The sequence below is a fragment of the Vicia villosa genome, unplaced genomic scaffold (genome assembly GCF_029867415.1).
Source record: "Vicia villosa cultivar HV-30 ecotype Madison, WI unplaced genomic scaffold, Vvil1.0 ctg.001480F_1_1, whole genome shotgun sequence".
In the NCBI taxonomy this organism is placed as follows: domain Eukaryota; kingdom Viridiplantae; phylum Streptophyta; class Magnoliopsida; order Fabales; family Fabaceae; genus Vicia; species Vicia villosa.
Window position 1 is genome coordinate 178080 of NW_026705635.1, and position 72089 is coordinate 250168.

Sequence of the window (72089 nt, forward strand, 5' to 3'; positions counted from 1 at the left end):
AATTGATTAAAAATCCTCGTCTCAAACTTTCGCTCTGTTGATTCAGACTACTATCCTAATCCTAATGTACGCTTTCGCCATCCCATTAGATTTTAGAAGAGATTTTTGGAAACAATGTAATTAATAAAATGCCTATTTTACGAGGTTGTTATCTATTTAAATCTCCTAATCTCAAACTTTCGCTCTGTTGACTCGGAACATGCTAATATCCCTAACGTACGCTTTCGCCATCCCATTCGGGTGTAAAAACACTTTTTGAAAATAAATAAGTTCCAATTAGTTTTAATACGCTTTCGCCATCCTTAAAACTAATGTCCTATGTCTACTATCCAGTTAAAGATCTCAAACTTTCGCTCTATTGATTTTAACCTTTGACCGTCCTAATCCCTCAAACTTTCGCTCTATTGGTTTTAAGACTTACTAATTAAACTAGACATATAAACCAAAAATAAGTGATAATTAATAAAACATAATTTAAGCCAATTTATTTCGGATCCCTACGGTTAACTTACTTTACATACCGACACCTTTAGTATTTTAGCCAGACATATTAATACGATTAAACATACATATATTGGTTCGGTTCATAATAATAAGCATATTAAATGGCATATAATATATCATGCAGATAAATAATATAAATAAGGCGGTAAATAAAAAACCTGAATTAAAATAAATCTGGATTGAATTGAATCTTGAAGTACTCGAACTTCCACCACAGGTTGGCTGGATCGTTCTTCAGAATTTAAATGGCAGAAAATAAAAACAAGGAAATAAAGCGATAAATCTAACGTAAGGCTAGATCTATGAAAAGTTCACAACAATTTCCAGTGTAGAAATCGTTGTGAGAAAATAGACGGTTAAATGAAAACAGAATAAGGAAAAGCAGTTCGCGGTACAATTTCGGCAGCACTTCGTTGGCAGGAAATCGGACCCTTTGGAAGTGGGATAGCAGGTCCTATTTATAGGAGGAGGTTTGCAGTTGGAATCCGTGAATTGAGGAACTTTCTGCAGACTGGGCGTGGAGACGTGGGTCTCCGTTTCTTCAGGAAGACTTGAGACGTGCGTCTCAAGTGGAGAAAATCTTGGGCAGTTGGAGACGGGCGTCTCCTCTTGGTGACGTGGCTGAAGAGAACGTGGAGACGTGCGTCTCCACTTGCTTGCAGGTCTGGGCCACGCGCCTTTTGATTCATGGTGGGCTGAATATCTCTTTTGGGCCTTTTGGGTCCTAATTGCACCCTTCTTTCACTTCAGCACTCCCTTTTCATCTTTTAGGCATAAATATTGGTCATTTAAGCTCAATTTTCTTTCCTTTTCGCAAATAGTCGAAATTGAAGTGTAAAACCTGAAATAAAGCAAATACACGCGTAATATCATAATAAATTAACATAATAAACGGAAAATGCTATAAATATCTATGGATTTTAGGCTAAATATACGATATAAAATCGTGTTATCAAATTCCCCCAGACTTGAACCTTTGCTTGTCCTCAAGCAAAATAAGAAGATAAAGATAAATGAAACACACTTCCACCACGTCGTTCAGTCATACTTAGCTACATAGTGTTCTTATTCGGAAGTAACGAATCTTAGCAATAAACCTATAGTAACAACACTAAACAACTCCCAGTATGCATACCAATCCGAATCATGCCATTATAGCTCGACCTATTTGACTTGTCATTATGTTTCACCCTTTTCATTCGCGCGCAATCACATTAAGCCCATTATCCTGACACGCACATAGCAGAGTAGTCGGTTAGTGACTATGATCCTTCTCATGGAGTTCTGGCACAATATGTGGTATACTCCTTAGCATTCACTTGTAGATTGTGGGGAATCGGACAATAGTCCTTCCTACCAAGTTCATTACCAGATGACTTCTGAACCAATCGACAGTGAGTTTTTAAATTCTTTGTATATGAGATTTGCGACCGTTAGGTTAAATGATCTTGTGAGGATCACCTTACTTAGTAGGCACATTTCTTCTTATAGTTGAACACATAATTATTATGAGGATCATACACTTATATTCATCGACTCTCTGCGTAGTTTGTATCTAAGACGGTGCCGACTGCTAGAATAAACTACTAAGGGTTATTTCAAAACTTAAAGTCGATGGTTTTGGTATAACGGGTATTCAAATCGGTTATGTATACTCGGGGGTTTTAGAGTGTTGCGACAATAAGGATATTGATTAATTCAGTTTCGGTGCGTTGAGTGATTGAGTAGCTTCGTATTTCTTGAACGTGTGGGGTTTGCGTTTATCGTTTAGGAGCAAAGTAAAATTTTTTTGTTATGGCTCAAGAAAATGGAAGAAATTGAAATAACTACGGAATTATACATATAAGACTTAAATTCCATAAATATTCTTTATTGAATTAGAAAAACATTACAAGGAAGGGAAATAACTGAAGGGAAAAATAAAACTAAAGGAAATAGAAATAATACGACTCCCCCAGACTTAGATGATGCAATGTCCTCAGTGCATAAGAACTACTCCTCATTGTTGCGGTTTCGAGAACTGCTCACGCCTCTTGTACGAACACGGCGACGTCTATCAGGAGAGTCATTAACACGAATGTCAAGATTATGCAAATATGTGGCAATTTCAGCGTATTGACTTTCGTTCCTAATAGCATAGTCACGGTGCTCCTGTTGCATCTCTCGGATGAGCCTAATTGTTTCAGTTTGGTTTGTCTGCATAGCTTGAACGAGTTGATCTTGGCGTTGAATAGCAGCATACATGGCTTCAAGAGTGATAGGCGGAGGGTTGTTTGGAGGAGGTTGGTTGACATCAGCTTGCCCTTGGTTGAGTTCTTCTTCATTTGCATCCATAGGTTCATTAGGATGTACTTGTTGGTCATCTTGAGGGTTGTCTTCAATAAGCCTCCAACGTTGAACATAACGGATGTTAATTCTTTCAGGACAAGGAAGGATGACATAAGGAATAGGAACTTTGTTGACGACCAAAGTGTATCGGCCATCATGGCGGGGTGAAACCAAGTGGGAATCGCGGCAGTAAGTGAGATCGAGTGACTGAGCAGGCTTCATGAGATGAGAGAGTGATAGGAGCTCGTCACCAAGACCTAAAGCACAGGCCAAGGTAGTAATAATGCCTCCAAGCAAGAATGGATTTGTAGCGGGGGCGTTAACTAAACCTTGGATGTGTTGGAACATAAACGGTGCGGCATTGAAACTGATATTGTTAAGCGCACAGTAAAGGAAAAATAATTCATTTTGGTTTACCTTGTGGTTGTTGGATCTTGCAAAAATAATATGCCCCAAGACACGTTGAAAATAACGTATAGCGGGGTTTTGAATGTGAGAAGCATGAAGAGCTCTCCAACCGGTAGGATTTTCTCCAGTGAGATGGAACCAAAATTCAAAAGCGAGATCCTCCCAGGATCGACCATTGAGTTCTTGAAAGATTGAGCGGTGAGCAATTGGAGCATGATTAAAATGCAAATATGAAGCTACGACATCTTGATCTAGAGCATATTCACGGTTGAACATCCGGAATTGGATGCTACCGGTTGAGAATGGTTGATTAGAGGGAGTGTCGTAGTTGAAGGAACTCAAAAATTCTAAGACGAGCGACTCATAAGTAGGTACGGGTTCGGTACAAAGATGGTGGAGGCTAGATTTAGTGAGCAAACGGGTGACACCATCAATGAGACCCAAAGTTTCTAGACACTCGGTGTTCACAAATTTTGTGGGAACAACCGAACGTTCGTAGAAAGCAACATATTTTGTTCGTTGAGCATCATCTCGGAAGATAATGTTTGAAAGGTCGGGAGGTGGTCGCTCGGGACGCTCACTACGGATTAATGAACGTGGAGGCATGGTGAATATGGAAATGAAAAAATGTAGTGTAGAAGAGTAGAGAATGGTATGATAGTTGTGAGGAAGAAGAGTGGTGGTGGTGTGGTTTTATAGTGAGGTTTGAAAATGGGGTGGTTAATGGAGAATTAAAATGGATTAATGGTGGTGTTTGAAGTTTGAATATAATAGAAGAATGGGAAATGAATGGAGTTTAAGAGGTGAATGATGGAGGATGAATGAGGTTAATGGAGTTTAAATGGAATAAGTAGGGGAAGAATGAGGAGAATGAATTTTGAAATTCAAATTCAAAATTCAAAAATGGGATAAATGTGGTCTTCTGCGTGGTCAAAAAGGCGGCACAGACTGCTGGCCTTGGGAAGGCGCGCGTCTCAGGCAGCCAGTCTGCTGGGGACAGGCATGGAGACGTGCGTCTCCTGTCCTATGCATGCAGACTGCTGGTCCCACATAAATGGAGACGTGCGTCTCCTAGCTCAGGTAAGTGGTTTCCACACGTGCAGGTGTGGACCAATTCTGACAGTAGCAATAATACAGAATACCAGCTCAGTACAGTGTCCTTGTATCATACTATAAACGGCAAAAATATGGTATACAGGAATGCATAGCAGTTTAATAGTGATGTAGTAAAACACAGTAGCAGTAATAAATAGAATATTGCATTTAAAATTAAACCGGTACAGAGTGTTAACAGGAGCAGAATGTAAAAGTGCAGAAAAATTAAATTCTAAACTAGGAATTTGAAATTACTAAAACTAGAAATAAAAATCTAATAATCTAATACGGTAACATCTAGCCACGTCTATTGTTGTTTTGATTAGACTGAATGTGCTTGAAAACTTCGTCGAACTGAGCGTTGACGGTGTCGATGAAATCGAAGAAATGCATTTGCAAAGTGTGAAGCTCGTTGCGCACATGTTGTACATCTTGTTGTAGTGCATTGATTGCTTGTTCGTGCGTGTTCAGATTGGGCATCCTTTGATTTACCGATGCGGTGGACGTTGTCGCTACCGCGAAAAATGGATCAGGGTCGCCACTAATATATTTATCCCATCGAGGGAAAGGAATACCAGGAAACCTAACTCAGAACAAGAACAAGGTCTTTCGACCAGAGAACAGGGCACGGGAGTCGGTTACGCGAGGGGAAGGTGTTAGCACCCCTCACGCCCATCGTACTCGATGGTATCCCCCTATGTTTGTTTCTATCTAAAGGGTGTATCTATGTCTAAGCCTAAATGCGAATGCATGCAAAAGAGAAATACGGGGAAAAGAAGGAATTATTTACAAGTGTGTTCGCTTAGGCCCCGCGACCCAATGCCTACGTATCCTTTTCAGGAATCAGAACGACCGTAGTTCGGCTCCATAGTTTCCATTTGTTTTGTGTTTTTTAGTTGAACAGCGGTTAAGGTCACAATCCACGATGCTCGACCTTTGGAGACTTATACGCCTAGTTTTGGAAAGGACTTAACTTGTTCTTAGGCGCCTAACAAGGCAAAAGAATGAACTTGGGTTTGTGTTTTTTATGTAACTACATGATGAACAAAACCCAATACAAGGTTTCGCACCACTTCGTCACTTTGTTTTAATTCGAGCCTTTATTAAGTGTTTTAAATGTTTTTGGTTGGGTATTTTTTAAGGGAATTTACTTTGCGATTAGAATCACATAAAATGTATAATGATCAAGAAGCAGATTAGGGAATGAATCCCACTCACTTCTATCCCATTATATAATGTTCAAGAAACAGATTAGGGAATGAATCCCACTCATTTCTATCCCATTAACTAATGTTTGAGAAACAGATTAGGGAATGAATCCCACTCATTTCTCTCCCATTAAATAGTGACCGAGAAACAGATTAGGGAATGAATCCCACTCATTTCTATGCCACTAAGTGATTGAGAAACAGATTAGGGAATGAATCCCACTCATTTCTCTATCACTTTCTTAATGTGATTCGCCTCTTTATTTATTAGTGTTTTAAAGTTGAAAAAGAAAGAAAAAAGAATGAACAAAGGGGAACTAACCTATTCTCTAATCTAAGTTATTCTATTCTACAAGTGACCCTAAGGTCGAGGATAAGGGATCTCTACCTATGTTATCATGCATAGTCTACAACCTAAGTTGTTCTATGTGACTAATCTTAATGAAGATTGAAGTCACCACCCTAAGGGAACATGGTAAGCATATAGTAAGAGATTAGAAAAAGCAACAATCAAGGTAGGTGACTTAATGAAGTCCCTAACCAAGTCTACTCCTAAGAGAGACTACACACAATGAATCCCAAGAGGAAACAATCCACAAAAGGTGGAGGAAGAACAAACAATCGTCGCCTTTTAAACTAACAAGAATCAAAGTGTATAAGAAGAGGCAAAGCATGAGAAAGAGGGAAGAAAGCCCTAGGGCAGTAGCAAACCAAGGAAATTAGTGTCCTAAATCAAACACAAAAGCCATATGGCACTATACGAAAATATTCACAAAGAGTTACCAAAGTATCGCATAAATCGTCACTTAACAATTAGCGAACAAACATCCATTAATCGAAACAAAAAGTAAATGAGAACATGAACAAAGCTTAAAGTCAGTAGCAATTAGTTCATTTATAGGTCCAAGACCTTGTACCAATCTATGTTAGTCAATTAACTCAAAACAATCAAAGTTCTAACAAAACTATACAAAACTAGGTCAAGACTAGTTAATAGCATTCAAATTAGGAGTGAAGTTAGAAAGATGTATTCAAATGATGGAAGTCAGTAGCAAATAGCCTCTAATATGTGTCTAAACAATCATGGAATCAAGTCACAAAGTTTCATACAAAATTATAGGTCATTCGGACAAGTTATGGTACAATCGTTAACCAAAGGTGAGTTATTTACTAGTGAGAAAGAAAAATCAAGTAAAATAAGAAAACATGACTTGAAAAATTCAACTCCAGGTCTTAGGACCTCTAAACATCCCTACTTATATGTACAAAAAGAAACTAAGTCAATTGCATAAAGGCAAAGCAAATTATAGGTCAAATTCACATGGTTATCCGTTTAGGAACGTACATAAATCGGGTATAGAAAATATAATGAAAACCTAACCAAAACATAGAATTAAACTTTTATTTTTTTCACACAATATGGTATATGAGTCTACTGATATCACACAAAAAATGGCAATTAAATTCTACTCCTAAGGTATTAAACAAAATTAATTTGCAAAACCGATCAAACTTAAAGACTCAATGAACATGTTGAAAGAAAATGATTTATTAAAAACAACAAACTAAGTTCTAAAATTCTAACAAAATATCAAAAATTTCTACACACATTATTCTATTTAAAATATATTTTTGTTCATTTTTATTCCAATAGAATTCGAATTACAAGTCAAAAATTAGAGAAGAAACAATTTCTAAACATTTTTCAAAATCTGTTAGCCAGGGGGTGTGTTAGTAAAAAAGATTTGAACTACATCTTAGTTATATGGTGCATGGGCTAGAAAAGGGGGCGTAGAAATCAGGATAGTGCTGAGCCCAATCAGAAACGTGGCCCAGGATTTACACATACCACTTATTTCTTATTTCAATTATTATCTTCAGCATGTCATTTATTTAACACATGATTTTACATATTAAAACGTGACATGAAAAAGAAAACTAGCATATCAATTGGGCATTTGGAACTTAAATGAATAAAACAAAAAAAACCTGGGCCAATCACGTGCTAACAAGTCTTTAACCAATGATATGAAAAAGACAAACTGATCAAATTAAATGGGAGCATCAGCCAGTTACAACGCGCCACGTAAGCGCAGGTGGGGGGAATATCACAGACACGCAGACGCCGGAGATGCTCTCTCCGGTCGTCTTCTCCGACCTCACTCACGGCGGCGATGAACAAATTTTTCGGAAATGTAAAAAAGATAGCACCTTTCTACTCGGAATTTCGTGCTGATTACAGATCCGGTGCTAGATTTTATTAACCCTATCTCTATCATGCAAACCGAAGGCATCAAGTGAACCCTAACATTCAAAAAGTTTCACTAATGCACACAAAAGGGATACCAAAATACTCCTCATGCTACAAGGAACTCAAATACGCAACTCATACATTCATACGGGAACTATATCACGCAAACCGAATTCAAGTTCAATGAAAACATATTCATGCACCATATGCAACACATACAATGAAAACATGGCGGTCTAATTGTCCTAACCCAATCCCTGATGACGGGTTCCAGGCCTATACATGCTTCTAATGCAAGGGAAAAAGAATCTTACTTGGAGAAGCCTTGATCAAGATTTGAAAGAGAATTCTACAGTTGCGTTGCAATCCTTGATCCTTGCGAATGATGATGATGATTTGCAGTGGAGAATGAAGATGAAGGTTGATGAGTTTGTTTCTCTTGAAAGTGGTGATCACAAAACGATTATGGAGATGATTGATGAAGATGATGGTGATGCTTTGGAGCTTGTATTAAGTTTCGATTGAAACCATAATGGTGATTGAAAGGTGATGAAGATGATGATTGTGTGAGAATGAAGATGAAGGTTGATGAGTTTGTTACAAGATTGTAACAAACTTTGTAGAGAGAGAGAGAGAGAAGAGTGATGAGAGAAAAATGAGAGCTTGGAGAGAGTGAAGAGAGAAATCGAAAGGTGAGTGAGAAGAAAAAAAACTGAAAATGTGAAGTCCTCCCCCTTAAAAGTGAATGAGTCGAGTGCTTATATATGTGTGTTCCTTGTGTTCTATGGTGGGGTTGTTTGCAGCTTAGCATTTCTCTTCAAGACTTAGGGAGCAAGTGTGGTAATTTGAGTAAACTTTTTATATCCTTTTAGATTCAAGAGCATTGCATGGTTATAAAGGGAATGGTCTGATGCAATAGCTTTATAGCCTACTCCTTCAAACAATGTCCATGGCACCCACTTCATATGTTAATAACTTCCACTATAGGTCTTCAAACAATGCCAACTTGGTGTCAATTCGAAGAGGAGGCGGAATAGACCAATTTTGGTGTTTGGAAGTTCTTATAATAATGCCTGGAAGGATGAGAATAATGATCATGAACATGAGATATTACCCTGGTGCTAGGACTGTATGCGTGCATGCCTTGCTTGACTTAGAATTTTGACAAATCAAACTTTGGGTCAGAGCATGACTTTGAGACTCCACAAGTAATTATTCTCTTGATCAAATGTTGTGTTCAGGATATCAATGGAAAGATGACATGGAAAGAAGTAGATTGGCACTGAATTTGAGTCAATTGGACACTTGCATCTTCCCATAACCTGACTTAAAAATGGCACCTCACCTGCTCGACGAAATGCCTACGCATGACTCGAACTTCTGGCCCAGTCACACGCCCGGAGTTACCTTCGCATGGTCACCACTTTTAGCCTCTCTAATTTACTCAACACACAACCAATTTCTATTATTCTTTGTTTGTTTGGTAAAGGGCACGAAGGAGAAAAAATTGATACGCTGCTTGGGTTCATGGCACGCTTACAGGTTCCTAAAATAGCTCTTCAAAATGACATGCCAAGTGCTTGTGGAAATGCCTACGCTGCCCAGAAACTTTGCCCAGCAATATGACTTGGATGCAGTGAGATTTTGCCAACTTCTCCCTTCAATAACTCTCAATCCATATGTCATATGAAAAAACTCCCAACTACAACATTGTAGAGGGCCATGGGATGGACATTTTTGGTGTTGAGCTTGTTTTGATTTGAGGCTTGTATCCACGTGTAAATTAGGCTCAAAGTCAGCTGCTTGACTATTTTCAAATCCTCAAATAAGTGTTTTTTTTCTATTTTTGGCAACTTCACATTTCCACTACCATTCCCAAAATGGAAATTTGAATGTTTCTTGATTTTATTTATTTCTTCGATTTTCCCACAAAAGAACAACATTTGGCAGTTGACTTTGACTTTGACCAAAAAGTCGACATTTCCTGATTTTTCTGATTTCAGCTGAATTTCCCGATTAATCCGCTTTTGACCCGATTCTCAATCCATTTTCAACCAACTAAGCTTCAGTGAGTGATATTTCTTCAAGACAACCACATTTTCACATCCACAATCATTTCCTGATTAAATCTTGACCAAAAAGGTCAACAGGGTTGGCTTTGGTCAGAAAACTCTAATTTGACGATCTTGATGAATCTGAAGCCTGTATCATTTAATATGAACCCTGTCTTGGAGAGAGTGAAATCCTGATCTTTAGGGGAACTTCCATGAGAATAGTATTGTGCAGTCAAGTCCTCAATCTTTCTCTTTTGCTCACAGATACCCTACACATTGAACCTCTTTTTCACCGGTTTTCTTGGGTAGTGACAGTGATATGGATGAATGCCTTGGATGAATGGCCTATATGAAGTATGTGTATGAATGCGATGTGAAAGCCATTTGGGAATAAATAAGCGGGCAAATTTTGGGGTGCAACAGCTGCCCCTATTCAATCTGCTTGGACCTGAATGTACGAACGACACAAGTTCTAGACATGAGAGGTGAAAGTGGATTGAATACCCAAAAGTACCATCAAAATTTGCATTCTGTGGTAAAGCAAAGGTGTTGAATAGTATCAAAGGTGGACCAGACAAGTTGCTAACCTTAGTTAGACTTTGAAAAGATTGCTATCCTTAGATAGACTTAAAAAGGAGAGTGCTAACCGTAGTTAGACTTGAAGAAGAGGCGACACCGCCGTAGCGTGACTCCGCAAGGAAGAACCATCCTTAGACGACTCAACCAAATTGCTAACCTTAGTTAGACTTTGAAAAGAAGACACAACCGTAGCGTGACTCCACAAGGAAGAACCATCCTTAGACGACTCAACCAAATTGCTAACCTTAGTTAGACTTTGAAAAGAAGACACAACCGTAGCGTGACTCCACAAGGAAGAACCATCCTTAGACAACTCAACCAAATTGCTAACCTTAGTTAGACTTTGAAAAGAAGACACAACTGTAGCGTGACTCCACAAGGAGGAACCATCCTTAGACGACTCAACCAAATTGCTAACCTTAGTTAGACTTTGAAAAGAAGACACAACCGTAGCGTGACTCCACAAGGAGGAACCATCCTTAGACGACTCAACCAAATTGCTAACCTTAGTTAGACTTTGAAAAGAAGACACAACCGTAGGGTGACTCCACAAGGAAGAACCATCCTTAGACGACTCAACCAAATTGCTAACCTTAGTTAGACTTTGAAAAGAAGACACAACCGTAGCGTGACTCCACAAGGAAGAACCATCCTTAGACGACTCAACCAAATTGCTAACCTTAGTTAGACTTTAGAAAAAGGAGGTGCTAACCTTAGTTAGACTTTAGAAAAAGGAGATGCTAACCTTAGTTAGACTTTATAAAAAGGAGATGCTAACCTTAGTTAGACTTTATAAAAAGGAGATGCTAACCTTAGTTAGACTTTATAAAAAGGAGATGCTAACCTTAGTTAGACTTTAGAAAAAGGAGGTGCTAACCTTAGTTAGACTTTAGAAAAAGGGGGTGCTAACCTTAGTTAGACTTTAGAAAAAGGGGGTGCTAACCTTAGTTAGACTTTAGAAAAAGGGGGTGCTAACCTTAGTTAGACTTTAGAAAAAGGGAAGTGGAAAACTGACCAATGAAACACGATCTTAACGAGGACTAACTTTGCATTCAATCCACCTTGGAGGAAGAGGACAAGACTTCTTCTGGGAATACATTATCTTATGCCTTTAGAGCACATACAAACTTGGCTTATGCATTGATACATGTTTGAATTTTTCATGGCGTAATGCTCCATGTTCATGGAAATGCTACGCTTTTTGTAGATGCAATATGAATGCGATGATTACTATATGCAAGAGAGGATGAATGAACATCGGAGAGGGCCCTTTTGTTTGAAGAACTCTGTGGGGATTCTTTTTGCTTTCTTGACTTTGTAAGGCCACCAGATGGTTTCTTGGACGACCCCCAGTATGTCACTTCTGTAGGGGGGAACTTACACCAGAGGGGCCGTATCGTCATCTTGCTTGGAGACTTTGAAGATTGCACCTCCCCTTTTTGAACTTCCACATCTTTGTCGAAGAATAAGGGAATCTAATCAACACTGTGGAGCATTTGAGCCTTGGCTCCAGAGAAATAAACTCTGGTACTTGAAGGAAAGGAGACCTCTGGGTTCTTGAAGCGTGGGTACTGGCATCTGACTATGCTGAATGATCGGAGATTCCTGCAAACAAATCAAGCAAATATGCCCCAGGTATGATGGTTCTACCTCGTCCATCATCCCAAGTACTCAAAATCTTTAAGTAATTCTATTCGTTTTAGCTCATGTTCCTTTTGTAGGACTTCGATGTTAGAAATGCAATGCTTACCAAAATAATTGGACGCTTTTGTAAACAAAACAGTAAAAATAAAACAATGTAGGAATTTTGAATGAAATATCTTTTTATTAATGAAAAGAAGTGCCTAACATAGGCGAGTACACCAGGAAGCGGCCCCTTAAGGAGGTGGCCACCAAAAAGGAAAACAAATAGAATTTACAAACATGGCAACGTAAGAAAGGATTCCATTGGGTTCCAATCTTGCTATGCCTCGCAGATCTTCGATGTTCCTTCTGCTTTGCTTTCCGAAATGGATGAATGAATTGGTCCTCTACCCTTCTGAGGCCTCCACTTGTGCTGACTAGTTATGCTCAGAGATCCAATGCACGACGCAGTCATTCGCTTTTTGTCCCTCTTTTGCCTGGATCGCCCTTTCGGGTTTTCGATCCACCAGGACCCCTTTTTTGCCTAAGTCGCCCTTTCGGGTTTTCAACTTAGCGGGTGTACTTTATTTCTTTTTCATTCTTTTTCCTGATCTTTTCCTTTTCTTTTATTTTTATTTTTGATCAGGTTTATGCGAAGTATTTTTTAACTGCGTCGGCGTTCACGGGAAGTGGAAAGTCCTCGCCATCCATAGTTGAGAGGATCATGGCGCCACCTGAGAAGACTTTCTTTACAACATAAGGCCCTTCGTAATTCGGAGTCCACTTTCCCCTAGGATCGTTGTGAATAGGAAGGATCTTCTTGAGCACAAGGTCACCAACCTGAAAGTGTCGAGGTCGAATCTTCTTGTCGAAGGCTCTCTTCATCTTCTTTTGATAGGCTTGCCCATGGCATATGGCCGCTAGCCTCTTTTCATCAATGAGGTTCAATTGATCAAATCTGGTCTGAACCCAATCGGCTTCACTGAGCTTCACATCTGTTAATACCCTTAATGAAGGAATTTCAACCTCAACCGGAAGAATCGCTTCCATGCCATATACTAACGAGAAGGGAGTTGCCCCTGTGGAAGTACGCACCGAGGTACGATAACCATGTAAAGCAAAGGGCAACATCTCATGCCAGTCCTTATAAGTGACCACCATCTTTTGCACAATCTTCTTGATGTTTTTATTGGCCGCCTCAACTGCGCCATTCATCTTTGGCCTATACGGGGAGGAGTTATGATGCGTGATCTTGAAGTCCTTGCACAGTTCCTTCATCATCTTATTATTGAGGTTGGATCCATTATCAGTGATAATTCTCTCAGGAACCCCATAACGACAAATTATATGGTGCTTGATGAAGCGAGTCACTACTTGCTTGGAGACATTTGCATAAGAGGCAGCTTCAACCCACTTGGTGAAGTAATCAATGGCAACAAGGATGAAACGATGTCCATTAGAGGCGGTGGGCTTAATTTCCCCAATCATATCGATGCCCCACATAGCAAATGGCCAAGGAGATGTCAACACATTCAGAGGAACCGGAGGTACATGAACCCTATCTGCATACACTTGACATTTGTAACATACCACCACATGGTTGAAACAATCATGTTCCAAGGTAGACCAATAATAACCTGCTCTCAATATTTTCCTAGCCATGGTGTGCCCACTTGCATGTGTACCAAAGGATCCTTCATGCACCTCTTGCATGATCTTTGCTGCTTCGTGTCTATCCACGCATCTGAGCAACACAGAATCAAAGTTCCTCTTGTATAACACACCTCCGGCAATGAAGAACTTGGCAGACAGTCTCTTCAAAGTTTTCCTATCTGTAAGGGAAGCACCCTCGGGATACTCTTGGGTTTCCAAAAATTTCTTAATGTCATAAAACCACGGTTTCTCATCAGGCACATTATCAATGACGCCACAGAATGCAGGTTCATCCAACCTTTTGATCACAATTGACGGCGCTTCATTGTCCCATTTGACTTTGAACATGGATGCTAAAGTGGCCAAAGCATCAGCCAAGTGATTTTCCTCTCGAGGGATGTGATCGAAGGTGATCTCATCAAAGTATTGAGCCAATTTCACCACATGTTCTCTATAGGGAATCAAGTTGGGGTGGCGTGTTTCCCAATCTCCGTTGATCTGACTAATCACCAAAGCAGAATCTCCATAAACTGCGAGATTTTTAATCCTCAAATCAATGGCTGCCTCAATACCATATATGCAAGCCTCGTATTCAGCCACATTATTAGTACAATCAAAACAAATCCTGGCCGTAAATGGAATATGAAAACCTGTTGGAGAAGTAAGCACAGCCCCAATACCATTGCCCAATGCATTAGAGGCACCATCGAACACGAGCGTCCATCGCGCCCCTGGTTCAGGTCCTTCCTCTTGATCTTGACTTTTGGAAGTTTCTGCCACGCACATTATATCTTCATCGGGAAACTCAAAGTACATAGACTGGTAATCGTCCACAGGTTGATGTGCAAGATAATCAGCAATTACACTACTTTTAATGGCCTTCTGAGTAGTGTATTGTATGTCATATTCTGTCAAGATCATTTGCCAACGGGCAATCCTCCCTGTCAATGCCGGTTTCTCAAATATATATTTGATTGGGTCCATCTTTGAAATCAATAAAGTGGTGTGAGTCAACATATACTGTCTCAGTCGGCGAGCAGCCCATGCCAAAGCACAGCAAGTTTTCTCGAGTAGTGAGTATCTTGATTCACAATCGGTAAACTTTTTGCTAAGGTAATAAATTGCGTGCTCTTTTCGACCGGACTCGTCATGCTGACCCAACACACACCCCATTGAATTCTCGAGGACCGTCAGGTACATAATCAAAGGTCTACCTTCCACTGGAGGCATGAGGATTGGAGGCTCTTGCAAATACTCTTTAACCTTGTCAAATGCCTTTTGACAATCGTCATCCCACTTTATTGCCTGGTTCTTTCTCAATAACTTGAAGATAGGTTCACACGTGGCGGTAAGGTGTGAGATGAACCTTGCAATATAATTTAACCTTCCTAAGAATCCACGAACCTGTTTCTCAGTTCTCGGCTCAGGCATCTCTTGTATAGCTTTTACCTTGGCGGGATCGACCTCGATACCCCTTTCACTTACAATGAAACCAAGCAACTTTCCTGATCTCACTCCGAAGGTGCATTTATTGGGATTCAACCTTAACCTGAACTTTCTTAACCTTTCAAACAATTTCTTCAGATGAACCAGGTGCTCTTCTTCAGTATGGGACTTCGCAATCATGTCGTCCACATAGACCTCAATCTCTTTATGAATCATGTCGTGAAACAAAGTCACCATGGCTCTTTGATAGGTTGCCCCAGCATTCTTTAATCCAAACGGCATGACCTTGTAACAAAAGGTGCCCCAAGGCGTAATGAATGTTGTCTTTTCCATGTCCTCGGGCGCCATCTTTATTTGATTGTAACCAGAAAAACCGTCCATGAAGGAGAAAACTGAGAACTGAGCAGTATTATCTACCAATACATCAATGTGAGGAAGCGGGAAATCATCCTTCGGGCTCGCCCTATTCAGATCTCGATAGTCGACACACATTCGTACCTTCCCATCTTTCTTAGGTACAGGTACAATGTTGGCGACCCATGGTGGATAAACTGTTACAGCAAGAAAACCTGCATCAAACTGCTTCTGAACCTCTTCTTGGATTTTCTTGGACATATCCGGACGTGTTCTTCTGAGTTTCTGTTTGACGGGCGGAGAATTTTCTTTAAGGGGTAGCCTGTGCACAACAATATCAGTATCTAATCCAGGCATATCTTCGTAAGACCATGCGAAGATATCAGAATACTCCTTCAACATTCCAATCAACTTTTCTTTCACATTCTCATTCAGAGAAGCCCCTATTTTAACCTCCCTTCTCGTCTCTTCGGTGCCAAGGTTCACCGTCTCAATAGGCTCTTGATGTGGCTCGATCACTTTCTCTTCTTGTTTCAACAATCTGGCCAACTCATCAGGCAATTCACAATCTTCCTCATCCCCTTCTTCAGCGGCGTAGATAGGGTTGTCAAAGTCATGACGAGGCATAGCAAGATCGTTGTCAATAGAATCTGGAGGAGAAGTGGATCTGCATGGATTATGATTTATGCTTTATTTTAGAATGGAGGGATGATGATGAATAAGAAACGTTGCCATTTTTATTATATTATTATTATTTTTTATTAATTATAAATGTAAAAGTAAAAAAAAGAAAGACAGGGAACAAAATATTTGAATGCAAAAACGTCCTTTTATTAATGATTTTAACATTGAAAAACAACAAATGAGGCCCTACATATGTTCACCGTGTCTTGGGCAGAACACAGGAATTATTGCATGATAAACAAAAACAAACAGTATTACTTTTGATCAAGAGCAATTGAGATGATGTCTTCAGATGACCAGTTGAGAAGCTTCTGTCCCGGGACACACGGCTTGATCCATTCTTCAATGTCATAATCACTATCCATATCATCATCAGCAGCGCAAATATGATCCTTGACGATGCCAGCACTAGAGAACTTGATCGGAACAAAGGCTCCGGGCTTCTTGGATGCCTCATTAGATGAACTCTGACTCAACTGATATCCAATCCCACATTTATCCTGCTTGATTGGTAGATCCAAGACTCGGCCCCATCCTTCAGGATGACCAGATTCAACCACAGCTTTAGCCTCCTTTAGTGAAGACATAGGAGCCTCCAACTTCTTCTTTTCAACATAAGGGATCTTGACAGTCTGGACAGCCTCAAACGCTTGACAAGGCGTTTCGTGGACCTCCCCTTCCACATCAATATATTTGAAAGACGCAAGATGGCTTACCACATGCTCTTCCTCCCCACATATTGTGACTATCTTCCCTTGAGTGGCGAATTTGAGTTTCTGATGCAATGTGGAAGTCACGGCCCCAGCAGCATGGATCCATGGACGACCCAGGAGACAACTGTAAGCCGGGTGGATATCCATCACAAAGAAAGTAATAGTGAAGAGTTGAGGACCTATCATCACTGGTAAATCAACCTCCCCAAACACCGACCTCTTTGAGCCATCAAAGGCTCTCACAGTTAATTCGCTTGGCCTTATCTCAACACCAGAATAGTCTAGCCTCATCAAAGACGACTTTGGTAACACATTCAGAGAAGATCCATTATCAACAAGAACACGAGATAGCATAGTCCCCTTGCACTCCACAGATATGTGCAATGCTCTATTATGTTTTCTACCTTCAGAAGGCAAATCTGCATCAGTGAATCCCAATCCATTTCCAGCATTGATATTAGACACAACCCCTTCAAGCTGGTTTACTGAGATCTCAGGAGGGACAAAGGCAGTACCTAGGAGTCTCAATAAAGCATTTCGATGCGTCTCGGAGCATAAGAGCAACTGTAAGATCGAGATCTTAGATTGAGTTTGACTCAGCTGGTCAACCACTTTATACTCACTCTTCTTGATGATCTTTAGGAACTCTTCCATCTCTTTGGCCATAGTATCTTCAGAGTTAGAACTTTGCCCCTGGTCCAAAGTATCTTCTGTCACTCCTTTCCCTTTTGCTTGAGCTTGAGCTTCTGTATTGTCATCGCGAGTACTCTGGGGAGGGTTGAAAATACGACCACTTCTTGTCATTCTTCCAATGCCAACAACATTATCAACATCTTCTTTCTCAACCGGTGCTTTAATCTCATACTTGGCCCCTTGGTAGAAAACTTCTCCGCCATAATTCCATGGGATTGCTTTCTCACTAGTATACGGAACGGGACCAGGTGATGTAATAACCAAAGGAGGTGCTCTAGCAGGAATTGGGATTTTAGCAGGAGTGTAGGGGATGGATGCCACATTAATTTCATTCTCAAATACCTCGGGTCGTCGTATGCGCTCAAACTGTAGATACCCACTATCTATCAACTGTTGAATACCATTCTTCACTTTGTCACAAACTGAGGAAGTGGCCATGCAATCATTACACAATTCTCCACAACCAGCACATAGACCCATTCTCAATAATTCTACTTTCAGTAAAGGCAACAGAGAACCTAACTCAGTCACGTCTTTAACCAAACGAGTATCTTCAACACAATCGAGGGCGTTTGCAGCATGAGACCCATGAGGGGGCATGGGATTTTGAACAACATTAGGCCCTGGAGTAGGAGTGAACTCGATGGCCTTGGAGTCGAGGAGATTCTGAACCTGATACTTCAATGCTTTGCAGTTTTCAATGTTATGCCCGGGTGCTCCAGAGTGGAATTCACACCTTGCATTAGCATCCCAATTAGGAGGCAACTTAGCAGGAGTTGCTAGAGTTCTCAATTGTACCAACTTCAAGTCGAGGAGGTATGGCAATACTTGTGCATATGTCATCGGGATCGGGTCAAAAGTTCTCTCAGGTGCCTTTGGTTGATACTGGCGCGGAGTATACCCTCGTTGCTGATGTTGCTGAAATGGAACATTCGGTATAGTCACGGCGGCCACTTGTTGATGAGCCTGGCTTTTGCCTTTACCATAATAAGCAGCGCTCGTCTCACCTTCTCTTTTCTTGGCAAACCCGTTATAAGGTTTCTTTCCAACAACCCCAGAGGAGGAACTAGCAGCACTCGGATTCTGAATTCTACCAGCCTTGATTCCACTTTCAATTCTCTCACCAATCATGACCAACTCGGCGAAACTCGAGGATGCAGAACAAGCAGAATAGTATTGACCTTCCAAAGTATTGGTGAACAGGTCCATCATTTCTCTCTCCAGCATAGGTGGTTGAACTCTGGCTGCCAACTCGCGCCATTTTTGCGCGTATTCTTTGAAGGATTCATTAGCTTTCTGAGATAGATTCTGCAATTGAGTGCGATTGGGTGCCATGTCAACATTATATTGATACTGCTTTATGAAGGCATCAACCAAGTCTCTCCAGCTTCGAATACTAGCTCTTTCCAGCCTCATATACCATTCCAAAGATGCCCCAGTTAGGCTATCTTGGAAGAAATGCATCAATAGCCCCTCATCTTCAGAATAGACATGCATCTTGCGGTAGTAAGCTCGAACATGGGTCTTGGGACAAGTATTCCCCTTGTACTTCTCAAAATCTGGCACTTTGAATTTCGGCGGCACACGGACCCCAGGAACCAAACCCAAGTCATTAATGTCCATACCAAGTCCTTGGCCTTCCATGGCCCTCATCCTTTCCTCCAGTCCTCTGAACAACCTTCCAGCATCATGTGGAAATCCCAACTCACTTTCAGGAAACAGATCCTCATGTCGGTCCTCTTCCAACACGGGGATGGCAGCAGCTCTTCTGATTTGTTGTGTGGCTTGTCCTTCAGGAATGGGCTGGGGAGGCCCATAAGGATTACCTTGATTAGTAGCAGGAGGAATCACACCCGGTCCTCCGATCACAGGCTCACCATTGACACGAATATCAGCAGGGTTTCTTTGCGGGGGGTCCGCAACAACCTGAGCAACTGTGTCCATTCGGATCCTGAGCTCTTCTTGTCGATCAGCCATGTTTTGCATGACTTCCATGAACTGAGCCATCTGAGCAGTAACCTGAGTTCTCATCTGGATAAGATCGTCCCTTAACTGATCCATTTGCAGTGAGTGATTAGCCCTTGTGTAGTAGCGATGTGTAGGCGGAGGTGCAATTGCTGAAAGGGAAAACTTGATCAGTCAGATAAGAACACCATCTGATGTACCTGTTTGTGCATGATGTGCATGAGGTGCATGTGTGCATATGATGTGAGGTGCCATTTTCAGAGTATCCAAAATATTTAATATTAATCAAGAATGTTTAACAATGTGACAAAAGATAAGCATCGAGAGGAAACAAAAAAGACTCAAATTTCATTAATAATCTCTTTTTGAGTTTGGGCATACCCATACATTGACAAGATAGTTCAAACAACAGAAAAGATAAAGGACCCCATCCAACAAGCCTGGTGGTGGTCGTGAAATACAAGCTCAAACACTAATCCATCTGGGTGTAAAACAAAGGTCCTCCTTGTTTAAAGTGCTCGTCGCTCCACTTCTTAGTTTCATCAAACATCTTCTTAGTCACTTCTCGATCTCTTCCTTTGACAAAACTTTGAATCACCACATCTTTGCGAAACAGCTGCCCATCTAACATATCACAGTGGGCCACCAAGCTCTCACATCCTTTGCAATCAGGGAGGGTATTCTTTTCAGATGTACTTTCCATTTCTGCTATCTGGTTTCTGAGCTTTGCATTCTCTTCTGTTAGTCGAGCGGAACGGAGATGACTACCTTTAAGTTGTGTCTCCACGGCTAACCTTTGAGTAATTTCCTCTTCAAGCTTCTTCTTGATTGCTACCCTCTGAGTGGTTTCCTCTTCCAGCTTCTTTTTCAAACCCTTTATCTCGGCCCTAGCCTCTTTCTCTACTCTGAGCTTGTGAGCCCTTAAATCTTCTCTATACTCTTGCTTGAGCTTTTCTTCTGCTTTCTTTACCGCTTCTTCTATAACCCTTTGATGGTCCTCAATACGAACAGTGGTAGCTCTTTCACCCTTTTCAGTTCTGGCCCTTTTTTGAACTCTGGAAGATCCTCCTTTCAGTATTTTAACCTCATGTGCTAATTCAGCCCTTTTTTGATCCACCAAGAAGTACTTTATTTTAGCGTCTTCCCCTTTTTCTCGCAACCTGATATTCTCTACATGTACTTGGTTGTACTCCTCAGCTGGTACAGTGGCAGTTAAAATCTCTGGTGGTTGTTCATATAGAGGGCTAACCTTCGGGAAAGGCAGCAGGCGCTCCTTAACTCTTTCTTCAACCCATTCAGTATAAGCTTTCTTAGCAATAGCATTCTTTCCCCCCAAGGTAGTTCGGTCTTCTGTATGAATTTTGTTCCACGCACTCCTTACTTTCTCCAAACCATCTGGGTCGGTTCCTTTTTCAAAGCAAACGGACTCAAATATCTCTTTATCCAACGGCTTGTCCTTCAGTACAAAACCCAACTGGCGCAGTGCTAGCTTCGGATTATAGTTGATAACTCCTTTCGTCCCTATGAGAGGAACATTGCCAAAACTTCCACATCTGGTTATAACTTGCTCAATGTCCGTTCGGAGGTGATACCAAACAATATCATTTGCAGTAAGTCCCATAATCCTTTGGGGCCACTTCTGTGAATCTCTTGTAGTGACAAATGCTCCGCTTTTAGGCAAATGTGAAGAAAACCATTCGTACAGTATTGGCAAACAACCCCCAACTGATCCCTTTTTTCCATACCTAGAATGGATGGCATAATAAGTGTCGGCCAACAGAGTGGGTACAGGATTTTGATCCATGAAGAGACAAATGGCAGTGAGATCAACAAAATTTGGAATATTCGGGAACATCACTAATCCATAGATCATGACGGCCAGGAGAGCATTGAATTCTTTCCACTTTTCCTTATCAGCAAGGGTTTCAGCTTCCCTCATCAGAAATTTCACATAGAATCCATGGGTCCCACCATTAGGCTTCCAGTTATCCTTAACGTCCTTCATGCTCAAATAAAGAGCACCAGCAATGCGATCCATTTTGGGCTTCTCGGGTGCACACACAAAAGGAACCTTATGTTGAACTTTGATTTGAAGAATGTGTGCATACTCTTCGAGGGTAGGGGCTAGTTGGTAATCTTGAAAGGTAAAGCAGCGCAGCTCAGAATCATAAAACTGAAGAAGGGTGTAGAGACCCCACTCATCAATACGAGTAGTTAACATAAGCAGAATGTGGCCATAAGTCTTTCTGAATTCATCCAAATTTTGCCCAGTAACTCGGGTGCTCAATCGAACCAAAGGTGTTATATCCTCACGGTAGAAACTGCAAGAGAAGGTATGCTTCGTAGTCTTTTTGTTGACGGTCACACTGTTAGCCATTCTTGATGAGAAGTGTTGACTTTGGATACCTGAAAAATGGCATGCATATGAATATTAATCTCTTTTCTTTTTTCTTTTTTTTTTTCTTTTTTCTTTTCTTTTTTTTTTCTTTTTTTTCCTTCTTTTTTTTTGAAATTAAACATGCTATGATGATTATGATGCAATGAAAGATCCTCCCCACATCGGAGAAGTGTATATTGCTTCTGAACCAGATCAGATGTTGCAGGATCAAAAGTCCGGCATAGATACCGCAAACCCATGAGAACCATAGTCACCAACATAATAGAATAGTCACCAACGGTACCTGTCATGAATATCCCACCCCACTCACAGGTGAATCTAGGTCAAGGTAGGTCAAAAGGTCTCCAGCGTTAGCAACTCTCCTGAAACACCATCATTGTTGCAAATACATGCCAACAACGGTATCCCATTCGAGTCTCAGCTGGTCGTGGGTCTCATGATCGCAATCAACAGAACCTGACATTCTGTTGGCGTCATGACTATCCACTCTATCCTAGGTATCCTATGTGTTAACTCTGGCCTGGGTATTGGGCCTTTTACCTCATAGAACAACCCACCCAACCTGCAAAACAGAACAGAAGACCCCAAGGAACACAGAATATAATCCATATGCATGATGTGCAAACAGAAATAAACATGATATGCATGCAGAAAAGTAAACATGTAAACATATATACAAGGTATAGACATAAAAACAAATAAACACCCAGTAAATAAACAAACAAACGCAGGCTAGGATCGACTCACTAAGGATGGACCAGCAACAGGTCTATCAACATCCCCAGCAGAGTCGCCAGCTGTCGCTACCGCGAAAAATGGATCAGGGTCGCCACTAATATATTTATCCCATCGAGGGAAAGGAATACCAGGAAACCTAACTCAGAACAAGAACAAGGTCTTTCGACCAGAGAACAGGGCACGGGAGTCGGTTACGCGAGGGGAAGGTGTTAGCACCCCTCACGCCCATCGTACTCGATGGTATCCCCCTATGTTTGTTTCTATCTAAAGGGTGTATCTATGTCTAAGCCTAAATGCGAATGCATGCAAAAGAGAAATACGGGGAAAAGAAGGAATTATTTACAAGTGTGTTCGCTTAGGCCCCGCGACCCAATGCCTACGTATCCTTTTCAGGAATCAGAACGACCGTAGTTCGGCTCCATAGTTTCCATTTGTTTTGTGTTTTTTAGTTGAACAGCGGTTAAGGTCACAATCCACGATGCTCGACCTTTGGAGACTTATACGCCTAGTTTTGGAAAGGACTTAACTTGTTCTTAGGCGCCTAACAAGGCAAAAGAATGAACTTGGGTTTGTGTTTTTTATGTAACTACATGATGAACAAAACCCAATACAAGGTTTCGCACCACTTCGTCACTTTGTTTTAATTCGAGCCTTTATTAAGTGTTTTAAATGTTTTTGGTTGGGTATTTTTTAAGGGAATTTACTTTGCGATTAGAATCACATAAAATGTATAATGATCAAGAAGCAGATTAGGGAATGAATCCCACTCACTTCTATCCCATTATATAATGTTCAAGAAACAGATTAGGGAATGAATCCCACTCATTTCTATCCCATTAACTAATGTTTGAGAAACAGATTAGGGAATGAATCCCACTCATTTCTCTCCCATTAAATAGTGACCGAGAAACAGATTAGGGAATGAATCCCACTCATTTCTATGCCACTAAGTGATTGAGAAACAGATTAGGGAATGAATCCCACTCATTTCTCTATCACTTTCTTAATGTGATTCGCCTCTTTATTTATTAGTGTTTTAAAGTTGAAAAAGAAAGAAAAAAGAATGAACAAAGGGGAACTAACCTATTCTCTAATCTAAGTTATTCTATTCTACAAGTGACCCTAAGGTCAAGGATAAGGGATCTCTACCTATGTTATCATGCATAGTCTACAACCTAAGTTGTTCTATGTGACTAATCTTAATGAAGATTGAAGTCACCACCCTAAGGGAACATGGTAAGCATATAGTAAGAGATTAGAAAAAGCAACAAGCAAGGTAGGTGACTTAATGAAGTCCCTAACCAAGTCTACTCCTAAGAGAGACTACACACAATGAATCCCAAGAGGAAACAATCCACAAAAGGTGGAGGAAGAACAAACAATCGTCGCCTTTTAAACTAACAAGAATCAAAGTGTATAAGAAGAGGCAAAGCATGAGAAAGAGGGAAGAAAGCCCTAGGGCAGTAGCAAACCAAGGAAATTAGTGTCCTAAATCAAACACAAAAGCCATATGGCACTATACGAAAATATTCACAAAGAGTTACCAAAGTATCGCATAAATCGTCACTTAACAATTAGCGAACAAACATCCATTAATCGAAACAAAAAGTAAATGAGAACATGAACAAAGCTTAAAGTCAGTAGCAATTAGTTCATTTATAGGTCCAAGACCTTGTACCAATCTATGTTAGTCAATTAACTCAAAACAATCAAAGTTCTAACAAAACTATACAAAACTAGGTCAAGACTAGTTAATAGCATTCAAATTAGGAGTGAAGTTAGAAAGATGTATTCAAATGATGGAAGTCAGTAGCAAATAGCCTCTAATATGTGTCTAAACAATCATGGAATCAAGTCACAAAGTTTCATACAAAATTATAGGTCATTCGGACAAGTTATGGTACAATCGTTAACCAAAGGTGAGTTATTTACTAGTGAGAAAGAAAAATCAAGTAAAATAAGAAAACATGACTTGAAAAATTCAACTCCAGGTCTTAGGACCTCTAAACATCCCTACTTATATGTACAAAAAGAAACTAAGTCAATTGCATAAAGGCAAAGCAAATTATAGGTCAAATTCACATGGTTATCCGTTTAGGAACGTACATAAATCGGGTATAGAAAATATAATGAAAACCTAACCAAAACATAGAATTAAACTTTTATTTTTTTCACACAATATGGTATATGAGTCTACTGATATCACACAAAAAATGGCAATTAAATTCTACTCCTAAGGTATTAAACAAAATTAATTTGCAAAACCGATCAAACTTAAAGACTCAATGAACATGTTGAAAGAAAATGATTTATTAAAAACAACAAACTAAGTTCTAAAATTCTAACAAAATATCAAAAATTTCTACACACATTATTCTATTTAAAATATATTTTTGTTCATTTTTATTCCAATAGAATTCGAATTACAAGTCAAAAATTAGAGAAGAAACAATTTCTAAACATTTTTCAAAATCTGTTAGCCAGGGGGTGTGTTAGTAAAAAAGATTTGAACTACATCTTAGTTATATGGTGCATGGGCTAGAAAAGGGGGCGTAGAAATCAGGATAGTGCTGAGCCCAATCAGAAACGTGGCCCAGGATTTACACATACCACTTATTTCTTATTTCAATTATTATCTTCAGCATGTCATTTATTTAACACATGATTTTACATATTAAAACGTGACATGAAAAAGAAAACTAGCATATCAATTGGGCATTTGGAACTTAAATGAATAAAACAAAAAAAACCTGGGCCAATCACGTGCTAACAAGTCTTTAACCAATGATATGAAAAAGACAAACTGATCAAATTAAATGGGAGCATCAGCCAGTTACAACGCGCCACGTAAGCGCAGGTGGGGGGAATATCACAGACACGCAGACGCCGGAGATGCTCTCTCCGGTCGTCTTCTCCGACCTCACTCACGGCGGCGATGAACAAATTTTTCGGAAATGTAAAAAAGATAGCACCTTTCTACTCGGAATTTCGTGCTGATTACAGATCCGGTGCTAGATTTTATTAACCCTATCTCTATCATGCAAACCGAAGGCATCAAGTGAACCCTAACATTCAAAAAGTTTCACTAATGCACACAAAAGGGATACCAAAATACTCCTCATGCTACAAGGAACTCAAATACGCAACTCATACATTCATACAGGAACTATATCACGCAAACCGAATTCAAGTTCAATGAAAACATATTCATGCACCATATGCAACACATACAATGAAAACATGGCGGTCTAATTGTCCTAACCCAATCCCTGATGACGGGTTCCAGGCCTATACATGCTTCTAATGCAAGGGAAAAAGAATCTTACTTGGAGAAGCCTTGATCAAGATTTGAAAGAGAATTCTACAGTTGCGTTGCAATCCTTGATCCTTGCGAATGATGATGATGATTTGCAGTGGAGAATGAAGATGAAGGTTGATGAGTTTGTTTCTCTTGAAAGTGGTGATCACAAAACGATTATGGAGATGATTGATGAAGATGATGGTGATGCTTTGGAGCTTGTATTAAGTTTCGATTGAAACCATAATGGTGATTGAAAGGTGATGAAGATGATGATTGTGTGAGAATGAAGATGAAGGTTGATGAGTTTGTTACAAGATTGTAACAAACTTTGTAGAGAGAGAGAGAGAGAAGAGTGATGAGAGAAAAATGAGAGCTTGGAGAGAGTGAAGAGAGAAATCGAAAGGTGAGTGAGAAGAAAAAAAAACTGAAAATGTGAAGTCCTCCCCCTTAAAAGTGAATGAGTCGAGTGCTTATATATGTGTGTTCCTTGTGTTCTATGGTGGGGTTGTTTGCAGCTTAGCATTTCTCTTCAAGACTTAGGGAGCAAGTGTGGTAGTTTGAGTAAACTTTTTATATCCTTTTAGATTCAAGAGCATTGCATGGTTATAAAGGGAATGGTCTGATGCAATAGCTTTATAGCCTACTCCTTCAAACAATGTCCATGGCACCCACTTCATATGTTAATAACTTCCACTATAGGTCTTCAAACAATGCCAACTTGGTGTCAATTCGAAGAGGAGGCGGAATAGACCAATTTTGGTGTTTGGAAGTTCTTATAATAATGCCTGGAAGGATGAGAATAATGATCATGAACATGAGATATTACCCTGGTGCTAGGACTGTATGCGTGCATGCCTTGCTTGACTTAGAATTTTGACAAATCAAACTTTGGGTCAGAGCATGACTTTGAGACTCCACAAGTAATTATTCTCTTGATCAAATGTTGTGTTCAGGATATCAATGGAAAGATGACATGGAAAGAAGTAGATTGGCACTGAATTTGAGTCAATTGGACACTTGCATCTTCCCATAACCTGACTTAAAAATGGCACCTCACCTGCTCGACGAAATGCCTACGCATGACTCGAACTTCTGGCCCAGTCACACGCCCGGAGTTACCTTCGCATGGTCACCACTTTTAGCCTCTCTAATTTACTCAACACACAACCAATTTCTATTATTCTTTGTTTGTTTGGTAAAGGGCACGAAGGAGAAAAAATTGATACGCTGCTTGGGTTCATGGCACGCTTACAGGTTCCTAAAATAGCTCTTCAAAATGACATGCCAAGTGCTTGTGGAAATGCCTACGCTGCCCAGAAACTTTGCCCAGCAATATGACTTGGATGCAGTGAGATTTTGCCAACTTCTCCCTTCAATAACTCTCAATCCATATGTCATATGAAAAAACTCCCAACTACAACATTGTAGAGGGCCATGGGATGGACATTTTTGGTGTTGAGCTTGTTTTGATTTGAGGCTTGTATCCACGTGTAAATTAGGCTCAAAGTCAGCTGCTTGACTATTTTCAAATCCTCAAATATTTTCTAAGTGTTTTTTTTCTATTTTTGGCAACTTCACATTTCCACTACCATTCCCAAAATGGAAATTTGAATGTTTCTTGATTTTATTTATTTCTTCGATTTTCCCACAAAAGAACAACATTTGGCAGTTGACTTTGACTTTGACCAAAAAGTCGACATTTCCTGATTTTTTTGATTTCAGCTGAATTTCCCGATTAATCCGCTTTTGACCCGATTCTCAATCCATTTTCAACCAACTAAGCTTCAGTGAGTGATATTTCTTCAAGACAACCACATTTTCACATCCACAATCATTTCCTGATTAAATCTTGACCAAAAAGGTCAACAGGGTTGGCTTTGGTCAGAAAACTCTAATTTGACGATCTTGATGAATCTGAAGCCTGTATCATTTAATATGAACCCTGTCTTGGAGAGAGTGAAATCCTGATCTTTAGGGGAACTTCTGTTGCACCCCAAAATTTGCCCACCTAATATTTATTTCTAACTGGCTTAAAGTTTCACATTCATCTGCATACATCCATTAGGTCATTTAAATACAACATGCACCATTAACCAGTAAATTCGGTATGGGCTCAAGGATCCTGGATTATGGCTCTTATTCGTTCCGTTTGAGCTTGGTAAAGGTCAATTGAGGACCGTGAAGTAGGGTTGGATTCAGGCTATATATTGCTACGTTTATGTTCATTAATCCAAGAACATGGTCTCTTTAATCAATTTATCGTTGAAGCACGAGGCATTGCGGAGAGTAGACCACCAAAGAATGTGGATGTTCATCACTCATTCAAAATTGGTTCAATTTAGTAAAGTATCTTAAAGATGGCAAGATGGAAAGAATCGTAGGTGAAATGCTTGCATTTTGAGTCACGAATTACAAAGAACACGCTCATTCATTTGATTTGTATATCATGAAGGAACAGTGCATTTATTTTTTTATTCAAGGGACTTCCTCGTTGCAATTTCAAACCTAATGGTTATTGCTATACACAATCAAAGGAATTTGGAATTTCTAACACAACTGGGAAAAGGTGACCACTCAGGGTATTTGGGACTGAATTTATCTCATGACATTCTTTCACATGGCAAGTTTAAAACAAATGTTTGAATTGATAAGTGGAGTATAATCAAGGGAAGAGGAAATTAAAGCTTCATCTTACAAATCCAAATACATTACAAAGACCAAAAGTTACATTGCACTTTCCAAGAATGCATCACATTATATTCCAAGCCTACAAATTGATAATCCTAACTTATTACAGAGGCACTACAAATCGCAAAGGAAAGATTATATCGAGGAAAAAAGAACTTGCTGCAGCCATCTAAGTACATGTTACAAAATTCAACAAATTCAGGTTTCAAGCTTTTCACATTGCACACGATCCATCTCGAACATATCCACTTCAAGCTTTCATATCCTCACGCCTCATGTTTCAAGCCAAGCCAAAACCTGCAACACTAATCAGCATCATCACTATGCTATATTCAAGTTCAGTTTAAGTCACACATGAATCAAATAAATGGTACTCTGCATATAAAGAAACCGAAATAGCCCTGCAATACAAAATCAGTCCCTGTAGCGATTCACTTCATACAAATTTATTAAATCCAAACTTGCTCAGTTTAGTCTCCACACAAAAAATATACACACATTCCAAACATAACCCTTTCAACACCTAACTGTCCTAACCTATTTCTAAACCTCTTCCTAACTGTTTTAACTAACAGCTTCCCTAACTAATTTCTCTTCACATCCTTACTTCTAACTAACCTTATAACCACCAAAAACAGATTTGTAACTAACTTCCTAAGCAGTTTTATAACAGCACCTCTAACCAATTTCTTAACTACATAACAGAAACCTAACAATACTTCTAACTACCAAAAACATAACTTAACCACCCTAACCAGTTTCGGTTACTTCTCCTAACTAACCCCTAACCGTTTTGTAACTAACAGTTACAAGCTTTAACAGACTATAACAGAAAATTAACACATAACTAACAGTTTAACAGAAATTCAGATCAACTGACCTTCACCTCTATATATTCTTTAACCTCTACCTTTTTGCAATCTTCACCCACCACAATTCTCCACCATTTTTCTATTCATTCTTCAAACTCACCTTCACTCTCTCCCATTTTTCTCACCTTGAGCCTCTCATCATCTTCATCAATCAACACCAATCCTCCACCACTTCTTTGCTTCACTCTTCAACATTCTTCATCTTCTTCTCAACCTTCATTCATTCATCATCACCCTCGCCTTCTTCCATTCTTCACTTGAACATTCATCACCATCTTTCACAATTCACCATACAATCAACCTCTTCACCAATCATCAATCTCAAGACTCTCCTATTCAACAACAACGATTCACAGAATTTCAGAAAGAAAAAGAAGAGGTGTCGAATACAGAAATTGATAGAAGAATCAAATACTCACCTGAAGAGTTGTTTCATCCTTTGCGTTTATTTCGCATCATCTTCAATCTTCATCTCCAACGCATATCATCACTTTAACTTCATTCTGGAACCCTCAATCATCCATGATATCACCGCAATCTCCACGAATTCGCAATTGCAACGTCATCAATCTCCTTTGACGACCTTCAGTAGTACCGTCATCACCGAATCATTCTTCAACCCTATCGACAACAACAAAGACGCAGCGCCATCAACAACTCAGAAGAAGGAATCAAAAAAAAAAAGAAGAAGAAGAGGATATCGCGAGCAGAATCGAGGGAGATCAAGATGGATCCGAATCGGATTTCTCTGACCGCTGCAAGTTGCTCGACGGAGATAGTGAAATGCTCCGGCCGCCGTCGTGTTCGTGAGAGAGAAAGAGAAGATGAGTTTGCAAGTCTGATAGCCACAAGTAACCCTAAATTCCTTTTTTTATTTTATTGCTTGATTATATTTTACATAAAGTCTGGTATTAATCTGATAACATCTAATCTTGCTAATTAACGTATTAATGTAACATAAGTATAGACTTAGTTAACAATAATGGAATCGATAATAAAATCTGTGAATAATGAAATCTGAATCAACATAACTCTTGGGCCGAAATTCTGATTCACCCCCTGAGGCCCATACCATTTTTGGCCAAAAAAGATACTGAACAAAAAGCGCCTCTGGGCCTCCATCTGGATGGGCCTGCTCCCTGTACCAACCACACCCCTGTTTCCAGTCTTCACCCCCTTGTTTCATATTATTTTCTAATTAGAATTAAGAGATTTTCTTTAGTTTTTCCAATATTTTCTAAGTTCTAAAAAACAATAAAAATCGTTAATTTTGTTGGAATTTTAGGCAATCTTTTTGACATAAAAATAATCACTAAAAATAGTAGTTTTAGGCTATTTTGTTTTAGTCTTTTACTTGACTTGTAATTCAATTTCCTTCATAAAAACCATAAAAATAATAGTATTTTAAATTCGATTTTTGTACTATTTTGCATTGTTCACTTTCATGTCTTGTACCATATTTTCAAGTGTTTATGTTAGCCATTTTACACTAATTCTTGTATCGTTATTTACTTGTATTTTTACTTGTAATTTCGATCTCCGCTTATGCTTATATTCTCATGTCGCTTTTTGCTCCTAACCATTAGGTAGAAACCATGACAACCTTAGGAATTAGAGGTTCCCATCATATTAGGCTAGTTTTCATCTTAGGCTAGTTTTGTCCCTTTTCCTTTTCAACTTTAAAACACTTAACAAAGGAAGAGGCGAATCACATTAAAAGTGGGAGAGAAACGAGTGGGATTTATTCCCTAATCTGTTTCTCGAACACTTAGTGAGAGAGAAATGAGTGGGATCCATTCCCTAATCTGTTTCTCGATCACTACAAAGAGAAATGAGTGGGATTCATTCCCTAATCTGTTTCTCGATTATTAGAGAAATGAGTGGGATTCATTCCCTAATCTGTTTCTCTATCCATGTAGAGAAATGAGTGGGATTCATTCCCTAATCTGTTTCTTTGACATCATACATTCTATGTGATTCAACTCGCAGATTAATTCCCCTTAAAAATCACCAATCAAAAACATCTAAAATATCTAATAAAGGTTCAGACCTAAATCAAAGTAATGAAGTGGTGCGGAACCTTGTATTGGGTTTTGTTCATCATGGAATTACCCTAAAAAATACAAACCAATCTTCTCTCTTCTCTCTCTTGCCTCCGAGGCATTCTTTCTCTTGCCTTCAGGGCATTCTTTCTCCTAATTGGACACGTTATTTCCGCTCCATTCCCAGCTTAAGACTCCAGAGGTCGAGCAGCGGAGTGCGAATGTAACTGTTCAACTAAAAAACACAAAAACAAACAAAAACTAAAGAGCCGAACTACGGCGCTCTGATTCCTGAAAAGGATACGTAGGCATTGGGTCGCGGGGCCTAAGCGAGCACAACTATTTATAAACCTTATTTTCCCCGTGTTTCTTTTCTTTCATTTGCATGCATTCCCCTTAGTGATTGAGCTTTAGATTTATACACCCTTAGAATAGAACAAACATAGGTGGATCCTGTGGAGTACCACAGACGTGAGGGGTGCTAATACCTTCCCCTCGCGTAACCGACTCCCGTACCCTATCTCTGGTCGAAAGACCTTTTCTTATCCTTTCTTTATTCTAGGTTTTCCGATATTCCTTTCCCTCTTTGGGATAAATATATTGGTGGCGACTCTGTTCACATTTCGCGAGCGTGCGACAGCTGGCGACTCTGCTGGGGACCTAGCTTAGTCGATCCTAGCTTGTGTTTGCTTTCTTTTCTTTGGGTGTTCATTTATTGATTTATTGTTTTATTGCTTTACTGCTTTATTGCTTTATTTCTTTATTGCTTTATTTCTTTATGCATTGCATATCATGACTATTTATTGCTCGCATATCATGTTTATTTTCTCGCATCCTGGACTATATTATGGGTCCCCGTGGGGGCCACATATTTTCTCTGTTTGCAGGTTGGGTGGGATTTCTATGAGGTAAAAGGCCCAATACCCAGGCCAGAGTGATACATAGGCTACCTAGGATAGAGTGGATAGTCATGACGCCAACAGAATGTCAGGTTCTGTTGATTGCGATCATGAGACCCACGACCAGTCGAGGTTCAAATGGGATACCATCGTTGGCATGTATTTGCAACGATGATGGTGTCTCAGGAGAACTGTTAACGCTGGTGACCTTTTTGACCTACCATATACTAGATCCTACCTGTGAGAGGGGTTGGGAAATTTTGTTTTGCAGGAAAACAAGCCTCCATCCCACCCTGTGCCCGTTCAGACTATCTATCATAATCAACGTCGAACCTCTGAATCTGGAGGGTTTGACCTTATGTGACTTATACAAAGGTTATCTATCAGAATCAACGTCGAACCTCTGAATCTGGAGGGTTCGACCATCTTTGACTTATGCACGAGCTATTTATCCAGAAAGCAACGTCGAACCTCTGAATCTGGAGGATTCGACCATATCTTATTGACCATGAGAAGTTGTTATCCAAGAGGCCTTGATCCTTGATCCTGATTTATGTTGCATTTGCATCATCATTAACATTTTGCATTCATGCATGTGCATCCATGGTTACCAATACTCTTACCACTCTTCCTCTCCATCAGATCAGTCAAGAGGATTCCTCAACACCGTTATCTGACATGACAACAGACAAAGAATCATGGGGAATTACAAACAAGATCAAGCTGCTATCAGAAAACTCCATGCCTCCTAAAGGGGCACCTTCCACCAAAGGATCCTAAAGACTTTATGTTTGTCAAAGAACATTTCATTTGCATCATAATAAGGCCAAGCTTGCCATTGTATAGATTTCTCTAGTATTCTCAATTGTACTATTTTCGTTGTTATCAAGTACTTCTCATTGTAAGAAACTCATTCTGTTTGAATAAATAAAAATAATGCAATATACATGTTTTTCTCAAATCATTTCATTCTTGTCATTATGTTCATTGATACTTCACTCATTTGTCTTAAGCAACTAAAAAAGGAGAATGATGAAAAATCAAAAACCCATGAATCACTAATTGTATGCTTTTGGAACAAGATCCTGCTGAGGATGTACAGGCATTGTTTCAATTCCTAAACACCGGAGTTATAAGGGAGTGAAACCTTCGTAAACCCCTTTGAGCCTATGGAGTAGTAGTTTCTTTTCAAAAAAATGCAAAACCCTCAATCTTAACCAGGGGCAGGGTAGTCTTCAGTTAGTGCGACCGAGCGCTCAACTTTCAGGTATTCCATCAGAGGATCAATCATATCTCAGATCTCACAACAAAAAGAGGAAGAGCACAATCCACAATGGATGTCTCTCATCCACTAAGAAGAAGGCAGTCACAACCTTTTCGTCAAATCAATCAACAAAGTCATACAACTTGTTCCCGAACGAAAAAAAAAAGAGAAGAGAATGAAAAGAAAGTTATGAATCATGATAAAAAAAAAAAGAAACAATAGCCCGCTAAGTCAAAAGAAAAAAAGAAAAAAGCTTTGAAGCAAATGACTTAGGCAAAAATTAGGGCATACCCCGCTGGACAACGAAAACCAAAGTCAAAAGAAACTTCTTGTCCAGGCAAAAGTTAGGGAAAGCAAAAGGCAAAAGCAAAAGAAAAATCCTCCAAGGGACAAGTTGTTGTGACCATCAACAAAAAGCACCAAAGGGTGGCTGCCACCTCCATCAAAGTCACAAAGGATCCTCATCCATCACAATCCTTCCTGAAAGGTGAACACTCGTGTCGAACTAGCTGAATGTAGGACTGGAGAACATCACGAAGAGGGGTGGGTTAAGTAGAACTTGAGCCTTTATCCTTTGTTTCTTAAACCGTGAACCCGACCACGTTACAACCCTCAAAAGTCCTAATTGAAGTAGGGTTCGTTCCGAAAGCATACAAACTGTAAAATCATGTCAAACTGACTCCTAATGTTGCTGTGTCACTTGTGTTAGTATCAGTACAACATTTTGACAAATAAAACTTTTTCTTTGAGATTAACATGTGCATTGCATTCTCATTATCTTTTTCAAAACAAAATTGTCTCTAACATGAAAATAAGTACTTGATACCAAGGAAAGTTCAACATTGAAATTCCATCGAGTAATCTTACAAAGGCAAAGGTTGGTCATCCACCGAGAAAATATCTCTAACATCCATTTGGTGGAAGAGTTCCCTTCAATCTGGGGCATTCATTCCATGATCAACACTGGGGCAGACCATTACAAATCTCCATGATTCAAGCATTATCAAAGTTCTATCTCAAGAGATCATACATGCTGGGGCAAGCTAGTAACAATTCATTTCTTCATCCTCAATCAAGTGTCAGATATCGAGACAAGTGTCGAGGAGTCAAGTCAAACACCTCACATTCACAAGTTCTATCCTTCAAGCAACAACCTTCCTGCAAGGAACCCTCCATTCACTCCTAGCATCATGGAAACAATCATTCCATTCATAATCATACATACATCATGCATATCATTGCATTTTCATTATCATTTCTCCTGCATGATCCAATCATCAACAAATCAGGGGCATCCACCCCACCTTGATTCTGAAACAGAGTTTCAGAACTCCACCTAATCTATTCCATATCAAAAGCAAAAACCCTGATCAATCAGTACACTGCATATAGAATCTATTACATTGTATCTCCCGAAGTGCATAAAACAAATCAAGCATTGCATGTGAAGCATAAGCCAAGTTACTCATCAGATGAGGTCCCTACAAAACATTCAGTTGATATTCTACTGGATCACTCAGAGTTACCATTGTGGTGTCATCTCCCAAAGTCAATCATGTTCATCTTTCTTCAACCCAGAGTTGATGTTTTTGTGTCCAACCCAGAGTTGACTCTCCTTTAATCTTTTAACCCCGAGTTAATTATCTCTTCCCACTCAACTCAGAGTTGACGGTTATGTCTTATTGATTTCTTTTTCCCACTCAACCCAGAGTTGACGGTTATGTCTTATTGTTTTCTTTTTCCCACTCAACCCAGAGTTGACGGTTGTCCTTTGTTCAATCCAGAATTGATTCTTTTTTCCTCAACCCAGAGTTGATGGTTACCTTTTATTCAATCCAGAATTGATTAGTTCCTTTTTCCCACTCAACCCAGAGTTGACGGTTGTCCTTTGTTCAATCCAGAATTGATTCTTTTTTCCTCAACCCAGAGTTGATGGTTACCTTTTATTCAATCCAGAATTGATTAGTTCCTTTTTCCCACTCAACCCAGAGTTGACGGTTGTCCTTTGTTCAATCCAGAATTGATTCTTTTTTCCTCAACCCAGAGTTGATGGTTATCTTTTATTCAATCCAGAATTGATTAGTTCCTTTTTCCCACTCAACCCAGAGTTGACGGTTGTCCTTTGTTCAATCCAGAATTGATTCTTTTTTCCTCAACCCAGAGTTGATGGTTATCTTTTATTCAATCCAGAATTGATTAGTTCCTTTTTCCCACTCAACCCAGAGTTGACGGTTGTCCTTTGTTCAATCCAGAATTGATTATCATTTCCACTCAACCCAGAGTTGACGGTTGTCTTTTATCTTTCCCTCTCAACCCAGAGTTGACGGTTATCTTTTGTCTCTTCCCACTCAACCCAGAGTTGACGGTAATCTTTTCCCCTTTCCCACTCAACCCAGAGTTGACGGTTATCTTTTGTCTCTTCCCACTCAACCCAGAGTTGACGGTTATCTTTTCTCCTTTCCCACTCAACCCAGAGTTGACGGTTGTCTTTTATCTTTCCCTCTCAACCCAGAGTTGACGGTTATATTCTTTCTTCCCCACTCAACCCAGAGTTGACGGTTATCTTTTCTTTTATTCAACCCAGAGTTGACGGTTATTTCTAATTGTTCATCTTTCCTCTTTCAACCCATAGTTATTATCCAATTCCCTGTTCAACCCAGAGTTGATTTCCTTGCTTTCTTTCTCGACCCAGAGTTGATGCTTATATCCTGTCCCACTAATACTGATTTCCCTTTTCATTCTCAATCCAGAATTGATGTTTATCTCTTATCCAACCCCGAGCTGACTTCCTTTTATTTTTCGACCCAGAGTTGACCTAATTTTCTTTTAACCCAGAGTTGATGTTTATTTCGTTTCTAACTCAGAGTTAATTTGTTCAACCCAGAGTTGATACAATCTTCCTTAGAGTTGATATCATTTTCATCCCAGTGGATCTCATCTTTCTCCAAGCAAATTTTTAGGTTCACTTGGTATTTAATCTTCTTCTACCTCGAATGCTCGAAAGGTTAGCGCCAATCTCACTTTCAGGTTTAAGACGATTAAATAGGGGCAGCTGTTGCACCCCAAAATTTGCCCACCTAATATTTATTTCTAACTGGCTTAAAGTTTCACATTCATCTGCATACATCCATTAGGTCATTTAAATACAACATGCACCATTAACCAGTAAATTCGGTATGGGCTCAAGGATCCTGGATTATGGCTCTTATTCGTTCCGTTTGAGCTTGGTAAAGGTCAATTGAGGACCGTGAAGTAGGGTTGGATTCAGGCTATATATTGCTACGTTTATGTTCATTAATCCAAGAACATGGTCTCTTTAATCAATTTATCGTTGAAGCACGAGGCATTGCGGAGAGTAGACCACCAAAGAATGTGGATGTTCATCACTCATTCAAAATTGGTTCAATTTAGTAAAGTATCTTAAAGATGGCAAGATGGAAAGAATCGTAGGTGAAATGCTTGCATTTTGAGTCACGAATTACAAAGAACACGCTCATTCATTTGATTTGTATATCATGAAGGAACAGTGCATTTATTTTTTTATTCAAGGGACTTCCTCGTTGCAATTTCAAACCTAATGGTTATTGCTATACACAATCAAAGGAATTTGGAATTTCTAACACAACTGGGAAAAGGTGACCACTCAGGGTATTTGGGACTGAATTTATCTCATGACATTCTTTCACATGGCAAGTTTAAAACAAATGTTTGAATTGATAAGTGGAGTATAATCAAGGGAAGAGGAAATTAAAGCTTCATCTTACAAATCCAAATACATTACAAAGACCAAAAGTTACATTGCACTTTCCAAGAATGCATCACATTATATTCCAAGCCTACAAATTGATAATCCTAACTTATTACAGAGGCACTACAAATCGCAAAGGAAAGATTATATCGAGGAAAAAAGAACTTGCTGCAGCCATCTAAGTACATGTTACAAAATTCAACAAATTCAGGTTTCAAGCTTTTCACATTGCACACGATCCATCTCGAACATATCCACTTCAAGCTTTCATATCCTCACGCCTCATGTTTCAAGCCAAGCCAAAACCTGCAACACTAATCAGCATCATCACTATGCTATATTCAAGTTCAGTTTAAGTCACACATGAATCAAATAAATGGTACTCTGCATATAAAGAAACCGAAATAGCCCTGCAATACAAAATCAGTCCCTGTAGCGATTCACTTCATACAAATTTATTAAATCCAAACTTGCTCAGTTTAGTCTCCACACAAAAAATATACACACATTCCAAACATAACCCTTTCAACACCTAACTGTCCTAACCTATTTCTAAACCTCTTCCTAACTGTTTTAACTAACAGCTTCCCTAACTAATTTCTCTTCACATCCTTACTTCTAACTAACCTTATAACCACCAAAAACAGATTTGTAACTAACTTCCTAAGCAGTTTTATAACAGCACCTCTAACCAATTTCTTAACTACATAACAGAAACCTAACAATACTTCTAACTACCAAAAACATAACTTAACCACCCTAACCAGTTTCGGTTACTTCTCCTAACTAACCCCTAACCGTTTTGTAACTAACAGTTACAAGCTTTAACAGACTATAACAGAAAATTAACACATAACTAACAGTTTAACAGAAATTCAGATCAACTGACCTTCACCTCTATATATTCTTTAACCTCTACCTTTTTGCAATCTTCACCCACCACAATTCTCCACCATTTTTCTATTCATTCTTCAAACTCACCTTCACTCTCTCCCATTTTTCTCACCTTGAGCCTCTCATCATCTTCATCAATCAACACCAATCCTCCACCACTTCTTTGCTTCACTCTTCAACATTCTTCATCTTCTTCTCAACCTTCATTCATTCATCATCACCCTCGCCTTCTTCCATTCTTCACTTGAACATTCATCACCATCTTTCACAATTCACCATACAATCAACCTCTTCACCAATCATCAATCTCAAGACTCTCCTATTCAACAACAACGATTCACAGAATTTCAGAAAGAAAAAGAAGAGGTGTCGAATACAGAAATTGATAGAAGAATCAAATACTCACCTGAAGAGTTGTTTCATCCTTTGCGTTTATTTCGCATCATCTTCAATCTTCATCTCCAACGCATATCATCACTTTAACTTCATTCTGGAACCCTCAATCATCCATGATATCACCGCAATCTCCACGAATTCGCAATTGCAACGTCATCAATCTCCTTTGACGACCTTCAGTAGTACCGTCATCACCGAATCATTCTTCAACCCTATCGACAACAACAAAGACGCAGCGCCATCAACAACTCAGAAGAAGGAATCAAAAAAAAAAAAGAAGAAGAAGAGGATATCGCGAGCAGAATCGAGGGAGATCAAGATGGATCCGAATCGGATTTCTCTGACCGCTGCAAGTTGCTCGACGGAGATAGTGAAATGCTCCGGCCGCCGTCGTGTTCGTGAGAGAGAAAGAGAAGATGAGTTTGCAAGTCTGATAGCCACAAGTAACCCTAAATTCCTTTTTTTATTTTATTGCTTGATTATATTTTACATAAAGTCTGGTATTAATCTGATAACATCTAATCTTGCTAATTAACGTATTAATGTAACATAAGTATAGACTTAGTTAACAATAATGGAATCGATAATAAAATCTGTGAATAATGAAATCTGAATCAACATAACTCTTGGGCCGAAATTCTGATTCACCCCCTGAGGCCCATACCATTTTTGGCCAAAAAAGATACTGAACAAAAAGCGCCTCTGGGCCTCCATCTGGATGGGCCTGCTCCCTGTACCAACCACACCCCTGTTTCCAGTCTTCACCCCCTTGTTTCATATTATTTTCTAATTAGAATTAAGAGATTTTCTTTAGTTTTTCCAATATTTTCTAAGTTCTAAAAAACAATAAAAATCGTTAATTTTGTTGGAATTTTAGGCAATCTTTTTGACATAAAAATAATCACTAAAAATAGTAGTTTTAGGCTATTTTGTTTTAGTCTTTTACTTGACTTGTAATTCAATTTCCTTCATAAAAACCATAAAAATAATAGTATTTTAAATTCGATTTTTGTACTATTTTGCATTGTTCACTTTCATGTCTTGTACCATATTTTCAAGTGTTTATGTTAGCCATTTTACACTAATTCTTGTATCGTTATTTACTTGTATTTTTACTTGTAATTTCGATCTCCGCTTATGCTTATATTCTCATGTCGCTTTTTGCTCCTAACCATTAGGTAGAAACCATGACAACCTTAGGAATTAGAGGTTCCCATCATATTAGGCTAGTTTTCATCTTAGGCTAGTTTTGTCCCTTTTCCTTTTCAACTTTAAAACACTTAACAAAGGAAGAGGCGAATCACATTAAAAGTGGGAGAGAAACGAGTGGGATTTATTCCCTAATCTGTTTCTCGAACACTTAGTGAGAGAGAAATGAGTGGGATCCATTCCCTAATCTGTTTCTCGATCACTACAAAGAGAAATGAGTGGGATTCATTCCCTAATCTGTTTCTCGATTATTAGAGAAATGAGTGGGATTCATTCCCTAATCTGTTTCTCTATCCATGTAGAGAAATGAGTGAGATTCATTCCCTAATCTGTTTCTTTGACATCATACATTCTATGTGATTCAACTCGCAGATTAATTCCCCTTAAAAATCACCAATCAAAAACATCTAAAATATCTAATAAAGGTTCAGACCTAAATCAAAGTAATGAAGTGGTGCGGAACCTTGTATTGGGTTTTGTTCATCATGGAATTACCCTAAAAAATACAAACCAATCTTCTCTCTTCTCTCTCTTGCCTCCGAGGCATTCTTTCTCTTGCCTTCAGGGCATTCTTTCTCCTAATTGGACACGTTATTTCCGCTCCATTCCCAGCTTAAGACTCCAGAGGTCGAGCAGCGGAGTGCGAATGTAACTGTTCAACTAAAAAACACAAAAACAAACAAAAACTAAAGAGCCGAACTACGGCGCTCTGATTCCTGAAAAGGATACGTAGGCATTGGGTCGCGGGGCCTAAGCGAGCACAACTATTTATAAACCTTATTTTCCCCGTGTTTCTTTTCTTTCATTTGCATGCATTCCCCTTAGTGATTGAGCTTTAGATTTATACACCCTTAGAATAGAACAAACATAGGTGGATCCTGTGGAGTACCACAGACGTGAGGGGTGCTAATACCTTCCCCTCGCGTAACCGACTCCCGTACCCTATCTCTGGTCGAAAGACCTTTTCTTATCCTTTCTTTATTCTAGGTTTTCCGATATTCCTTTCCCTCTTTGGGATAAATATATTGGTGGCGACTCTGTTCACATTTCGCGAGCGTGCGACAACTTCCATGAGAATAGTATTGTGCAGTCAAGTCCTCAATCTTTCTCTTTTGCTCACAGATACCCTACACATTGAACCTCTTTTTCACCGGTTTTCTTGGGTAGTGACAGTGATATGGATGAATGCCTTGGATGAATGGCCTATATGAAGTATGTGTATGAATGCGATGTGAAAGCCATTTGGGAATAAATAAGCGGGCAAATTTTGGGGTGCAACAGACGTAGCGGGTTGTTGTGGCTCGAGTTCGACATCAGTCATGTCAACAGTGTATTCATCAGCAGAATCTTCAGAAGGTGTCTCAGGCTCGTACTCGGGTATAGGCTCGTCTTCTGATAAAGGTTCATATTCAGGAATGGGTTCATCAACAGGAAGAGGTTCATAATAACCAGGTGGTGTTTCAGGTTCAGATTCGGATGCAGGCATTTCCTCATCAACATGTTCATAAGCTTGAGGAGTTTCAGGTGAGGGCTCTCTCTCAGGAATCTGACCATAGTAAAGCCAGTTGGCAGGGTTGTGCACACTTGTCCTAGGATTCGGTAAGGTGAACTGATACCAAACTTTGTTATCAATGAGCAATTCAAACCGATGAGGTCCAAGATTACCGATGATACCTCGATTAAAGCAGAAATTGATGTCCATAGAGGTATGGGTACCAAAAGGTGTCAATCTAAGCAAAGGTACTCTCATTCCTATGGCATTAGCAATCATAGTGACAAATCCGCCGATCCTAATGGGTGAAACTTCGTCTTGCGTGATGCGCTCGAAGTTTGTTAGCATGAATGCAATGGCATTGACCGGGCGATTCTGAGAGGAGCAGAACATGATGAATAACTCTTCTCTAGTAACTTCAGTGACATTATCAGGCTTTCCAAAAATGTAGTGAGCAAGGATCTTGTGAAAGTAGCGGAAAGCAGGATTGTGGATATTCTCAGATTGAAATTCATTCTCTTCAGGGTTATCATTTCCAGTGATTTTCCCCCAGAATTTTTCCAGCTCCCAGTATGGAAGGTTTTCTTCAGCTACTTTGGCATATGCATCGGGTCCATGAGGTAGTTCTAACATTTTAGCAAAGTCTCCCATGCAAAAGTTAAATTCCATTCCAAAGAGTCGAAAAAGGATGACTCCTTTCTTCAGTCCTTGTCCACTGTTTGGAAGATAGGTCAGTGAGCTCAAAAATTCCAAAGTGAGTTTCCGATAGGTATTAAACTTGCGGAACAAGTGGTAACCAGTCCAACCGACTTGGTTAAGCAGGTGTAAAACGCTTTCTTGGATGCCAAGTCGTATCATAGTCGATTGGTCAGGGTAGCAAGTCAGATCTATTTGTCTTTCAGCCAGCTTGTTGAATCTTGCTTCTTGTCCTCTACCACGGGACACAACTTCCATATTATCAACTCCTTCCATCGTAGTTAGTAGTTAATTGAAAAACCTAGAAGTTGAAAATATTAGGATAAGTTAGAATTAGGCTAGTGTTTATTTAAAATAAAATAAAAAGTTAAAATTAAGCTTAGGTAACAAGTTATAATAATAAATATAATTATAATGGAAATATTTTCCCAATTCATAGATAGTAGTTATAATTATAATAATTATTATAAGATGTATGAAAAATCAAAAATGATTAAAATTAAAATTAAAAATAGAATAAAGTTTTAAAATGAAAATTAAAAATAAAAGATTAGAAAAATTAAAGTTTTAATAAAATAAAAAAAAAATAGAAGAATAAATAAATGTGGGTTGTCTCCCACCAAGCGCTTTGTTTAATGTCGTAAGCTCGACGATTTAAAAATAGAAAACTATTTTTTCGAAAGAGCGGGCAGTTCGTCAAGTTTAAAAACTTCGATGTTTTCATCGTATTCGAGATGATGGTAATACTTAAGGCGTTGCCCATTTACGACAAAAGGTTTGACGGTTTCTCCTTTGATTTCTATCGCTCCACTCGGAAATATGTTAGTTATTTCGAAAGGGCCAGACCATCTAGATCGTAACTTACCAGGAAATAATTTTAGTCTAGAATTAAATAAGAGCACTTTATCGCCGATGCTAAAATTTTTCCTAGATATACGCTTGTCGTGCCATTTTTTCGTTCGCTCTTTATAGATTTTGGCGTTTTCGTAAGCGTCTTGTCTAAGTTCTTCTAATTCGTTGATGTCTAGAAGTCGTCTCTCACCAGCGGCAGTGTAGTTTAGGTTTAAGTTCTTAATGGCCCAATAGGCTTTATGTTCTAACTCTACTGGTAGGTGGCATGATTTTCCATAAACGAGTTTGAATGGGGTAGTTCCTATTGGAGTTTTGAAAGTTGTTCTATAAGCCCATAAAGCTTCATTTAGCTTGGTTGACCAATCTTTCCTAGATATAGCAACAGTTTTCTCCAATATTTGTTTTATTTCGCGGTTAGATACTTCTACTTGACCGCTTGTTTGTGGATGGTATGGTGTGGCTATTCGATGATTTACTCCATATTTTCGAAGGAGTTTCTCAAGTATTCTTGAAATGAAATGGGAACCACCATCGCTAATTACCAATCTTGGCACACCGAACCTAGGAAAGATGACGTTTTTGAAAAGTTTAATAACTAATCGTGTATCGTTTGTAGGGGAAGCAATAGCTTCTATCCATTTTGAAACGTAATCGACGGCTACGAGTATATATTGATTTCCAAACGATGACGGAAACGGTCCCATGAAGTCTATTCCCCAGACGTCAAATATTTCTACTTCTAGAATGCCTTTTTGAGGCATTTCATCGCGTCTTGAAATGTTTCCAGTTCGTTGGCATCTATCACAGCTTAGTACAGCAAAATGGACGTCTTTCCACAGGTTGGGCCAGAAAAGTCCAGATTGAAGGATTTTGGCGCAGGTTCTAGATGTGCTATGGTGTCCTCCACATGGTGCAGAATGACAATGTGTTATTATGCTTCTTATCTCTTCCTCGGGTACACAACGTCTAAAGATTCCATCGGGGCCTCTTTTGAAAAGGAGTGGGTCGTCCCAATAGTAATGTTTTAGGTCATGGAAGAATTTCTTCTTCTGTTGGTAGCTTAGATCAGGAGGAAGCACACCAGCAGCTAGGTAATTTACGAAATCTGCATACCAAGGTGCGTCAGATCGGGCTAAAGCTATTTCAGCTAATTTCTCGGTTTCAGAGTTTGGACGGTATGGTTCGAATTCATTTGCTTCTAATTGGGCGATGAGTCTTTCATAAGGGAAATCATCGTCAATTGGTACTTGTTCGGGTTTCAGATTTTCCAATCGAGAGAGGTGATCTGCTACGACATTTTCAGTGCCTTTCTTATCTTTAATTTCTAGGTCGAATTCTTGTAGTAACAAGATCCATCTCAAAAGTCTTGGTTTAGCGTCCTTTTTGGTTAGGAGGTACCTAATGGCGGCGTGGTCAGTGTATATGATTATTTTGGCTCCTACCAGGTAAGAACGGAATTTGTCTAATGCGAATACGACAGCTAATAATTCTTTTTCTGTCGTGGCGTAATTCATCTGAGCTTCGTCTAGGGTTCTACTCGCATAATATATGACATGTAGTTTCTTATCCTTTCTTTGTCCTAGAACGGCTCCTACAGCATAATCACTTGCGTCACCCATTATTTCGAAAGGCTCATTCCAGTCGGGAGGTTGCATAATTGGCGCAGAGATCAATGCTTGTTTAAGTGTTTGAAATGCTTCAGTGCATTTATCGGTGAAAATAAATTCGGCGTCTTTCATGAGTAGTTCAGTTAAGGGTTTGGTTATTTTAGAGAAATCCTTAATGAAGCGTCGGTAAAAACCAGCATGTCCCAGAAAACTTCTTATTTCTCTAACGGTTTTGGGAGGTTGAAGGTTTTCGATAATTTCGATTTTTGCTTTATCAACTTCGATTCCTCTATCGGATACGATGTGTCCAAGTACAATTCCTTGTCGAACCATGAAATGGCATTTTTCCCAATTAAGGACTAGGTTTACGCTTACGCATCGTCTAAGCACCATTTCAAGGTTTTCTAAACATGTTTCAAAACTTCCTCCACAGACAGAGAAGTCGTCCATAAAGACCTCCATTATTCCATCTAGGAAGTCGGCAAATATTGCCATCATGCATCTTTGGAAGGTCGCGGGTGCATTGCAGAGTCCAAAAGGCATTCGTCTATAAGCGAATGTACCATAAGGACAGGTGAATGTGGTCTTCTCTTGGTCGTCAGGGTGGATAGGAATTTGGAAAAATCCGGAGTATCCATCCAGATAACAAAAATGTGAGTGTTTAGCTAAGCGTTCGAGCATTTGATCTATGAAAGGTAAAGGGAAATGGTCTTTTCGGGTAGCTTTATTTAGCTTCCTATAGTCAATGCACATTCTCCATCCAGTTTGGGTACGTTGTGCTACAGATTCTCCTTTTGCGTTAGTGATTACTGTGACTCCTCCTTTCTTTGGTACGACGTGAACGGGGCTAACCCATTTACTATCGGATATAGGATATATTATTCCAGCTTCTAGCAGTTTTTGGATTTCCTTTTTAACCACATCGCTCATAATAGGATTTATTCGCCTTTGATGTTCCCTAGAGGTTTTACTATCGTCTTCGAGCATGATGCGGTGCATACATAGAGAAGGGCTTATACCTTTCAGATCTGATATGTTGTATCCTAAAGCGGTAGGGTATTTTCTTAGGACATTAAGTAATTTTTCAGTCTCGGTTCGTCCTAAGTTGGCGTTCACTATAACTGGTCGGTTTAGTTCTTCGTCTAGAAATTCGTATCTAAGATCGGTAGGGAGTGTCTTCAGCTCTATAGCAGGTTTCTTAGGTCCAGGTATAGGATCAGGGGTTAAAGCTAAGCATTCACTCAGGTGGTTATCTTGATATTCCTCACGCCAGTTGTCATCTTCAAAAATTGGCGGCATAGGAATCCTTAGGGTTTCGGTTTCCTTATTTGGTTCGGATTTCATTTCCTTGACACACTCGTCGATTATGTCAGCAGAACAGCATGTGTCAATTATAGAAGGTGCTTTTAGGAATTGGGAAAGGATAAATTCTATTTTCTCTTCTCCTACTTCGAAAGTAAGCTTTCCTCGCTTTACATCTATAATTGCACCAGCGGTCGCTAAAAATGGTCTTCCTAAAATGATCGGGATGTTAGAATCTTCTTGGATATCCATAATGATGAAGTCAGTCGGGATGTAGAATTGACCTACACGAACAGGGATATTCTCTAACATTCCTACAGGATATTTAACTGAACGGTCTGCTAGTTGAAGAGACATTCTTGTTGCTTTAAGCTCACCTAGATTGAGTTTCTTACAGGTCGAAAGAGGCATCAAACTAACACTAGCTCCTAGATCGCACAAGGCTTTCTCTATGATGGTTTTTCCAATTACGCAAGGTATAGAGAAACTACCAGGGTCTTTCAGTTTTGGAGGCATGTTGTTTTGGATGATAGCGCTACATTCAGCGGTAAGCGTTATAGTTTCGTTATCCTCGAGCTTCTTTTTGTTTGATAAGATTTCTTTTAAGAACTTAGCGTACGAAGGCATCTCAGTTATGGCTTCTGTGAATGGTATGGTTATGTTTAATTGCTTCAGAAGTTCTACAAATCTTTTAAATTGCGCTTCGGTTTTTGATTTGGCTAATCTTTGAGGGTAAGGAATTGGTGGCTTATAAGGTGGTGGTGGAACATAAGGTTTCTCTTTTTCGGGTTCCACTTCGTTATTGTTCTCTTTAGTCTTAGCAGTTTGTTCGTCGGTTGTTTTCTTTTGGGTTTCCTTTGGCTCTTGTTGTGACATGGGTACGTTTTGGGTTCTAGGATCTATGGGTCCATCGTAATTAGTTCCACTTCGTAGTGTTATCGCGTTCGCATGTCCTTTAGGATTAGGTTGTGGTTGAGCAGGAAACGTGCCAGCAGGGGCAGCAGTAGGTGCTTGTTGTTGAGCTACTTGTGAGATTTGAGTTTCTAACATTTTGTTATGCGTAGCTAAAGCATCTACTTTGTTCGATAGTTGTTTTAGTTGCTCGCTATTGTGGATGTTTTGATTCAGGAAGTCTTTATTGGTTTGTTGTTGGGAAGCTATAAAGTTCTCCATCATGATTTCTAGGTTTGACTTCCTAGGGGTGTTTTGAGCAGCTACAGGCGCTTTTTGGTAGCCAGGTGGTACAGCAGGTGCTTGTCCAGGCGCGTACAACGCATTGTTGTTCTTATAAGAAAAGTTCGGGTGGTTTTTCCATCCAGGGTTGTACGTGTTAGAATAAGGGTTTCCTTGAGCGTAATTTACTTGATCAGATGGGACTCCAGTCAAGAGTTGGCATTCAGCAACTACATGCCCAGTCAATCCACAAATCTCGCAGTTAGGTGCTACAGCGGCAGCGGTGGCTGAAGGAGTGATGGTTAAATTCTCGATCTTTTGAGTTAAAGCGTCTACTTTAGCGTTAACGCGGTCTATACCACTAATTTCGTACATTCCTCCTTTGGTTTGGGCTTTCTCTAGAGCGGCGCGTTCTCCTCCCCATTGGTAATGGTTTTGTGCCATGTTCTCTATGAGTTTGTATGCTTCATCATGGGGTTTGTCCATTAATGCTCCGCCAGCAGCGACATCTATAGTCATTTTAGTGTTATATAAGAGACCACCATAAAAGGTATGGATGATCAGCCATGGTTCGAGTCCATGATGAGGGCATATTCTAAGCATGTCCTTGTAACGTTCCCAAGCTTCGAAGAGCGATTCGTTATCTTTCTGGGTAAATCCGTTGATTTGACCTCTAAGCATAGCAGTCTTGCTAGGCGGAAAGTATCTCGCTAAGAATACTCTCTTCAATTCGTCCCACGTTGTTATGGAATTGGAAGGCAGGGATTGAAGCCACGCTCTCGCTCTATCTCTCAAGGAGAAAGGGAAAAGGCGTAATCGAATAGCTTCGGAACTAACGTTGTTGGCTTTGATAGTGTCGGCGTATTGCACGAACACGGATAAATGGAGATTGGGGTCGTCTACAGGGCTTCCAGAGAATTGATTCTGTTGAACAGCTTGGACCAGTGAAGGTTTCAGTTCGAAATTGTTCGCTTCAATCGCAGGTGGTGCGATACTTGAATGCGGTTCAGCGCGCGAAGGAGCGGCATAGTCTCTAAGAGGACGAATAGCAGCCATCTCTAACTTCGGGGTGATTTGATTGATTTGATCAGTAAAATTCAATTCCTGATTAATCGGAATTTCTGCTACTTCGGGAAGGTTGCGAGCTCGACGTTTAACGTTAATGAAACGTTCGATCTCGTTAATTCGTTGTATTAAGTCTCCTCCTTGTGAACGAGTATTTGGCATACAATCGTTCAAAAAGAAAGGGAAGAATTATCCTAGTCTCTACGGTGTAACAGTGAGTTACGATATCGACTTAAATAATCCCCGGCAACGGCGCCAAAAACTTGATCGCGACTTTACGTGTCTATGAATCTGATAACTGCAAGTGCACAGTCGTGTCGTGTAGTTTTAAAAGATATCGAATCCACAGGGACTATGAATCGATCTACCGTTATCTAAGGTTACTATGTAAAGCTAGGAGTACTAAAATTTCGATTGTTCCTAAGGGAAAGTGATTGTGAGAAAATAAAGAATAATAATAAAAGACAGGTATCAGTATGTATTTCGTTTAACTAAAGGTAATCCGAAGGTTCATTGGCTTTTGCATAATTAAATTAAAATCTTTACTAATTCCAATTGATTAAAAATCCTCGTCTCAAACTTTCGCTCTGTTGATTCAGACTACTATCCTAATCCTAATGTACGCTTTCGCCATCCCATTAGATTTTAGAAGAGCTTTTTGGAAACAATGTAATTAATAAAATGCCTATTTTACGAGGTTGTTATCTATTTAAATCTCCTAATCTCAAACTTTCGCTCTGTTGACTCGGAACATGCTAATATCCCTAACGTACGCTTTCGCCATCCCATTCGGGTGTAAAAACACTTTTTGAAAATAAATAAGTTCCAATTAGTTTTAATACGCTTTCGCCATCCTTAAAACTAATGTCCTATGTCTACTATCCAGTTAAAGATCTCAAACTTTTGCTCTATTGATTTTAACCTTTGACCGTCCTAATCCCTCAAACTTTCGCTCTATTGGTTTTAAGACTTACTAATTAAACTAGACATATAAACCAAAAATAAGTGATAATTAATAAAACATAATTTAAGCCAATTTATTTCGGATCCCTACGGTTAACTTACTTTACATACCGACACCTTTAGTATTTTAGCCAGACATATTAATACGATTAAACATACATATATTGGTTCGGTTCATAATAATAAGCATATTAAATGGCATATAATATATCATGCAGATAAATAATATAAATAAGGCGGTAAATAAAAAACCTGAATTAAAATAAATCTGGATTGAATTGAATCTTGAAGTACTCGAACTTCCACCACAGGTTGGCTGGATCGTTCTTCAGAATTTAAATGGCAGAAAATAAAAACAAGGAAATAAAGCGATAAATCTAACGTAAGGCTAGATCTATGAAAAGTTCACAACAATTTCCAGTGTAGAAATCGTTGTGAGAAAATAGACGGTTAAATGAAAACAGAATAAGGAAAAGCAGTTCGCGGTACAATTTCGGCAGCACTTCGTTGGCAGGAAATCGGACCCTTTGGAAGTGGGATAGCAGGTCCTATTTATAGGAGGAGGTTTGCAGTTGGAATCCGTGAATTGAGGAACTTTCTGCAGACTGGGCGTGGAGACGTGGGTCTCCGTTTCTTCAGGAAGACTTGAGACGTGCGTCTCAAGTGGAGAAAATCTTGGGCAGTTGGAGACGGGCGTCTCCTCTTGGTGACGTGGCTGAAGAGAACGTGGAGACGTGCGTCTCCACTTGCTTGCAGGTCTGGGCCACGCGCCTTTTGATTCATGGTGGGCTGAATATCTCTTTTGGGCCTTTTGGGTCCTAATTGCACCCTTCTTTCACTTCAGCACTCCCTTTTCATCTTTTAGGCATAAATATTGGTCATTTAAGCTCAATTTTCTTTCCTTTTCGCAAATAGTCGAAATTGAAGTGTAAAACCTGAAATAAAGCAAATACACGCGTAATATCATAATAAATTAACATAATAAACGGAAAATGCTATAAATATCTATGGATTTTAGGCTAAATATACGATATAAAATCGTGTTATCAGAAATCGGAATTGCGGGAAGGCATGGATGCCTTAAATATTTCCCCCAGTATTATAGTGACTACCATTCCTGGATTTGATTAGGACATGCCACTGAGTATTTGATAAAGATGTAAAACTAGACTTGCATAGATTTGCCCCTGATAGTAGGAACTTTGGAAAGATTCGCCTCGCGAGGGCTTTATGAGATGTACACTATGGGCGATATGCCCCCAGTAATCATAGGCTCAAGACAGTGTCCCATGTTGATTGGGGACTAGCTTTAGATATACTTGGATGTATGCCCCTGATTGTTCGAGCATCCATGAGAGATTCTCGGAATCTTGACTTGATTGCCCCAGATTGATCGGGAAATAGTTTGAAGCCCACTTGGGATGAATGCCTTTGACTTTTGGCATTTTGAGAGATTCTTCGAATCTTGACTTGATTGCCCCGGATTGATTGGGCAAAACATGTCATGCCCCTTGTATACGTAAGAGACATGGCTTCTTGGAGTGATTTTGTTTGTCGGGATAACTTTCAGTCATTAGCCCTACCCTGTGCAAATTTATTCTGATGCTAACATTTGAAATTACGTAGCAGAATATGTTTAATAATGAATTCATGAGATGCAATGCATACGTTTGTCTTGAGTTTTAAAAAAACATTAAAACAAGAGATGTAAAAGCGTGATATTTGTAAAACATGCTATTTTTTGTAGAAGCGAAATATCCACTCAGCATTTTAGTAAACCTTAAGGAGTCGGGATACCTTTTTGGTGACAGTATGCTTTCGAACTAACCATGCTTCAGTTAGGACTTTCAAGGGTTGTAACGTGGCTTGGTTCACGGTTTTAAGAAACAAAGGATAATGGCTCAAAGTTTGATTGTACCCACCCCTCTTCGTGATGATCTTCAATCCTAAGCTCAGTTGATTCAACTTATACATTCAGGTTCCAAGAGACTTTTGGATTTGCACCTTTGATGATGATGGTTCACAAGCAGAGAGAACTTTTGAGATGGCAGTCACTTCTTCCTTTTGGTAGTTACAACATTGTGTTGTTCAGGAACTTATTGAGTTCTCTGTTTTCATCCTTTTGATATCCCTAATTTTTGCCTGAACTGTTTTTTTTTTCTTTTTAGATTACAGTCAGCGGGATGCCTTGATTTTTGCCTAAGTCACCTTTTTGATTTTTGACTTAGCAGGCTTTTCTTGGTGTATATGTTTTTTCATTTTTTCCCTTTCGAAAGATATTGACTGCCTTGTTTGATGATTGATGAACCATCATTGTCTTTTCATTGACATCTCCAACACTCCTTTGATGTGTGCGGATGAATGCTTGTGATTGAAATCCTTGTTGAAAGGTGTACTGAGTGATTCTCTTAAAATAGAATGCACAGCCAAATTAAACTGAGAACTACCCTGCCCCAGGTTATGATCAAGGGTTTTAATACAAAAAAAGAAACTTCTACTTCTTAGGCTCAAAGGGGGTTGACGAGGGATTAACATCCTTATATCTCCGCTGTTTAGGAATTGAAACAATGCCTGTACATCGTCAGCATAGTCCGCTCAAAAGCATATTGTATGAGGTTGCGGTATCGTTTTCGTCATCCTCCCTTAAAAGGCTTACAACTTTAGCAGGAGTTGAATATCACAAAACACATGCAAAGTAAAAACATAATTTAAAATGAGTGATAACGAAATAATTTATTCAAGACAATCATATGCAATGCACTGATGATGATTATTAAAACAGATAATGTCTATCATAATTCCAATTGTTTAAACAAACAGGAAAGGAAATCGCAAATGAGAGTAAATCTAATGATCTAAAAAGTTCATCCTTCTAAACATTAATCAATCTTGTGGTGACCAGGAATGGGAGCATTGATCACTGCAGGAGTCTTGGGATGAGGGAATTCAATTTCACCAGCATCGATCATATCTTGAATCTTGTTCCTCAATGTCCAGCAGTTGTCAGTGTCATGTCCAGGACTATTAGAGTGATATGCACATCTTGCATTAGGATTATAACGAGAAGAAGAAGTACTAGGGTTCTTCGGTGGGTCCTTCAAAGTAATCAACTCTAACTTCAACAAGTGTCGTAATGCCTGAGCCAGCGTCATATTGATTTTTGTGAATTGACGCCTAGGTGCATCTGACTTGCATCTTTGTTGTGGAACTGGTGTAGAGATCAGAAATGTCCTCACAGATTGATTGTGTTCGTTGCGACCTTTCCGATTTTACACAACCTTAGTCATGCGAGGTTCTTCAGGTGAGTCGAAGTCAATGATATTTTCATCAATTAAGTCTTGAATCTTGTGTTTCAACGGTCCACAATCCCCTGTATCATGACCAGGACTATTTGAATGATAAGCACATCTCGCATGATACTTATACCCAGGATTGGGATTAGTGGGAAATGAATATGGAGGCAATAAAGTTATTAAGTTCTGATTGAGCAGTTGTTGCAGAGCTTGAGACAGCGGCATATGTAATGGAGTAAATGACCGCTTAGGCTTGGATCTCTGATTATCTTGACCACCTTGATACTTATATTGATTCTTCTCCTTCTCGATCAGAAGTGCCTTCAATTCTTCTTGCCCCTTGGCCAAGTGAAAAATTATTTGGTTATTCTGAGCCTGAAGATTTTTGACAGATTGCTCGAGATTCATGATGCTGAAATAAACAACGAGGAGGTGAGAAACCTGTGGTAAGAAACCTGTTATGCGATGTTATGAATGCAAATGCAATACTTTCAAGGATCTTTAGGCATTTAGTTAGCAACATTAGAAAATGATTTGACCGCGTCCTTATTTGAAGAAATCTGAACTTTGTCTCTGAACGTCTTTCTTTGAGAATCAAGCTCACCATATCGAGTGGGTCATCGCCTCTGATTCGGGATACCTCTGAAATTGAAAGTATATGGCTAGAGGAAAATAAATCCCCTTGCCCCTTGATAGGTACAGCGCCTCTAAATTGGAAGGTATGTGGCGAGAGGAAAATAAATCCTCTTGCTCCTTGATAAGAGTTCAGCCCTTGATAAGAGCACCTGAAATTGTGCGCCCATTCCTAAGATCCTTGAAAGGGTTAGTTAAATCATGTTATGCTTATGATGTCATGAATGTTATGCGAATGCAGTTCATTAGGCACAACGTGAGATAGTAAGGGCAAAAAGGTCCTTTAACAAAACCTGCAAGGAAACAAAGGTTAGTATGTTATGCGAATGCAGCTCATAGCGTGGAATAGTGAGGGCAAACAAGTCCTTTAAAAAAACCTGCAAGGAAACAGAGGTTAGTAGCAAACACAAACAAGTCACACAAGTGTCCTTAGGTTTAGAGGCTCGCATGAAGTTCGCAGGTAAGTACCCTCCCCACTGAAGTTTAGTTGGTTCAACCTGTCCTATATAAATATCGGGTTCTAGGGAGCTCATATCATTGACCTTTCTCGAAGGCGCTTATCTCAGTTCGGCAATCGAATCACCAACCAAGAAGGTCCTGAAAGTCCAGTCCATATGAGTGTAGCTTCGAGTATCAACCAACTTCAGTCGAAACCAAAGCCAGCCATCTCGCTACTTTCTAATAGGCCAAAGTCAAGTTCGACTAAGGTTCTAAGGGCAAATTAGTGCTTAATGACACCACGCGGCAGCCAAGCATTTCCTCAGGTCGGATCCCAAGGAACACCAGGACAAACCAATGTGTCACACTAACGATGGCCATCAGATCAACCACATCAGTATACGCTGTGCAGTCTCCTTGATCTCATGCCATATACCTAAGGTACTCAGATCCGGGTTAGGATCTTTCACACAATAAAATACCCAAAACAGCCCTGCAAAATTAAAGCAAACAAAGCAAACAATAGAAAACATTTAAGGTGAATCCTAAACTTTTAAGGTAACCCCTCTTTTATCGAAATTTTTCCCCAGCAGAGTCGCCAGTTTTGTAATACGGTGAACTGACTTTTTATCGATCGAAATGTCGCGGTTAAGCATGAGTCGCCACCGACTTTTATTTTATCCAAACTAAATCGGAAAGGCAAAAAGAAACAGAAAAAACCTTTTAAGAAATCTAAGTTCGGGGGGTAATTTATGCAAAGGGAAGGTGTAAGGCACCCTTTGCATCCATGGTTTTCCATGGGCTCTTAATTGCTTTGCTTGCTCGTTTGTTTTTTAGAAGAAGTAGATGAAAGAAAAAAGTGGACTTTAGCTCGTAAATGAGCGTAGCCAGTTTTCGAAGAATTGTGAGAAAGAATATTAAAGATGAGCATTGCAAGGCAATTAGGGGCAATTACCTTAAACTCAGATAATAGGTCTCTTTTTAGCCTTTCAGAATGAAAGGGTCTATCCTTGCCATAAGAGGGCAAGAAGCCTTTCGTTTGGAGGTTGAAGGGTCATCGAAACATCCTTTGCCATAAGACTGTCCCATGCCATAGAAGGGCAGGTAGTCTAAGGCAAGGATCAGAATAAGCCATTTTTCGTTAGGCAACCAGAAGATACCTCAGCCTTTTTCGTAGGCAACTTCCGAGGGTCGAGGTCATTTGTGTATCGAAGGCAGCATCATTTAGGGTCGTGACCTTTTTATCGAGGCAACATGGCTGAGGTATCCTCGTATTCGAGGGACGTGGCTTATTCTGCAAAAACACAAAGGCAACAGGCAACAAGGCAACAAGGCAACAAGGCAGCAGAGAGGTTACCCAAAGGGTGCGTGTGTGCAACAATCACGTGATTATATTCAGATATTTATCTTTTAATTAGTTATTCTAATTCAGTTTAAGGCTTGCACTCCCTAGGATTACTAACCACGCAGTAATATAAAGCAATAAAGGGGGCGGGAAATTGTAACCAGCGGATCCCTTATCAGGGTTTGACACAAGTAATAATAATAAAAGGCATAAGTAATAATAATAAAAGGCATAGAATAAAATGAGGTTTAGGGTTACCAATGGCGTAGCTTTGGCATTCGACAAACCCTGAAAAGGTGGGAAAAATGGCAAACAAAAGAGGGTGAGTGCATTATCAGGTTCGGAGGCAAACTTTATTAACTCTAAAAAAACAAAAGAATAAAGAAATTAAAAGCAAATGAATGAAGAGTACTTAGCTTGGCATTCGCCCTGACAGGGTTGGTGGGCAAAGGTTTGCCTCGAGTATGAAGCATTGACTCTGATCATCTAAGAATTGACAGAAGAAATAATAGGAAGCAGTGAGTGTATGGCTAATTCAATGGCAATTAAATTTAACCCTGATTTGATAAAAACAAAATAGAATGATTATTTAAAATAAATACGAAATAGGACTTAGCTTTTGATTTGATCTGATATGGTGCCCCTAAGGTTTATTAAGAAAACTTGTTGTGACCTGAATGCTAGAATCAGGCGTAGTCGAATCTTGAAGGTTCACCATGGAACTGCAGGCTTTGAAGCGCGTTGGATTAATCCTGGCATGCATGCACAAGCTATGAATGTCTGCAAAACAGTCCAATACTCACGATGGTAGTACCTCGCAAAAACAAGAAAAATGTTAGTAATGACATATAAGAAAATAGCAAAGTTATAAACAATTATTAAAAAAGAAAAAATCAATAATATCCATGTTAAGTTCTAAAAAGAAATATTAAAATTAAAACCACTAATTCTGGTATTTTTTATATGAAAGAAAAAGAAAATCTAAATAGTAATATTTTTTTTTTTTTTTTGTTATTATACCAAACTAATTAATTTAAGAAGAACTAATGGCTAATTTAAGTTTAAACTAAGAACTAATCTTAATAACTTACGTAACAAAATAGGATGTTTTTTCATATTTTTCTTGTATTTTTACTTTTTAACAAAACCAAATAACTTAAAAGAATTAAATGTTAACTAACAGCAAGATTAAACTAAAGGACCAATTATATTAAACAAATTAAAAGAGTAGTGGTAAAATTGCCATAAAGAGATAAGATTAAAACGAGAAAACGCAACAACCACTATGCTAAACAATCACCGCCACTCTCTTTTCTATCTCAATTAGACATCTAAACTCCAACCGTTGATATTATGACACGTGGCAATTTATTTACAAAAAAAATAAAATAAAAAATCACATATATTAATATTATTCTGATAACTTCCTTTATTCCCAAATTTTTCATCAAGACAAGAATACACACCACAGGAAAATAAAACATGGAAATATCTTGAAAAAGTGATAACGGAAACTAACCGGATGCGAGCGAAGCAGCGAGCAAAGGTATACAACTAAGCTGACGGTCAGTGGCGGTGCGAGCAAGGCGCGGTGGAGGCGTATGCGTGTGCGCGGCGGTTAACCCGTCGGAGTCGGCGCTTTGCGGCTTTGGTGACGTTGCGGTGGTGCTCCGGCTTCGGTTGTGCGGTTCGGCCAAAGCTTTCGCTATGCTTTTTTTCTTTGATAGTCGTGCATCCCTCTTTTTTTTAGAACAACCTGCAACACATTTGACACAACAACAGAAAGAACAAAAAGAAAGCTACAAGATTAATGGCGATTAAATCGGATGGAATTGTTGTATTGCTAAAGACTGGTTTATTTACAGAAACAAACACATTTGATGGTGTATGAAAATTGGTATGGTTATTTGCGTGAGAGTAAGGGTTCAACATCAGTAAAGTAGTGAGGATGGCTGGAAAAACTAGGATTGTTAGTGATGAAAACAAATGTGGCACAAAGTGTTTGAGGGAAATATGTACCGTGAAGTTTAGAAAAAAATAGGTTTATGAATTTACTGTGAAATTGTATCGTGAAAGTGTTAGAAAAAATAGGGTTGGAAAAGTATGTCACAGAATTCCGGGTTTAGGTTTTTGGATTTTTTTCGTCCCTCTAGTGCTGAGGAAATGTTAGTATTTATAGAATAAATTAGGTTAAAAAGAATGGGTTTGGACCAGCTAAATCAATTTTGGGTTATTTCATAATATAAAAAGAACACATATTTTTATTCATTTTGATAATAATGCATAAAATAATAGTTTAACTAAAAATCAATAACAAAAAATAATAAATATATAAATAAAAGAATACTTTTTTTATTTTATGAATATAAATGAAAATAAAATTAAAATACGGTTAGAAACAAATAAAAGAAAAAAAAGTGAGAAAAAAGTTAGAAGTGAGATTCGAACCCGGGACGTGACGCTCACACCTCCTTAAACTCAAATTCTTACCGACTGCGTTAAGTCAATTATTCGAAATAAAAATGACATATGCAAACTTATGAGGGCAAATTTTGGGGTATGACACTTTGCCTAACGTATAACATTTGCATAACATCATGACATAGCATATTAACTAACCCTTTCAAGGATCTTAGGGATTTAGGGCGCACAATTTCAGGTGTTCTTATCAAGGACTGAATTCTTATCTAGGGGCAAGAGGATTTATTTTCCTCTAGCCATATGTCTTCCAATTCAGAGGCTCAGTATCTATCAAGTGGCAAGATGTTTTATTTCCCTCTAGCCATATATGTAACGCCCGTAAATGTGTTTTTCTGATTAATTGTGATGTTTGCTACATTTTCCTAATTTTACCGTTTTCGAGTCGAGTCAGTCGGTAAATATTAATTATGTTAATATTTTACTTATTACTTTTCATGTGTGTAATTATTATGTTTTGGGTGTTAATTGGTTAGAATTGATATTTAGTGACATTTGGGCCAAAATTAGAATTTATGAAAGTTGAGTGGGGGAAAATGAGAAGTAGAGAAATAGAAAGAGATATTTTGATATAGAGAGGAAAAGAGATATTTTGAGATAGAAAGAAAGAGAACTTGGGAAGAGAAGAGAAAGAGGAGAAAAACAAAGAGAAGAAGAGAGTTGTAGAATCCAAACCAAGCTAGAGCCAAGAATCCAACCAAGGTAAGGGGGATGAATATAGTTTATCTTGATTGTATGATTCTTGTAGTTTTGTGTGTTTTGTTCTTGTTCTTACCCTTTTCCAAGCTTGTTCAACAATGGCAAATTGTGTGTTTTGTGAGTTTTGAAGATATAAACTTGATTTTGTGGTGTGTAGGTGTACTAGGATGATAGATATTCCCATGGATCATGTTTGTTTTTCATTTCTCCATGTTTTCTTGCTTATGAAGAAATATAGGTCAAAGATAATATGTGATGATTCAACCATGTGATAATCATGGATTAGGTGTATATATAGCATGTTTGTGTTGTATTGGTGTTGGGATGAAGGTTTAAATGGGTTTTGAATGGTTTAGAGGGAGCTGAGACGATCTGTTACAGGACTGGTTTTTCTGGGTTTACGCAGGTCCGCTGAGCGGAGGGGGGTCCGCTGAGCGGAGGTTCTTTTGCAGGAAATCTCTGTCTTGGTCCGCTGAGCGGAGGTTCTGTATTTTCGTTTTGGTGAATTCCCTGTCTGGGTCCGCTGAGCGGAGCTCAAGCGGACTGTGTGAAATTTTGTTTTTCCAAACTTCGTTTTGTTGTATCTTTTGAACCGTAGGTCGTTTCTACGCGCCGTTTGAAGTATTATGAGAACCCTTGAGTATGCTTTATGATAAGGAGGAATGTGTTAGTGGTTGAATGAATTTTTCATAAATGTATTTTTGTGAAATGATATTTGCTAATCAAGTATGTTTTGACGGTATATGTGTGCTGTGTGAATATGAACGCCTGAGTGGCAATTTTGATGATGTATCCGCGTGGATTAATATAACCGGTGTGATGAGGATATGTGACCGAGTTATATTATCGTTGTTGTTGTTATGTAATCGAGTCGTTTGTATGCACAGCATAACATTTCAATACGTTAATGGCGGAATGTTGTTAACAGATGGCCTGCGGGCATGGTTACCAGTAGGGGCTTAATGCTCGGTAATGGAATGAGCCTGAGTGGCAAGAGGTCATCAGTGGGAGCTGCGTGCTCGATGACGACAGCCTGCGGGCTTCCTGAGTGGAATAAAGTCCCAACATAATGCCTGGCAGGTGTATTTGTCATAATGACAAGGAGGAGTTTTACTCTGGATTTGGTACCACATGCATACGCATAGTCGGGTCTCATTCATCATCGTCAGTCTTTATAATTTATGTTATCATTCATGTACCGCATTACTTATATATTGATTGTGGTTGACTTATTGGATTATCTCGTTATATGATTCTTAATGATATTGTGGGCATTACTATATTGATCATGCTTTCATTATGAATTGTATTCTCACCCTTCTGCCTTAATGTTACCTACTCGTGGGTAATGTGCAGGTGATCCGCAAGTGTAGGTGCTCTCTTTGTAGTCGTCCATTTTGGTGTCGTCCGCTCGTGATACGTAACACCTAGGGGGGGATCGAACACTTATTTTGTAGATAATGCTTATAGGATCCTTTTGATGTATATTTGATCCTTTAGACGCATTCGTATTATGTATTGTGGATACCTTCTCATGCGATGTATTTTGGAAGAATGTTGTGGATATTTTGTTTACCGATGCATTTATATAAGTATGAATACATTCAGGTGTTTATGTGTATCCGTCCTCTTTGATTATTTGTGTTACGCATCTTTTGCGAGTATGTTATGTTTGGTTATGTGGTTACTTAAGTGTAACGCCCTAATTGTTTTTATGAATTTAATTTTTATACTCTGATATTTGTACCTATATGCCTGGGTAGAATTGGGGTGTTACAATATACCTTCAAGTTCAAAAGAACAGGTATCCCGAATTAGAGGCTAGGACCCACTGGATATGGTGAGCTTGATTCTCAAAGAAGGACGCTCAAAGACCAAAAATGAAAGTTATTCAACAAAGCTACAATTACAATGTTGCAAACTAAATTCTTTAAAGATCCTTGAAAACACTGCATTCGCATTCTTAACATTGTATAACATGTTCCCGCCACAGGTCTCTCATCCTCTCTCGTTGTTTATTTCAGCACAAATGGATCTCGAGCGATCTGTCGGAAATCTCCAGGCTCAAAACAACCAGTTCCAAGAGATAATCCTTAACTTGGCCAAGGGGCAAGAAGAATTGAAGGCACTTCTGATCAAGAAGGAGAAGAATCAACATAAGCATCAAGATAGTCAAGATAATCAGAAATCCAAACCTAAGCGATCATTTACTCCGTTGCACATGCCACTGTCTCAAGTTCTGCAACAACTGCTCAATCAGAACTTGATAACCCTATTGCCTCCATATTCAGTTCCTGTCAATCCTGCTCCTGGGCAGAAGTATAATGCAAGATGTGCTTATCATTCGAACAGTCTTGGTCATGATACAGAGAATTGTGGACCATTGAAGCATAGGATTCAAGACTTAATTAATGATAAGATCATTGATTTCAACTCACCTGAGAAGCCTCATATGGATGATGCTATGTACAACCAGAAAAGTCATAATGAGCGCAACCTATCTGTTGGGGCAGTTTCACAACAACGACGCAAGCCAGATGCACCTAAGCGTCAATTCACCAAAATTAATATGTCATTAGATCAGGCGCTGCAATATCTGTTGAAGGCAGGAATGATTACTGTGAGGGATCCTCCTCAACACATCAACACTTCCTCCGCCAAGCACAATCCAAACGTGTGATTTGCCTACCATTCCAATAGTCCCGGGCACGACACAAATAGCTGTTGGGCACTAAAGATTAAGATCCAAGACATGATTGATGCTGGTGAAATTGAGTTCAACAGTCCTAAAACTCCTGTGGTGATCACCGCTCTCACGCCTAGTCATGACAAGACTGATTAATGTCTAGAAGGATGGAATATTGAATCATTAGTCTTACTTTCATTTGCAATTTATATTATGTTTGTTTAAACATTTGACTTATGATAGAAATTATCTGTTTTAATAATCATCATTAGTGCATTGCATATGTTTGTCTTGGGTTGTTTTCCTGGAGGAGGTTGATAGAATATGCTCGAGGTATCCCCCCAACCTCCTCCCTCTGTACGAAATTTGCTTTCGAGAGTTAAGGCTCCGACCCTTCACTAACCTCGAGGTCATAGTGTTTGACTATCTCCAACTCGCACCAACTACATTCAAACTCAATCGACTTTATGAGGGCGTTCGATATCGTATGTGATTATCTCACGGTAGGGGCCACTCTGCCTTTTTTTCCCATTGCTTCAACCTTCAACGGGGTGTTCTCGACGGACGATTTGCTTGGGTTTCACTGAAGCAGCCGAGGAAGCTCTTCAAAGCATTCTCGAAGTCTGTTCGGAGTTTTAAGGACAAGTTTTCCTGGTTCAGCCTTTGTTGGTTAGGGTTAATCGCAACATCTTCACCTCAAAACTGGACGAAACTCCTTTGACGACCAGGACTAGAGAAATGAGGTATAAGCTGGCTCAAAAGTTTACCTTTCAGTGGAGCCCGGTGCATTATGGCTAGGGTACGGATGCCTACATAGTGAAGGCAGAATCGTTGATTCCTGAGGATCGGGCCAGCTACGCTAAGCTCGTGGCTTATGTTTAGAGTTTGGGTGGGGTGTAGCGAGTGGTTAGGGGAAACTATATTATTGATATAAATGGGGAGTGCCTATTCGAACCAGACTTAATTAGTGTTAAGGAGTTCCTCAAGTGCAGAACGACCAAGGAAGTCGAGCTGCACAAGGTTCGGGCAGCTCTTGTGGATGCTGAGGGGAAGTTAAGGAAGGCTGACTCTTACCTCAAGGACTTCAAAAAGACAAAGTAAGACATGGCGAAGGAAAAGGAGGATCTGAGGACCCAATACTTCGAGAAGAAGGAACTTGATGACTTGGTCGGTGCCCTAAAGGTCGGATGAACCTAAAGATCTTAGGGGGTGACTACTCAGGCTGAGCTTGTTGCCTGTTATCAGGTTGCTGTGGACGAAGGTTTGGTCAATGCTCAGGATATTTTTGAAAACAACGTGGATCAACTCAAGGCTCTGAACCCTGAGGTCGATCTGCATACTAAGGGCACCAACTTCGTGTACCAGGTGGTCGAAGTCCAAGTAATGGTCCCCAACTGCATGAAGGATCTTGATTTGGCGGGAGAATCATTGGGGACTATTCGCGAGGACCCTACCCAGGAGGCTTTCACCCAATAGAAGTCTGCTCCCGATGAGCAGCTAAGTCAAGATGCCTAGCACGTCATCGAGGAGTCTCAAGCTCCTGTTTGATTGGTTTTGTGTTAGTCTGGCATGTGATTGTAATATTTGTGTTCTTCGGGCACTGTCCGCTTTGCTGTAATGTTCGTACAATGTGGTCCTCGTGGCCAATTAAATTTTTTTTTTATAGTGGGGCTTTGACCTTGTTTTATGTAACTATACACTATGGTCCACGTGACCGCTTTTTTTATTGATCCGACTGTGATGTTCGCGTACTTTGTCTATTCCTTTTCTCGTGAAATTGTTTGTTTGTATGACATAGTAATAGTTTATATGCTCGTCCGTCGAGGACAATGTATGTTTAAATTTCACTAAGTGTTTGACCGACGCTCGCCATAGGTTCTTGTTGATGGGTTTTATTTATCAAACTATAATGTGGGCTTGTTTCAGGGATTTACTCGATAGTGATTGTAGTTCGGCCGTGTTGGGTACGATCGAATGGCCAGGGTTGTGTTCCGGGAAAAAGGAGGGCTCAGACCTTGTTTGTGGCCCGACTTCCTCGGCGTGAATAGCCCATTGCGACATGGGAGTTCTGCCAACATGGTATGACTACGATGGGGCTCGAGCGAGTGTCTCCCTTCGGGCAGGGTATGTGCTCATTACATGAGCGTCATCTTGCCTTTTGTTGTACCTGGGCGCGTGTACCTGGTCGGTTTGGCTCGAGCATTCGTTTGACCGAGCGAGTCGACGATTTATGGCCTTAGCTGTATTGTTGTTTTAGTTTTTCAAAGTTACATGGTCGAGCGAGTTCATCCCCGTCTAAACATTCGAGGTAGTATGCCCCATTTTCCATTTTTGCTCGGATTCGGTACGGGCTTTTTCCACTTCGCTGCGAGTTTTCCTTCGCGGGAGTCTTTGTTATTCCTTTTTATAACGAGGTTGCGGACCTCAAAGTTTATTCGTATAAATTTGGCGTCGTGCCTCGTGGCTTTTTTTAGTGAGGCTTCTCGAAGGGATGCCTCTCGACCAGACTTCTTCGACCAGATCGAGTTCCTCTTTCAAGACCTTGTTTTTTCTTCCGTATCCATGGGGATTCTATCTATTTGGAAGGTGTGTGTATTTTGATGGGGATTAATGCCTCGATTCCATAGGTTAGTCGAAATAGAGTTTCCCCGGTTGTCGAGTGGGGTACTGTGTGGTAGGCCCAGAGCATGCTATGGAGCTCCTTGACCCACCTCTTCTTGATCTCGTTGAGCCTTCACTTGAGGCTGCGTAGAATGATTCAGTTTGCAGCTTCGGCCTGCTCGTTTATCTGAAGGTGCTCGACAGAGGCGAAGTGTTGTGTGGTGCCGAGCTTAGTCACGAATTCTTGGAAGTTTTTGTCCATGAATTGTGTCTCGTTGTGGGTGACAATTGCTTGGGGGATTTTGAAGCGGACAAGAATGTTTCATTTTTAGAAATGTATGATGTTTTGGGATGTTATTTTGGCCAGGGCCTTGGCCTCTATCCACTTTGTGAAGTAATCTACCCCTACGATGAGGTATTTGTTTTCGTTGGATCCCACTGCGAAGGGTCCGGGGAGGTCAAGGCCCCACCATGCAAACGGCCAAGGAGACGACAAGGTCTTGAGCTCGTCGGTTGGTGCCAGGTGCATGGTCTTGACGTTGGCCTTTGTTGCATTTCTTTACATGCTCTTTGGCGTCAGACAACATGGTCGACCAATAATATCCGACTCGTAGGCCTTTTCGGGCTAGGGATCTTCCACCAAGGTGCTGGGCATTTAAACCTTTGTAGATTTTGCGTAGGATGTGAGGGATCCTAATCTCCTCAACGCACTTGAGGAGGGGAGTGTTGAATCCCCGTTTGTAGAGTTTTTTTCCGACCATAACGTACGAGCATGCTCCGCGTCTGACTATGCTAGCTTCTTTTGGGTCGAATGGTAGTTCGTTCTTCACCAAAGAGTTGTAGATTGGGGTCATCCAACAGCTGTTATTGTTAGAACAAGATTTGTTCTGATCAATTATCTTAGTTTTGATGATAACAATAATATGAATTTTGCTTAAGATAATATGGTACTCTAATCCAATGCAATTTCCCTTTCAGGAAATATATAAAGAGTACGCATAATTCAGCGTTCAGAAGCTTTGTCTCAAAGGGTTCAGCATGCAACATCAGAACATGGTCTGGCAAGACATCAGAAGATGGTCGAAGCAGAATCAGAACATGGGTCTATGGAAGCATCAGAAGAACAAGAGATCAGAAGCACTGAAGCTCAAAAGATGGTATCACGCTCAGAAGCACTTCAAGGTCAGAAGATCAGAAGATGCTATGCACCAAGCTGTTTGACTCTGATGATATTCAAACGTTGTATTCACAAACATCAGATCAGAAGGAAGTACAAGTGGCAAGCTACGCTGACTGACAAAAGGAACGTTAAAAGCTATTAAAGGCTACGTCAGTAGACACAGCGTGAACAAGGCTCGAGGTAGTTGACAAAAGCGTATAACATTAAATGCGATGCTGTACGGAACACGCAAAGCATTAAATGCATTCAACGGTCATCTTCTCCAACGCCTATAAATATGAAGTTCTGATGAGAAGCAAGGTTAACGATTCTGCACCAAAACAACTTATATCAAACTTGCTGAAACGCTGTTCAAATCAAAACTCAGAATCTTCATCTTCATCAAAGCTCACTACATTGCTGTTGTAATATTTTAGTGAGATTAAGCTTAAACGATTAAGAGAAATATCACAGTTGTGATTATCGCTTTTAAGAAGCATTTGTAAACTCTTGAATTGATTACATTAAGTTGTAAGGAACTAGAGTGATCGTGTTGATCAGAATACTCTAGGAAGTCTTAGGAGTGAACTAAGCAAGTTGTAACTAGAGTGATCGTGTTGATCAGTAGACTCTAGAAAAGTCTTAGAGGGTATCTAAGCAGTTGTTCCTGGAGTGATCAGTGTGTGATCAGAAGACTCTGGAAGACTTAGTTGCGGACTAAGTGGAAAACCATTGTAATCCGTGCGATTAGTGGATTAAATCCTCAGTTGAGGTAAATCATCTCTGCGGGGGTGGACTGGAGTAGTTTAGTTAACAACGAACCAGGATAAAAATAACTGTGCAATTTATTTTTATCTGTCAAGTTTTTAAAGCTACACTTATTCAAACCCCCCCTTTCTAAGTGTTTTTCTATCCTTCAATTGGCATCAGAGCGCGGTTCTAAGGTGCAAGCACTTAACCGTGTTTAGAAAAGATTCAGGAAGAGAAAAACGCTTCAGTAAAAGATGGTTGATGAAAGTGAAAAGACTACACCTACACCTGCATCTACATCTGGCTCTGCTGAGCAATACAACGGTAACAATGGTTATACTAGACCGCCGGTATTTGATGGTGAAAACTTTGAATACTGGAAAGATAAACTGGAAAGTTACTTTCTTGGTCTAGATGGTGATCTATGGGATCTTCTGATGGATGGTTACAAACATCCTGTAAATGCCAGAGGCGTAAAGCTGACAAGGCAAGAAATGGATGATGATCAGAAAAAGCTTTTCAGGAATCATCATAAATGCAGAACTGTTTTGCTGAATGCTATCTCTCATGCTGAGTATGAGAAGATATCTAACAGGGAAACGGCCTATGACATATATGAGTCCTTGAAAATGACTCATGAAGGAAATGCTCAAGTCAAGGAGACTAAAGCTCTAGCTTTAATCCAGAAGTATGAAGCCTTCAAGATGGAGGATGATGAAGACATTGAAAAGATGTTTTCAAGATTTCAAACTCTTACTGCTGGATTGAGAGTTCTTGACAAGGGATACACCAAGGCTGATCACGTAAAGAAGATCATCAGAAGCTTACCCAGAAGATGGGGTCCTATGGTGACTGCATTCAAGATTGCAAAGAATCTGAATGAAGTTTCTCTGGAAGAGCTCATTAGTGCCTTGAGAAGTCATGAAATAGAGCTGGACGCAAATGAGCCTCAAAAGAAAGGTAAGTCTATTGCATTAAAATCTAATATCAAGAAATGCACTAACGCCTTTCAGGCCAGAGAAGAAGATCCTGAAGAATCAGAATCTGAAGAAGAAGATGAACTGTCCCTGATCTCCAGAAGGCTAAATCAACTCTGGAAGACCAAGCAAAGGAAGTTCAGAGGCTTCAGAAGTTCAAAGAAATTTGAACGTGGAGAATCTTCTGATGATAGAAGATTTGACAAGAAGAAGGTCATGTGCTATGAATGCAATGAGCCTGGACACTACAAGAACGAATGTCCAAATCTTCAGAAGGAAAGTCCCAAGAAAAAGTTTCATAAGAAGAAAGGTCTTATGGCAACCTGGGATGAGTCAGAAGATGATTCAGAAGATGAGCAGGCCAACTGTGCGCTGATGGCGACAGAAGATGACGGATCAGAATCTACATCAGAATCAGATTCTGAAGAGGTATTTTCTGAACTTACTAGAGATGAGTTAGTTTCCGGTCTAACTGAACTTCTGGAACTCAAGTCTCAGATTAGTCTCAAATACAAAAAGCTGAAAAAAGCAATTTGAATTTGAAACAAAGAAGCTTGAGTTGGAGAATTCTGAATTAAAAGAAAAACTTTTAAAATTATCCAATAATGTTGGATCTCCTTCTGATTCAGAAAAATCCACTCCTAGTCTAAACCATATTCTGAAAGAATATGATTTAAGTTTCAGGAAGTTCTTATCTAGAAGTATTGGCAGAAGTCAGCTAGCTTCTATGATATATGCTGTGTCTGGAAACGAAAGAGTAGGCATTGGTTTTGAGGGTGAAACCCCATACAAACTTGAACCTGTTGATGAAATGAAAATCACATACAAGCCATTGTATGATCAGTTCAAGTATGGCCACTCCCATGATATTAGGCACACTTCACATGCTCAAAGTTTTCACATAACACACACCAAAAAGCATGTGACACAACCTAGGAAATATCATGAAACTCACATTAAGAAGTATCATGCTGTTCCTCCTATTGCTTACAATGTTAAACCCAAGTTCAATCAGAACTTGAGAAAATCTAACAAGAAAGGACCCAAGAAAATGTGGGTACCAAAGAAAAAGACTATTTCTTTTGCAGATTCTCTTGGTGACAAAGAAGATAAAAGTCAACATGACATGTCTCCTGGACTCAAGTTGATCTCAACACTTGAAGGGAAGAAAGATTGTCTTCCAAGTTCTGATTCTTAAATCTGTTGAAGAAACTATGTTTGTAGGAATTCAGAAAAGAAAGTTTATTAGTCTTGGAACCATCTATTTTGGTTGCCTCTAAAGCATTGATGTTTCATTCTTGATTATTCTGAATGCTCTAAATGCTACAGAGTATACAACATTGAAACATTGATTGTGGACGAATCAATAAACATCTGTTTTGGATGATAAACTTGCTTCTAATGAAACAAAGAGCTTAAGAATTTCTGCAGATACAGTTTTATCTTATCAGAAGCTGCAGAACAAAGAAGTGAACCTCCAGAAGCTGTGTATATCAGAAGTAATGGATCAGAAGATCATTCAGATTTATATCAGCACACTTCAGAAGGAGTGTTTCCAAAAGAGAAACTTGATCAAATCAGAAGCAGTAATCAGAATCTGAAGGCGAAAAGTCTATTCTGAAATTTACAGCTGTCATCTATTATCTGATGGTGAACACGTGTCTGTACGGTTAGTACAAAGCGTGCAGTTGAAAAGACGCCGACCTAGGTAACTGTATTAAATCATTTCATTTACTGTGTTCTCTCTCCTAATGTCATTTCTCATTAAATGCATAATGATTTCTTTTTTAAATCTTTTAAATAACCCGCTTCATCTTCATTCCCTCTTTTTCTCTCTTTCTCTCTATTTTGTGCATTCACTTCGTTGCATTTCCCTTCAAACCCTAGTTTTCTGTTTTGATCTCAAAGCATTATCATCATGAACTCTTCCTCTTTCTCATCTTCCTCAAAAGAGAGACCTACTTCTTCACAAATCCGTCTACGAAGTTATAAAGATGCTCCTTTGAAAACTTGCTTGATACCCACGAAGGACTTGGAGGTGTTATGTGAAACTGCTGTGGACATCAACAACCTTAAAGCTAATGGCTTTCAGTGTGATGCAAGAATCTTTGAGCAAGGATGGTCTAATTATCTTGATAGATTGGTTGGTCCAATTTATCCTGAACTTGTGAAGGATTTTTGGGTACACGCAACGGTTACACCAACTGCCATCATTTCATTTGTGCTAGGGCATGAAGTGGTTATCACTGAGAAGCTCATCAGGAAGCTGTACAATCTTGATGATGAAGAAGGTTGGTCTGGTCTTCAACCCAATACAGTTGACTGGACTCCAGTTGAAAAACTAATCTCTACGGTTTTTGGAATTGATTCTCATAACACAGGCACCTTAAGGCCGTTCTATAAAGTATGGGCTGAGATTATTCTGGGTTCTCTTCACCATAGAAAAAGGATGCTCTTCTCCTCCTACATCAGTCCGACTCACAAGTACACTCTTTTCTGCATTGGCAAAAAGATAGAGATCAACATCTCTCATATTCTGTTTGAGAATCTGAAAACATCTATCTTTGAATCAAGAGAAGATGAAAGGGCGAAGTACCCTCATATTCCAAGAACAACCATTCCTTTCGGAAGAATGATTTCAGACATTCTGATTGAAAGCAAAGTTGTGGACTCTATCAGAAATCACAATGCATCGCATTCTCTTGGAGTAATTCAAGGTCCCATCTTCAATGGTGTTGATTTGTTCAGACTGGAACTCATTAAGAATGTACCTTTCGTGTGCACAAGCTTTCCTGACATTCTGTCAAGAAGAATTGCTGTTGAAGGATTCATCTCCTTGTTTCATAAAGAACTTGATCATGTTATCAAGCTTTACTTGGAAGATTGTGTTAGGAAGCAATCGGACGTTGATCCTGCGTGGATCCGTGGCAGAGTACTCCCATCGTGGCAGAGTACTCCCATCCAAAGATGATATTCTGAAGAAGGATAAGAAGGAACGACAGGCAAGGCTAAAAAGAAAAGCACAAGAAGATGAGGCTGAGAGAGCCAAGAAGTTGAGGGTCACCTATGATCCTGACAAGGTGGACTCTAAAGAACGAAGAGATAAAAGGATCAGAGATTCCTTTCGCAGAACCAGATCTTCTTCTTCTTCTGTACAATTCTCCAGAAAGGTCTTTACTCCACCTCCTTCCGTCCCTAAACCATCTTTCCAATCACCTCCATCTGAACCAAAAGTAAACTTCACCTTACCAAATCCTTCTCCATCATCTTTCTCCTCTCCCATTCTAAACCCCACACCATTAAGTATTCTTCCCCCAACTCCTTCTGATAAATCTCTCTCACCAATTCCCTTTACGAACACTCCATCCTCGTCTCAATCTATCATTTCTGATATTCCATCCTCATCAATCATTCTCTCAAATATCCCTTCTTTCTCATCCACCGTACCTCCAACTTCTATATCCCATCCCTTACCTACCGAAAAATCCGAACCTTACTGTCTTCTCTATCCTGACTACAAATTCACCTTCAATCCGCCTGAACCTGAACCCTATACCTACCTGGAACTTTTCAGACATGAGGTGATTAGCAGTCTAGACCTTCTGAAGGATGCATTCCTAAATGGTCTGGATGATGTTTCTACAAGAAATCTCTGGAGAAGATTTCGCAAGGATTTTCAAGTAGAAGCAATGGGAGTACAGAAAAGACTAGTGGCTGCTGCCCCTGGTTACCCTGGTTACCTTCTGGAGGAAGATAATGGTATATACTACCATCCTCTCAGAAATTGTGTTGCTGCTGAGGAAAAGCCCTTTGTGGATGAATTGGAAGTATTAAGACTCGCTGCTGCATTGGAAGCAAATCCTTGCAGGGAGATTGTGGTTTGGATACCTCAATATCCTGTTCTGCTCGGAGATTTCAAGACTCTCTTTGACTATCTGAGGGAAAACCCGTCTGAGAAAGATCCAAACTTGGTCATTCCAGAAGTTGTTGACCCACCAGTAGTTGAAGGTCCTTCTGCTCCCAGGAATCTAGCTGCCATTCTTCAGGCACTTGAGAATGGAGACTCGGAAATTCCTGCTGCAGAATATGGAGATGCTTCTATGCAAGAAGCAGATGCTGAAGATCATGTTGCTAAAACTGTCCCTGTTGAGGAAATTCCTGCAAATGATCTATCTATGGAAGCTGCAGATCAACATGCCATTCCTGTGGTTGAAAGCGGTGAAGCTTCTTCTAGTGAATCTTCTCGTCTTGCAAGGACTCTAGAAGAAATTCAGAAGAGACAGGATGAGCAAAGCTCACTCAATGATCAGTATAGCGCTTTCATGGTGAGGCAAGAAGGACACAACAATATGGTTCAAGAGATGCTGACCAAGATCTTGTCAAGACTAGGGCCATCTTAGATTGAGTCTGTGTTGTTTCTTTCTTCTCGTTGCATCTGTCTTTGTGCATCTGATCTTTCTTATCTTCATGTACTTCTGTACCTGCTGGTTGAACTTCAATGAAATCATCTTCTTTCTCCGTGTGTTTCATTTTATTTGTCGTTTTATGCATCTGAATTCTTTTGAAATATTCTTTTTGATGTTATGACAAAAAGGGGGAGAAGATAAATGATAAATGATTTGATTAATCTATCAGTTGCTGGGTAAAGCTCCCACACATTTACTAACAAGAACTGCAAGTTCTATATGGTTTAAGTGTTTTGCAGGTATAAAGAAGTGAAGAGAATCTTCAAAGCAAACACAAGAAGCAAAACCATGGAAACTGAAGCAAGCCGAGTGCTGTCAAGCTTCAGAAATCAGAAGCAAGAAAGAAGAATGAATCAGAAGCACTGATAATAGAATTTGATCTATATTTGTCTATTTATTCTGACAAAATTCTATTTGCTCTGATACATATAATGTTATGGCTCTGATACATTATTTGCTCTGATTCATATAATGTGTTTAAACATACATTTTATGATTCTAACTCGTTCATGCTGACTTTTGTTGTTTAGTTTTTGTTCTGTAACATTTCAGGATGTAGAGATGCTCAGATGATGCTCTGGTACATTCAACAATGTTCTGATACAAATCTAGCATGAAGTGATGTTGGTAGAAATTCAAAGCTCTGAAGCTATCCGAGGGAAGCAGAAATCAGAAGCTGCGAATGTTCTAAAGATCCAGAAAACTCAAGTTCTGAAGCTGTCCTGAATGGAAGCAGAAATCAGAAGCTGTGAATGTTCAGAAGATCAAAGAAATTCAAGTTCTGAAGCTGTCCTGAATGGAAGCAGAAATCAGAAGCTGTGAATGTTCAGAAGATCAAAGAAATTCAAGTTCTGAAGCTGTCCTAGATGGAAGCAGGAATCAGAAGCTGTAAGTGTTCTAGGGATCTAAGGAAATTCTAGTTCTGAAGCTGTCCTATGGAAGCAGAAGTCAGAAGCTATGAATTCTCTAAAGACAGAAGCTTATATGATCGTCTCTACCGAAATAATCAGGGAAGTCTTTTATTAAAGTTCTTCGAGTATTTATTTCAGGGGGAGATTATTTATCTCAGGGGGAGATTGTTAATCTCAGGGGGAGACATATTCATATGCTTATGCTATAGCTGTGTAATTTGTCTTTTGCCGTCTGTTCTTTCTGATCGCAAATTCATATCATTTATATATGTTTTTGTCATCATCAAAAAGGGGGAGATTGTTAGAACAAGATTTGTTCTGATCAATTATCTTAGTTTTGATGATAACAATAATATGAATTTTGCTTAAGATAATATGGTACTCTAATCCAATGCAATTTCCCTTTCAGGAAATATATAAAGAGTACGCATAATTCAGCGTTCAGAAGCTTTGTCTCAAAGGGTTCAGCATGCAACATCAGAACATGGTCTGGCAA

General features: G+C 39.5%; 2 protein-coding genes, 2 long non-coding RNA genes and 1 other non-coding gene across 5 annotated transcripts; 1 reads left to right on the plus strand and 4 right to left on the minus strand.

The window, feature by feature from the left end:
* Positions 1-12698: 12698 nt before the first annotated feature.
* LOC131635413 (uncharacterized) lies at positions 12699-19654 on the minus strand. Its single transcript, XM_058906034.1, has 2 exons — positions 16446-19654; positions 12699-16170 (listed from the first exon to the last, which is right to left on the minus strand). The coding sequence occupies exons 1-2, from the start codon at positions 19652-19654 to the stop codon at positions 12699-12701; spliced, it is 6681 nt and encodes a 2226-aa protein (XP_058762017.1).
* A 376-nt stretch (positions 19655-20030) lies between these two features.
* Positions 20031-21497, minus strand: LOC131635415 (uncharacterized). The gene is made up of 3 exons (XM_058906035.1): positions 20719-21497; positions 20157-20613; positions 20031-20039 (listed from the first exon to the last, which is right to left on the minus strand). Exons 1-3 carry the CDS (start codon positions 21495-21497, stop codon positions 20031-20033), a joined length of 1245 nt encoding a protein of 414 aa, XP_058762018.1.
* Positions 21498-28663: 7166 nt separating this feature from the next.
* LOC131635420 (uncharacterized) lies at positions 28664-30386 on the minus strand. Its single transcript, XR_009293812.1, has 3 exons — positions 29975-30386; positions 29564-29887; positions 28664-28980 (listed from the first exon to the last, which is right to left on the minus strand). It is a non-coding gene; the product is annotated as an uncharacterized LOC131635420 (long non-coding RNA).
* A 7111-nt stretch (positions 30387-37497) lies between these two features.
* LOC131635421 (uncharacterized) lies at positions 37498-39096 on the minus strand. The gene is made up of 3 exons (XR_009293813.1): positions 38809-39096; positions 38398-38721; positions 37498-37814 (listed from the first exon to the last, which is right to left on the minus strand). It is a non-coding gene; the product is annotated as an uncharacterized LOC131635421 (long non-coding RNA).
* Positions 39097-47703: 8607 nt separating this feature from the next.
* Positions 47704-47810, plus strand: LOC131635425 (small nucleolar RNA R71). Its single transcript, XR_009293814.1, has one exon. It is a non-coding gene; the product is annotated as a small nucleolar RNA R71 (small nucleolar RNA).
* Positions 47811-72089: the final 24279 nt, after the last annotated feature.

What these genes read in the sequence shown, in the direction of transcription:
- LOC131635413 (XM_058906034.1), bottom strand. Translation starts at nt 19,654, where the DNA reads ATGGATCAGTTAAGGGACGATCTTATCCAGATGAGAACTCAGGTTACT. An exon ending in TCAATTGCTCTTGATCAAAA is followed by an intron (nt 16,171 to 16,445) that starts GTAATACTGTTT and finishes TAATCCATGCAG; the next exon opens with ATCCACTTCTCCTCCAGATT.
- LOC131635415 (XM_058906035.1), bottom strand. Translation starts at nt 21,497, where the DNA reads ATGAGGGAAGCTGAAACCCTTGCTGATAAGGAAAAGTGGAAAGAATTC. An exon ending in GTACATGTAGAGAATATCAG is followed by an intron (nt 20,614 to 20,718) that starts GTTGCGAGAAAA and finishes AGGATCTTCCAG; the next exon opens with AGTTCAAAAAAGGGCCAGAA.